At 38.7% G+C, this 60,948-nt stretch overlaps 1 protein-coding gene across 5 annotated transcripts; it reads right to left on the bottom strand.

Moving 5' to 3' along the window:
- Nucleotides 1-367: 367 nt before the first annotated feature.
- Nucleotides 368-41,041, bottom strand: INTU (inturned planar cell polarity protein). Of its 5 annotated transcripts, none has more exons than XR_009486119.1 (16): nt 36,528-36,660; nt 31,795-32,381; nt 23,003-23,088; nt 17,611-17,805; nt 13,868-13,986; nt 13,481-13,570; nt 13,020-13,097; nt 11,623-11,812; nt 9,515-9,568; nt 8,335-8,397; nt 7,080-7,301; nt 5,482-5,904; nt 4,898-4,995; nt 4,095-4,284; nt 2,077-2,242; nt 368-1,214 (listed from the first exon to the last, which is right to left on the bottom strand). XR_009486119.1 is itself a non-coding variant. In XM_059843757.1 (16 exons), exons 1-16 carry the CDS (start codon nt 40,915-40,917, stop codon nt 1,103-1,105), a joined length of 2,751 nt encoding a protein of 916 aa, XP_059699740.1. In that variant the 5' UTR covers nt 40,918-41,041; the 3' UTR covers nt 368-1,102. The 5 variants fall into 5 exon arrangements, 4 of the variants coding, with proteins under 4 accessions (XP_059699740.1, XP_059699736.1, XP_059699738.1 ...); XM_059843757.1 differs by lacking the exon at nt 36,528-36,660 and adding an exon at nt 40,829-41,041 and having other exon boundaries at nt 2,077-2,231; XM_059843753.1 differs by having other exon boundaries at nt 2,077-2,231.
- Between the last annotated feature and the right edge of the window lie 19,907 nt (nt 41,042-60,948).

Genomic DNA, 60,948 nt, shown 5'->3' with positions numbered 1-60,948 from the left:
ACTCTTAAATTACAGCTTGCACTTCAGGCCCAAGACTTCTGCTGCTCGGAACTGAAGCAACTGTTGAGTGATGAAGACAAGCTGTGAATCACCCTGTGAGCACTGCAAGCATTTGATTGACTGTTTTAGGACTACCCCAAACTGTGTCATTTACTAGTGAGAACAAGATCTAAAGATTTGGCCATGAGAACCCATGAAATCGAATTTGCTTTCCTGAACACCTAAACTTTTTGATCCCCTTGTTTAAAATGGAGTTTTAGTTATGCATTTTATGAAAAGCACCCATGAAAAACAAGTAGAATAAAATAATAAAACAAAAGAGAAAATAAATTAAGTAAAAAAAGAATAAAAAATGAATGCTTTACAGTTCTTTAACAAATATACATTTTTATTATGAAATTACGAATATAAAATAAGCCAGGTCCATGCACATCTTAAAACCACCCTGCTTGCCCCGCTTCTTTCTTTGTGTCTTCAAAATCGCATTTTAACAAATTTAAGTATTATTTATAGTTAAAACTCATGGAGTCAAGTAAAACATCAACCACACTATAGTCCTCGCATGTGCAGGCTTGTAAAAATGGTAAACCATTAGTTTTGTGAGGCTTTGAGCCAGGAATTGTCTCAAAGATTTCTCTGTTTTGATTAACACAAGGCTACCGAAAACATTCAGTATTTTTCAGGCCCTCAGAGGTGCAAAATTTTAAGTAACTGGAGAATTTTTTTTTCCTCCACCACCAATTGCCATGTTCACAGAGTACTCTGAGGATCAGCTTACCATTTTATGTTGCATATTGTACACTGAACAGCAGTGAACATACAAATGATGTGGTGTTTTCATATAATAAAATTATGACCAGGATAAAAATAAAAAAGTGACAGTATATAAAAATAAGAACTTGGGTTCTCTGATCAACTGATGAGCTCATCAGAAGCACCACTGAAGTTTTAACTGCTTCAGACCACAAGGTATTTGATTTTTTTAAAGCATTTCCCAGATGCCCCATGGGTGGCACCCAAATTGAGTTCATTTCCCTTTATATGGGATATTTTAAAGAATGAACACCACCATGCAGGATGCCTGAGTGTGCAGGAAGCTCAGCTATGCAGCTAAGCCAAAGGACAGCTTAAAGGCCAGCTCCACAGCAGCTTCTGTCACCGAGTCATGGAAACACACGTAACACTCCTGAGGTTTGGGATGGAGAATGAGTCTCCTGGGGGAAAAAGAAGAAACAAGAAAAAGAATAAACTCATGACAGGTGTTATTTTTTTTTCTCCCCAAATGGCAGATTCTGGTTATACTGCAAGGTTTAAGTAGGAAGATAAAACAAGCTGCTGTGTAAGACAGTTGGCAAATTTTGATGTCTGTCCTGCATTACTTTACCTCTTTCAATACACTGGATTTTTAAATCAAGTTATTCTCCACTCAGTTTTTTTAAGTCTCTGTTGGGGAAAAAAAAAATCTTCAGGTTTTCAGGATCTTCTGGGTCTGTTTGCAGCACTCTAAGTTTGTGGATTACAAGCTGCAATCAAGGTCCTTGGGAGCAAGCCCCAGGATTCACATATTTACTAATTTTTAAAGGTGATAACATCTGGGTAGTTTCATTCCCACATATTATTCCAATGAGCTCTCCTAGGGAAAGAGCTAAAATAGAGAAGCTGTTAATACCTGTGCATTATAATTATTTTTAAAAGGTATCAACAGTAGCATAAACATTTTTGCACAATGTTTTAATTAAAGATTTTAATTTTTCCACACAAACAGCAGTTAGGTACATTCGTGCTGGGAAACAATTATTTTTCTTCTTTCTCTTTAAACATTTTTCTTCCCAATGAAACAGCCTCTTTTATAATATAACAATAATTATAATTGTCATCTTATTTGTTTATGTCATTGACTCAGCAGCTATTAAAAGTGGAAATTCACATCAATGCAACTTCCCAGTGCCCTTAAATTAAAGCTACCTCAGTCAGCTCAAGTATTTCTGTGATGTGCTACAGTTAAGTTGATTTTTAAAGAACACAATGGCATTGTCAAAAAGAAAAACTGGAGGTGAAATTTGTCTTTAAACCTACCCCACAACCCAGTAGTTCATTGTTGGTGGTGGTTTCTTCTGGTCAGTCCAGTTTTCAGGAGAGCACTCAAAGAGCAGTCCGTGTTCTCTTACCAGACCTGGGTCCTCAGCTGCCTTACTGAATTCTGGAATCCCACTGCCTGCCTTCTTCTTTTTCTGTAAAACAGCTGGTGAAATGTTAGTAGAGAATGAGACATTTTGACATAATTACAGGCAAATACAACCTGTGATTTGTTCAAGACTCTCTGATGGATGACTCTGCTGTCAAAAAGCCAGGCTTAGAAGATATAGCTGACTTGCTTACACGGTTCTTTTCTCCACAGTTTTGTTACTTTGGCATCAAAAGGCTTTTCCATTGTTACACAAGTTGGAATTAGACACATGCTTTCTTTTTTGACTTTTTTTTCTTTCTAGCTAAACGCTGTTTTTCTAATAAGACATCTGAGTTACTACAGCCCTTTAAAAAAGTGTGTTACAACAGCTAAAGCTCTCATCTTTCTTTTCTGTGTGCCTCCCTAATTAAGAACTGTGATAGTAAAAGTCTCTTGAATAAACTTGGCCAGGCAGGAATTTCTTTTTGTAAATAAACAGCTGAAGCACTTTTCTCAGAGCATTTTCTGACTCTTACTTGGTATGAGGGCATAAAAGCATAGAAAATAAAGACATTTTTGTGATTTCTTGAGCTATTAGAACTGTGTTTTGAGCAGAGCTTTTGAATAAACCTTGCCAAAGTTCATCTCTGGATCTGCCAGTGAAACATTTGCTTCAAAGGTAAAAGAAAAGGGATTTTTAGAAAATAACTCAAGGAACTTCTGTCTGCCATATGCAGAAACCACATTGCTCAATCTGCCTACAATATTCAAGATGTAAGGGTGCAGATCTAGAAAACATAGTCAAATCATATTTTCGGGTTTAAGACTACTGACCTTACTTTTGCTCAATTTAAGATTTATTCAAGACTCCTGTACACATTTTAAAAGTTAAATTGTGAATTTTCAGTTCTCAAAAACTGAGTAAAAATTAATTATTGATCAGTTTACAGTAACTTTGCATTACTGGTGCAGTTATCTGGATCCCAAACTGTAACAATATTTAGCAGATGACAAAGAATACACAGTATAATAATACATTTCTATATTTGATTTTTTATCATGTACTATGAACAAGGCAAATTTCTATTTATTCTTTAACATTCTCCTTGTGCCATAATACAGCCTGCCAATTTCTGCATTAATTGCTGGAGCCAATCTGCAAAAGACCACAGCAAATTTTGCTGGAAGAGACATGTTCATCAGTTATTTCTAATTCCCAGTTTTTATGGCTTGAACTATAAAATGTCTATTTAATGGCTATAGCCAAAGGCAATTTGATGCTAAGAAATGGTAATTTATTCTCTCAGCTTGCTTTTGGGTTTCTGTATCTCCCAACAGAAATGCCCAAAATACATGGCTCATTGCCAAAGTCCTACTCAGCCAAGCCCCAGTGTCATGTGACCAATCCATCAAATTAACACTATTTTTAACACTTAAAAATTCCTAGATTTACAAGGCACATGGGTCTAGGCAGAAATGGGAAAGAGAGAGCCTCAGAGAAAAATGAAAACAATAATTATCTCATTTGCTTCTCCTGTGTTTTGCTCATGCAGAATGTGTTTGGAGATTGTTTCATTGGACTCTGGTGTGAGTTGTTTTGATTCATTGGGCAGTCAGTGCCAAGCTGTGTTGGGACTCAGAAATTACTTCTTCAGTCACATTAAAGAAACATTAAGAAAAACTATTCTGCTGTTTGCAAACTTGCCTTCATTCAATCTGTACTGTTATTTCCCCTTTTCTCACTTAAATCACTTGAATTGTCACTTTAGGATCTAAAAAAATACAACTGACTCTGTTCCACTTTGGTTTAGAGTCTGCAGACATACAAATACAGCTGCCCATGAACCACTGAAATAATGAAGTGAAAATAACCTTGAAATACTCAATTGAGATGTGACTGGACAAAGAGAAATCCAAATTTCCATACCTCTTTCTTCATGGACTGCTGGAAAATGGAACGGATTGAAAGGCAGCATTGGTAGAAATTCTCAATTAACTGAGGGTGGATGGAGCCACCGAGCTGAGCTACTTCTTTGTGAGTTGGAGTAATAAAGATTCCTTGCATTGTCTCCAAAAACAGATAGTGGAAGAGGGTGTTCTCAGGACCAGATGTCAACCTTAAAGATATTGGAAAATTCATTGAATTAAAATAATTAAAATAATTTGCAGCTTTTGTTTCTTAAGGCAGAATTGTTTTTCTAATTACAGTAGGGTACAAAATGGATACAGCACTCAAAAGGTTCCTATCTCCACACCAAGGAAATCCTGCTAGTTTTGACTTGTAAAACTCAATTTAAAAAACCAGCAAATTAAAAAAACTGTTCTGTTGGTTAGGCATTGCACTTGTGTTCTCAAAAACTGTCCCCAAAAAAGGAAAGTGAAATAACAGCTTTGTTCATTGTACACCTACCTAGAGATAACACGGAGGCACAAGGTAACTACATGTGTGGTCCAGAAACTCCTGCTTGAAATTTCAAGGTCACACAGATGTGGGACAGGTATGCACAACACTGACATATTATTCAGAAACAGATGTCTTTTATTGTATTATTTCAGATTTTTATGTTTAACTAAGCTCTCAGTTTGACAGATTCACTTCTGATAATCTTTGCATAGCAAAACTTTGGTTGGGATAATATCACAAGGGGACTTCTGTGATCTCTGTATATTTAAAAAACAATCTAAGCATGGCCTAAAAAATGAAATACTCAATAAAACATAGTTTCTTACTTCAAAGCATTAGGAAGTTCTGTATCTTTCTCTGAAGAGCTCTTTTTCAGGTTTCCTGAATGAAATGGGTTTGGCAGGGTGTGTTTTTTCCTAGTGGCCTGAAGAACAAGCAGATAGATGAAATTAACAGAGAACACATAGCTAAAATCCAGCCAAACCAACAGAAAGAAGAGGACAGTGTTGTGTTTTGAATAAGGCTCAGTTATATAAATTTATATAAATGTATTTTATAGCCTATTTTAGACTAAGATTGGTTAGGAGCAGTCATACAATTGTACGGCAGTTAGTTGTGATAGGTTATTTTGGGGATATTCTCCAATTAAATCTGCTTTTTTCAACACAGCTGTGCCCACTTCTATCATGTGAAATCCCCAAATATTTACAAGCAATGATAAAATAAAAAAGTGTGATGGCTCTGAGGCTGACTCGGCACTTCCCAAGGCAACAGAATTATTTTATAGGGAATTCAGGGAACTTACTCTTGTACAGTGTGCTTTTTATAAAAGTTACCCTGAGTTTGAATGAGCTGCCCTCTCCCCAAGCCCCCAGAACGTGTTCAGTTCTCTCTGCCTGTGTTCTCTGACCTGCTCCAGCAGAGGCTGTGGATTGGTGCTCTCCTCCTCCCCGGGCCCCTCGCTGCCCTGCTCGGCCGCCCCGCTGCTCCTCGGGGGGCTCTGCTTTTGTGGCGTGTGCAGAGTGTCCCCAAAGAGGCTCCTCTTGCTCCCTGCAGTGCTCCCAGCTTTGCAGGAGCTCTGGAGCTTGCTCAGCATTGGTGAGGTGCTCAAGCTCTCCAGTCTGTCCCGTGCTGCAGGAAGGAACCAGTCAGCACAGGCTAAAGGTGGCATGGAGGGAGAATCCAGCCTTTCCTCGATGCTGGCGTCTATTCCTTCCAGCTGGAGTATGGTTGCTTTGACCTGGTCTACATAGATACAGTCTGGTCCTGGGTTCCCAATAGCTCTGGATGCACAGCCCCCTGCCTCCAGCAGGACACACAGGACAAAGTGTCTCTGTAAATAAAAACAGAAAATATTGCTTACAAACTCACCAGCTGTTTGTGGCATTCCCATTCTCTGAAAAATCCCTTTGCCCAGGATTTTTCTCCTGGGAAGCTGAGAAGCCTCAGAGAAAAAGGAAAACAATAATTATCTCATTTGCTTCTCCTGTGTTGTGCTCATGTGGAACGTGTTTGGAGATTGTTTCATTGGATTCTGACGTGAGTTGTTTTGATTCACTGACCAATCAGGGCCAAGCTGTGTCAGGGCTCTGGAGAGAGTCACAAGTTTTCATTATTATCATTTTAGCATTCTTTTAAGTATCCTTTCTGTATTCTTTAGTTTAGTATAGTATAACATTCTTTAATATAATATAGTATAATAAAATAATAAAATAAATTAGCCTTCTAAGAACATGGAGTTAGAGTCATCATTCCTTCGTCTGGGGGCAACACAAATACAATAGCTCTTTGCTTGAAAGAAAGTCCACATTTAGAAAACCAAATCCAGACATTTCTGATGTGAGCTGTCTGAAAAGACAAGATTATGAAGGTACAAACATTTTCAACTGAAGTGAAGAAAAGGCACAAAAATAATGAGAATTTCTTATAAAATGCTCCCTGGGAAATTCTATCCCATGAAACAGCTACAATTTGAGTATTTTAAAAAATTACCCAACTATTGGAACAAGACGACCCCAGTGTCAGGTAGAGATGATGAGGAGGACTTCATCTTATCAGAAGGCTAATTAATCACTTTATTATACTATATTATTCTATATTACATTATATCTCAACTGAACCTGCCAAGCACTCAACTGCCCAACATCTCCTGACTGTCAGTGACAGTCCTGACACACACACTTGAATTAAATTGCTCAGTGAATCAAAACACTCACACCAAAATCCAATTACCAATTCTCTTCAGGTAAACAATCTCCCACAATGCATTCCACTTGTGAACAAACACAGGCACAGCAAATGAGATAAGAATTGGTTTTTTCTTTCTCTGAGGTTCAGAGAATGTGAAACCCAGAAATATCCTTGGGAGGAATTGTGCCTGGCTTTTCTCTGTGAAGAGAAATGTGGCCACACCCAACAAAATGCATGGAAGTGTTGATCTAGTGAACAGACAACTCAGAACAGCAAAAGAGAGGCTCAGAGAATGGGCATGCTGCAGCATCAACTCACCAAGCCAACTATCAGTAAGAAGTATCTTGCTTCAGGTTCCCTGTATCCTGTCAAACTTGACTCCTCACAGGGCTGGAGGTGATGCTGTGGGAACACTTCCCGCCAAATCACCAACTGCCCAATCCTCTCCTCTGCTGCCAGGGCTAACAGGCAGTAGTGCTGGCAATAGAATCCCACATCAACGAGGTCTTCCTTTGGCAAGTGACTGCCAATCAAGTAACCCTTAATTAAGCACAGAAAAGGAAGTGTGCTCAGTGAGGATCCAACACCACCATGCAGCACTACTTTTCATACAGAGATGTCCCTGCTCCACGTGCACTGAGCTCTTAAGGTTTCTGGCCACAGACTGTCTTTTTGGTGTACAGTTGTACAACATTGAGCTTTTGGGCCACTTCTAAATAATCAAAACACTAAATAAAAGCAAATCAACAATCAGCATATATGCAAGTTATCAAAGGTGAACTGGGCTTTCCAGCTTGCAAAACAGCTACAGTGGTAAAGTGCTCAAATTCTCATTTAATTCTCTCTCCAAAAATAGTGAGCTTTCACTCACTAATAAAATTAGTAGACTTTATAAATTAAAAAAAATTGAATTAATAAAATTTCCAAAGAAAATCCATAGTACAGTGATTCCAGCACCAAGGGGTTTACAGCTGAAGTGCTGTTATGGCAGATACTGTGCAGTTCCACTTCTCTCATAACACTCCCAGTACAAAAAACAATTGCTTGATGAAATTCTTAAAATGCAAGTTTTCTTAAAGTAAAGGCTGTTACCTTCCTCTTTGTACTGTTGGTTACACTGTCTCCGTTTACCAAAGAGAAATAAAGCTATGAATGAGGCCAAAGTGAAAAAAGCTGTCCATACAATTGGTCAAGTCTTGGATTTAAAGACAGATTCAATATAGAGCACCTGCTATTAAAACATACTAATGAAGAAGAGATCCAATTAAAATATCCTACAGTCTCAGATGAACTGACTGTTACTATTTTATTATTACTCTCTCTTTCCAATCCTTGGATTCTACACCAAGAAATTCCAGTTTTAAAGAAGTATTTTTGTCCTTGCTGTTCATACAGTACATAGCATTTCCTGACACTGAGTTTTTCTGTGATGGTGTTTGAGCTTCAGGTCTGTCACTAGAAATATAAGCTTAAATCAGTCATATATTCACTTCAGATTTGTGAGATTCTGAAAGACCAAATCAGATTTCTAGATGCATCTTTCTAATCTTTAGGTCTTAATCATTAATACTACCTTGTAAAAGAGACAAGAGCCCAGGATCACATATAATCTTCTCATGTCATAATAATCTTCAGACTATTGGGAGGGAAAAAAAGCATTGTGTAATTTTTAATTCTGCATTTTTTATTTTATTTACCAAATGCAAGTGAACTAATTCTGGTCAACTGTAATCAACACTTTTAATACTTTCATATTTGACCACCTCTTATTACCAGTACAGCAGTTAATAATGAGCATTTAAGGGAAATACCAAATTTTTAGCCTCCATTACTGAATTTTGTGTCATTACAATTTTCTCTAAAAATTTCAACTCAAAATAACTAGTTTCTATTTAATTGTTATGTGTTCATAAACTATTTTTTTACGATATGTTAATTCTCACAGTTAACAGCAAAGTAGCTTTAGCATAACTACTGACACCAGGGGCCCTCCTAGAGTAAAACTTACACATCAAAGAATTTTTTTCCAGTCTTTGACATTTTACTCAAAATATTCCCATTCATTCATTTTTTAATATCCAGTGCTCTCCCATCAGCAGCACTGTTTTTAGACAGATATACTATATTTTAAATTAAGTAGGTGGAATCAATTTCTGTGCAATAAACTGTAACTTATAAACAGTGATTTCTGGAAATAATCACCCAGCTTGTTCAATAAAGGGATTCTTTTGAATAGAATTTTAGAGTAACTGTTCTGGAGCTCAAGAGAGCTCTTTCATTAAAAAGTAAAGCTGAAATGTCAATGTGTTTACACCTTGCACAGCTACAAGTTACTTAAGTAAATTATATTATTATTACCTTTAACAGTATTAAAATTAAGCAGAATTTGTAATTGCCTTCTGTAAATTGGAAAATTAAATTCTGATCCACAGATGTTTCCAAGTTTGTTCACAACTGCTTAGGAAGGAAACTTATTTACACAAAGAAGCAATGTGACAACAATCACCTCTGTGATTTTTGTAGACTTCCCATGGATTTACATTATATAAAATCATGGATTTTCAGTGACCAATCCTATAGGATTATAATATGTTATAATATTAAGCATGGAGAGAAATTCAGGATAAACTGCTTTGACTCCCGCTTCATTAAAAGAAGTTGATGGATTTTGAAAACAGTCTTTGTTTAAACCACTGAATGTGACACCAAGGCAAGGAGATTCTGTTCAAAGCAAACAAAACCAAAATGTTTACCAGCTCTCCAAAGTCAGCTGCTTCCAGATCACTCAGTGCTGTGTCAATTTCCATCTGAAATAGTCAAAAAAATGCTTTTTAATAGAGATTTCCAACACAACCATTTCCAGTAATAGCACATCTTGCTCATCTCAGATTGAGATTCCCAGGTACAAAGTGATTGGATAAAAATCTACACCTTTTTTTCTTAGTAACATCAAATACCAAGAATACCTGGGGATACCAGAATTAAGAAAAATCCTTTCTAATTGCTGGCTATTTCCCTGCTCTTTGAACTGTACCATTTCTCTGCTTGTGTGCCTGCTGAGCCCAGTGTTGGTACAAAGGAGATTTCACTCTTACTTTCAGTGTGCTTTAAAATGCAAGGTCTAGAGACAAACCTGGCACACTACTGCATTCAACTGAGAAAAATCTTTTATCCAATGGATTTAAGTTTTTTGTCTCTATGAAATCACCAAAACTCTCTCACACATTATTTTTGTTCTACTGGAACTACTTGAAGCTTCCTTATTTCTGTAACTGCAAGAGCTGTTGGTTAAATCAAGTTTAACTATCAGTACTTTTCTTGGTTCCAGGCACTGAAACTCATGACATAAATGTGCTACTTAATGAAAAGAACCTAAATCACATGGTTGCAAACTTCTTGAGCTGTGTTCACAGGCTGCCTCCAGTTGAAATATAGCCAGTTTTTAAACAGAGAAATATCAGCAAGCCTGTTGGCACTCAACAACTAATCATCCTCTCAGCTTTTTCCCAGTCAAAACTTAAATGGCTTTCTGTCTGAAGAACTGACATTTTTAGTTTTATACTTCTTATAGAATAGAATAGCTCTTCAGCAAAACTCTGACTGGAAATGTCATCTTCTGCAACAACAACACTTTTTTGGCAAATGGGAATGATCTCAAAGAACTCTGGAAAGGGATGCCTGTATTGTAAGTATCAATGATGCTGTTTCCTAAGTCCTTTTAAAATTTATTATTTTATAAGAAAAAAGCAGCCTGCATGCTAAACTGGAGACCAAGGCACAACAGAGCCTCTCTACAGAAACTTGAGAAATAAGAAAAAAGCATGGCAAGACCCCTGATCAACAAATCATAAAAAAGCAGTAAAAAATCTATACTGCAAGGTGGAAAAAATTAAATAATGATCAGTGTGTGACTAAAGATAAAGGAGAAGACAATTCTCCTTTAAAGGAGAAAAGAGAGAAATACACACTAGCAGAGAGAAATCTGTTTGGAAACAATGGCACAGACTAACATATTTTAAACTGGAGTCACAGATACTAAAGTAATGAAAGCAGGGTTTACAACTGGCAGCAAAAATGTTATTCGTGTCATAATGAAGTGTTATTTACTGTGATCTACCTTTTATCTTACTACTGCTTAAAGCACAACTCAGTTTCTAACATGGAGGTAATGTGGCACAGTGAAATGGTGCAGAAAACTGTACCTGTCTGGCATCAACAAATGACATGTGGGTATTTATTTTGATTCTGCAACAGCCACTTCTAACTCTCCTAAATTATGAGAAGTACATGTGTCAACTTGATTTTTCTAAGATTTTTAGCCTTCTGATGTTTATATTCTCACACACTTTATGTAAATAACTTATTGTTTTGCATTCTTTTATGGAGGATGAGAAATTTGATAGACTGTTGGTTTGTCCAGTGTCATTGGAGAGGTGGCACTTTCACCCTCCAATCCACTGTCACTTTTAGAAATCTATAAATGTTGGAGTAAGAAATTAAAAAGTCCCTTTTACCTTGAAAAGAGCAGTGTGTCTGTGTCGTGTTATTTTGTGTCCTATAGTGACATAAAGGGGCTTCTAGAATATTATTTCCTGCCTGCCACAATACTTCAATGGTTAAAATCAAACATACAGCTACACACCAGGGGCTGCTTTCTCTACTCTTCCTAGATGACTCTGAAGTCACTGAACTACACTCACAAAAGCAATCCTGTGGGAATCTTGAACATTTTAGGAAAATGGACCATCTGGGATGGGCAAAGCATTCAGGTAGATCAGACAGGAAGAGCAGAAGACACCTGCACTGAGTTTTTGGCCTGTCATGGCCAGGTTTTCTTGGAGAGATGTGAGAAGGACATGACCTTGACTTGCTGGGGCAGCGTCAGCCAGCGCAGCCCGGGGAGGCTGCCTGGGAGCAGGGCACTGCAGGGATCCTGGAGCTGGGCACTGGGGCTGCTGCCAGGCTGGAGCCTTGCAGGATGGAGGGCACGCTGGAAGAACAGGTTGAAAAAATGATCCAGGCGAGAAACATTTTCCACCTGGCAAAAAGCACTGGACAAACATGAACTCCAAGTTAGAATAACACTGAGAAATGTGCAGCTTGTTTATATAACCCTCAGTGATACACAAGCCTCTTTACAGCATGATGCTACATTTGGGTGGTTTTTTAACATGAAAAAAATGGTTTTTTAACATGAAAAAAAACCACTAGGCTGATATTCAGGCAGTACCTACAAAGAACAAATTAAACCAGTAGGGTGTTACCATACAGCAGTGTCGTGGACATATTTTATGAAAAATCCTTTTGCTAGGATTTTTTCTCCTGAGAAGCTGAGAGGCCTCAGAAACAAAATGTAAACAATAATTATCTGTTGCTGTGGAATGCAACAGGTGCATCTTTGATTGGTCTCATGTGGTTGTTTTTAATTAATGGCCAATCACAGTCCAGCTGGCTCGGACTCTTCAGTCAGTCACAAGATTTTATTATCATTCCAATTTTTTTCTTTGCTAGCTTTCTGATGAAATCCTCTCTTTTATTTTTTTTTAGTATAATTTTAATGTATCATTTTCCTTTAATATTATATATATCATAAAATAATAAATCAGCCTTCTGAAACATGGAGTCAGGATTCTCATCTCTTCCCTTGTCCTGGGACCCCTGGGAACACCACCAGAGAGCAGCTTAAGGTGAGTGAAACATCAGCCTCATCCTTTTGGAAACTGAGATTTGTTCTTTTTCCTTCACTATGGTATAGACACATGAAGCCTGAATTGAATGCAAGAATATGAATAATCCACCTGGGCAATTTTATTTAGGTAACAGTGAGACTGAAAGTCTCCTGGGTGACTTCCAAATGCAGAGAAAGACACTCACTCTGCCAAATGGAGTTTGGCACCCCAGATACTCACTCTGGAGAAGTCCAGAGTGTTTACTCTGTTAAAAATGTAACACTGATACACATGTATGTTTCACAGACACAGAGGGTAACATTTGCAGAGTGCTGCTGACATCCACAGTGACTTGGGATTATGGGAATGATTTAACCTGATCAAGGACAAAACTTTCTGAAGTGACAAAGCATGCTGCAACAGTGTCTTACTAGTGAAGACTAACAGCATCCTTTTTTTTATGCAAGTGTAAAGGAGCATGCCAAAGAATTCCCTGGAAACATTAAAATTAATCCTTATATTTATCTTTTTCAGTGAGCACCAATGAAAAATGAGTGACTGAAAAGAAAATACTTCTGAAAGAACTCACCTGTCCAAAGAACTGTACATGAACGTCAAGGTCCTGACAACATTCTGAATCATGTTCCTCAGCTCATAAAGTGGCACACTGACAAATAAAAATTAAAAGATGTTTATGATGAATAAGTAGTGCTCCTAGAATGTGTAAATATCTAATATTACTGATTTTCCTCAGCTGTCTCTGCAAGGAACTTGAGTTTACCAAATCCTAGGATATTACTGTTTTCTTACCTCCAGATATTTCTGGGATCTTATTCTCTTCAGAGGAAATGAAAAAGAAATTACAGCAATGGATACATGAAAGGTGTGAATGAAGTCAATCAAAATAGTGAAATCACAGACATAAAAACTAATTACAGCAAAAAGAATACATTTTAAGCCCTTTCTTGCCTTTTTTGTTAGAAGAGTATACAAAATAAATTTGAGGACACAAAATTTAAAGGAAAACAAAAGTTCTCCTTTGAAACTCACTTTTCTTCAGGAAGGCCAATTACGAGCAACTTGTCAGATTCTTTCCAGTAAACAACTTGAATCAGTTTTTCACATAAGAACAGGGAGGAACTAGAAAAATGAAACCAGAAGTATTTCTGTTAACCCTATAAAGTTACAAAGGAGCTGAAAATCATTTCACTGAACTAAAAATCCTAGTCACTGCTACCCACTACAACAAAACTCCCCCAAATCAATTTACATCCAGGCTGAGCACTCCAACTTCAGGCATGCTGTTGTAGTTAAAGAGTTACTGCCAAAACAGGCTGAGTTGCTCTGGTTTGTCTAGAACTTGATGCCTGAGCCCTATTTGCTGTACATGTATGTATAAAGTGATAAAAACAGTAATTACATTTCAAACACTTTTACCTGATAATCTCGGTACCAGTAACACTTTCCAGTATGTCAGACAGTGTGAGAAATATCCCTCTCACACTTTTCAGCTTTTGGGATGCTTCAGATATGGGGTACTGATAAATAATTTCTTGCTGTGAAGAAAGTTAGCTGTTAGTTAAGTAAACCAAAACCAAAACCCCTCCAAAAAATCCCCACAGAAAACAAGATAATGATTTTTTTTTGTGATAACAGTTTTTTGGTTTTTTTTAAACATGAAATCTTTTATCATATCCTTTCATATGACATTGAAACAAGCAGTGTGTTGCATGGGCATACTGGAAAGTTCTAAAAGGCACATGAATGTTTCTACAGTTTTTCTACAGTTTTATATTCTATATTTGATAGAAAAGCATGACTTATTTAGATTAATTATTACATGGAGAAATGTAAAATAATAAACAGTGTGGCCACTGCATCTTACAGCTTGAAGTACACTGTTAACATATCTGATGCCAAGAGAGAGGAAGAAATTCTGTATTGTGAGGGTGCTGAGGTCCACAAATTCTTTATTGTGAGGTTGCCCAGAGAAGCTGTGGATGCCTCATCCTTAAAGTGCCAGGCTGGATGGGGCTTGGAACAGTCTGGTCCAGTGGAAGGTGTCTCTGCCCATGGCTGTAGGGTCAGAACTGGATGATCTTTAACATCCCTTCCAACCAAACAACTCTGGCATTCTCTGATGCAAGTATTGGTACAGTTCTTTCAATGTTTAAATTCTGACTTAAACCATTATCAGACATACAGCTCCTGAAAACTAATATAGAAGCTGAAAATTCAAGTCTCTCTGTATAACCCTACCTGGCTGCTTTATGTGGATAGCATAAAACATAACTGAGGAATATGCTCAAATTTTAAAATACACCACTAAGATTTCTGATGAAACATCTGACCAAATACACTCACACAAGTCATTTGAAACTAAAGCCCTATAGAGACAAATATTGGTGAGATATTTTTCTTTTTCTAACCCTTGTAAAAAAAATCATTCTTCCATTCAAGCACTTTCAAGAATTTTGTATTATTTCAGCAACTATAAAAATATAGTAATACGTAAGCATGATTGCCCCTCATTTATTGCTTTCTGCCAAATTATGATGGGCCATTATTTTTTTTTTTTTGCATCTTCTCCACTGCAAAGATTATAGTAAATTATCTTTCTCCACAAATAAATGAAACACAGGCATGATTAACTTCCCTGTTTATGTCACTAATCACATTTACTAAGTGCCAACACCCATTAGAAAATTTTCCTTCATCAAGACTAAAAGAATACAAAATTTCATTACAGAAGGACCTGACAAACTCTTCATTTATATCCAATTTAATTAACTCTATTTATAAATACTCATTAGTGACAAGGATCTTTTTTTCTGCAATCAATCCCTCAACTGGAGAAACCCTGCTGTTTTCTAATTGCAGCACTGCAAAGGGCTAGAAAGAGACTTTTTCTCCCCTTCATCATTATGAACTGGGGCCTTTACACAAAATTTGCTTGAGAATGATCTGAACACATTCCCAGGGAAAGAAAAGCCAACTGTAACAAACAGGCAGAACTGTTATCATGTATGGATTTAGTGATTTAGCAAGGGCCAGCACATGCCACCAGATCAGCTGTCTCCAAAGCAAGCCCAAAGGTCACAGGCCAATGACAATGGAATTAATAAATACAAGCAGCTCATTTCTTCAAGTGTAAATCCTCCCTCAACCCAACCCCCAAACCTGGGCAGAGTCTTCTAGTAATAGAAGAAGGAAAATGAACATTATTCCTTTTAAGACATGCTATTGCCAAAATCAGGTCAAGCACAAAGATGTGAGTGTTGCACACTGCTGCAAATGATGTATGATTGTGATACCCACCTTAAACTGAAATATAAAAAAGGCAGGGTTGACTTCACTCACTGACAAACTGTTACCATAGGGACACCCCCCACAGGCATACACACATCCCAAATGATTCCCAGTACTACTTCCCTGTATAGCTGAGCAGACAGAGCTTACAAGTCTTAAAGCTCATTAATTCTATTTTAGGTGCCAAAAGCCCACAAGTGGAATACTTATTTACAAGTTCCAGTAGCCACAGTTTACACAGATGTGATCTGCATACTGTGCCTCCCCTGGATATGGGCAAAGCAGCTTCTTAAAGGATCATTATATTTCTATTGGGCAGGATGGCTTTGGTGTACCATAACTTCATTTAAAGTACTGCTTAAACTAAATCTGGAATAGTACATCTACAGGACAGAATTTGCCTGAAGTACAGAAAATGAAATTTAAAGACAAATGCCTTAAAGAAGGAGGCATTCTTTTGCAAGGAAATGTTATAAAGAGCTTTATTGTATCAGCAAAGCATCTCTCAGCATATTTGGGGCTGCATAACTGCCAAGACTTCTCAGGAGACAATTATTCCATGTTGTGAAGGGACAACAAGGGCATTACAATCCCTCTTTTACCTCTGCTCAATGTTCAGGATTAATCCATTTCTTGGGAGAATGTAAAGGAACAATGGGGCAAGAAACCAGTACTCAGTTTACTGTGAAGTGCAGAATTGCAATCAGGCATTTCCATGTGTAAGAGAAAAGCCAGAGGCTCTGAAATTAATTTTTTTTATATTTCATAAAGTTTATGTGGAGAAGAAAACACCGGTTTTGGACTAGTACATATTATGGTATCATGTAATTTTGTAGGGCTCTCCTTCCCAGCCCTATCTCTAGAAAATAAAATTCAACCCTATTTTTGTAGCTGTAACACTTTTTCTCTATTACCCACCACCAACAGAATGTAGATTTGTACCAGCTGAAAAATAATATAAAAAAAAGTAAAGGTATCTCAATCTAAGGATAAATTCCAAGGGAGAGAAAGCAAAATGTTTTCTGCTTCCTACTCCATCACTGTCCTGCCATCTTAGTCCCTGGGCACTGGAAAAATCTGTGCTTTGTTTGATGTCTCCTCAGCACAGATAATACAAGATCACTGAGACACAATGCTAAATTTGAGAATTCACACAAAGGCAGAAGAGTCTTTTCCCAAATGTCTGTTCCTAAGAAGTCCACTTTGTCCCCTTGTCATTTCCAGACTGGGCAAGAGGCCAAGCCCGGCTCTGTGTCCCTGCCTGGAGAGGAATATTTGTAGCCATGGCTACATCCTGAACAACTACACAAACTTACATGCACACTGGCAACATTTTCCCGAAGAACACAATAAGGAAAGAGTGAAAGGAAGCTTTACAGAACAAAGGAAAAGTACTTCAGTGGCTCTAAAAACGCTGCCCAAGCAAGAATCAGCAGCTGACCACTAACAGCAGACATGCCAGAGCCCTCTAAGAAAAGGCACATTAGCATTTCAAAACAGGAGGAGCCAGACAGATTATGGATGTGGACTGCCAATAGCTCCTGCAGGGGGATATTTTTTTGACTAGGCAGATCCTGGCGCTGAAAACCTCCAGGTCAGCATCCCAGAGACAGCTTGGCACTGGGGAATGCACCTTGGCTATGGACTCACCACCTGGCTGCTGCTCACCTGCTCTCAGCTGAGTTCGAGGCCAGTCAGGAGTTTGTCAGCAGTGGTGCTGGAATTTCACACCTTATTTCTACCAAAATGGGTATTTTATGGATGATTCCCAACTCCAAAGCATTAGGAGGATTTTTTATTTATCCTTTTACATCAAATGTCCTAGCAGCTGCTAGGTCAGTGAGCTCAGGTTGATTGAGACAGGCACATACCTCATCCTTGGATGTCTCAGAGTCCAGCTTCAGTGTGAGGAACATGACAATGTGAGGCACGTCCTGCTGAAGGTCCAAAGTGTCCTCTCCCCACAGCAGCCGAACCAGGTTGTTCATACTTGACTGTGTCTGTTTGTTCCTTTGCTCAGAAGTCCCTTCAGGCTCAAATACTGAGGTCTCAAATGTCAGTTTAACCTATTAAGGTAATTAATTACTGTGAGAATGAGGCTGTACTTGCAATTACTTTGCAGTATCAGATGAAACAGATGGAGTTTGAGCCCTTTAAGAGCTCAGGTTTTCTCAGCCTCAGCTTTACTGAGGAAGATGTAAGCAAACAAAATTCCTGCTGTTTCAAGAAAACCAATTATACATTCAGCATTACATAACCATCTATTACAAAGGACAAAGTCAGCTATTACATGGTCTATGAACCATGTGAGTAAGCATGTGGTTTGCTGTGTTTTCATACTTAATTCTTATGGTTTTGAAAATGGAAAAGTATACTTACTGCTCTGGCTTTGTCTGAGCACAAAAACCCATTACTGTGCCTTTGAAACACACACAGTATTTGACTTCTTTCAAAATGTCAGCAGTTTCCTAAGTACATATCCTGAAGGCTCTTTCTTGAGCATTTCTTTGCAATTTGAGTGGACTGACACATTTGCACAGGGAAATCCATTTAAATTTACACTGGAATGCAAAAGTCTGTTAAATTGTAATGGTAGCAATTCTTTCATTTTCAATAGGTTAACTTTCCTTTTTTTAACTGTAAAATCAGTAATAAGTGTTTGGTTGCTGTGTTTAACAATTTACACAACTACCAAGTAGCCTAAAATTGCTTACATTCCTTACTGGGCTATGTCTTCAGAAGAAAAAAGATCAGACCACAAACACGACAACCTCTTTTAAACAAAACCTTTAAAGTTTAGATGATCAAGCTGATTTTGCAAAAAAAATATGTAATGTTGACTGTCCCTTATTTCCCAAATAAGTTTAAACCCAGGAGTTTTAGAATAAATTAGTATTTCCTGACACACAAACAACATATAATCCAAACTTGATGTGGAAACAGGTTTCAAAATTTGCTGTATAGACCTACTTTTTTTAAGCCCTGATTTACAAAAATTATGTTTGTTAGTTGTCTCAGCAGTGATGAAAGTGATTTTTTTTCTTTTGTTGTGTATGAACACATTATCCTAAGTATGAAAGGAGGAGATGTGAGAAACACTTATCTCTTGACTGAGCATAAAATGGCTACTTCCAAGGAGAAGAAATTCATTTATGTCCTTGGATGAGACCTTATTTTTTATCAAAGTGACTGAAGATATATTTGGACTAAGTAGGCATGCTCTTAGTTTCCTCTTTCACATGTTTTTACTGTTTGTCTGCCTAGAAATACTGTTACATGGGAAGTTCTGAACATAACACATCACACCAAATCCTGCTTCGTTGTTAAAATCAGTGAGGACTGATGCAACAAAATCCATTTTTCTTTTCTCAATTGCAATAAATTTTGAGAAGCCCAAGCAGATCATTTATACATTTAAAACAGATCATTTTTGTAATTGTGTATGTGTGTACAAAAACTTCAAGAGAGGAGTGCCAACAAGAAATGATGCTTTAAAACACCCACTGTCTGTCAGACTTGCTAGGAGAGAAGTGCCATCATCAGCTCTTCCAGCTACATTTGTCACTGGTTGCCATCTCCCACTTCACTCCCTCTCCCAACATTTTCCATTAATTTTCCCCTCTCCTATTTGGGCTTGTATCAGCCTTTTTCCTCCTCCTCTTCCCTGGTACAGCACTGCAGTCAGTCCTGCACTACCTCTTTCTTTTCTGACAGTAAGTCATCCCTAACCCTCTCCTCACCAGTCCAGTTCTGATTCCTGACAAGGAATCAAAACCTGCTGAGAAGCAGCTGCTTTCTAAGAGCCAGTAACTTGATAGCTGACAGTTTCAGAAGTGTGTGTTTTCTTCTCCAACATCCTGAGACTTGGTTCTGTTTCTCTGTCACGCCATCTGCATATATTTCAGAATATTTTCCTCATACCCTCTCTAACTTCTTACAGATTTCCTTAAGGCTCAATAGTTATTTCTCTTAACTTCTACTGCATCTTGTCTCTGGACATTTAGTCATGACACTTAGGCTACAGTCTCTAATTAATGACACACAGATGTCATTCTTGCTGCAGTCTATCTTTTAGTCTCTCAATTAAAAAAAACCCAAACTTAGTCTGTCTTGTCTTAAGAGACACAACCATATGATCCTCCAGGGAAGAGCTCAAAACAAACTGGACTGAACAGAACTTTAACACTCTCTCAATCTGGAATCATCCACGCTGCCTCCCACATCACTGTAATAGAAATGGACCAAGAGACTGCATTTCAACATGTCCTAAAAACATATACTTTTTTTTTTTTGGTGGAGAAGAAATGAATCTTCATCCTGAGCAGTGCATAGGATCTGATTAAATATGACTACTCAAGTCCCCTTTTATAATAACTGACTGTGAAACCTTCCACAGCTTTGATTCCATTTCTTCTGAAGAAAATCAGTTCAATGCACAACAGAAAACAGAAAATGACATGAAGAATGAGAAAAGTATTAATATTCCACTCTATATATCATGCTCATGTTCTCAATACTTAGAACATTTCTCAAGAAGAATTTAATCAAATGGCAAGAAGGTGGCAGGAACAGCGAACTGTGAGGGACATGGATCATCGTTTTCTGCTTAGGGAAGGTGACAAAGTGCAACATGACAGAGCTCTCCACAGCCATGCCAGGGTAAGACATGAACAGTTAATTTTCTCTCAGAACACAGGAACATGGGGGTATGACATGCCCTTGGTTAGATGGCCATTTGAAAGCCAGTGATAATTAACATAATACAAATCAGTCACATAAATCACTCCAGGATGCTGTGGAGGTCAAAGGAATTTTAAGAAACAAAGGGGAACACAGAAACCCGTAACTAATTTTACAAGTCCTTGCTGGAAGCTGGAAAGTAATGACTGGAAGGTCCCTCTGTATTTAATCTGCTTCTTAATACCATTATACATTTCTCAGTGCAGAAGGAGAAAATGGAGCTGTTGTACCAATGGTCTGCCCCAGAAAGGCATGATTTCATCTGCAAGAAAGCTGCATGGCTTGGAAGATGGATTTCATTACAGACAGAGCTCGGGGCACTGCCTGCCTTTTAAAGACTGCCTGCTGCTTCCTGTTTCCAGTATCTGTTTGCCATGTGCTTATGGTCTGCACAACTGGAACTCAAAATTTCAGGCTGAAATTTCTGATTCTAGATGTCTGCCTCAGGCTGGATATTTTTAGAAAGTTTTGAGTAAAATGGTTCTGCAACTTCTGAGTATCAGAGTAAAGAAGAGTATATTCCTTCAGCATATCTTGCCCTTCCTATTCTGTCTTTTCTGTCTGGTGGTGCTAGGAAACAGCAACTATTTTGATTACAGAAATGTAAAACAAAGGACTAATGTAGCACTTGGACTTCTATTACTCACTAAATGCACTAAACTAGTCCTTACAAGCCTAGATCCACTTGTCTAAATGGAGGTAAGAAAAACAAAATTCTGGAAATACAATAATGAGATATGTTATGTCACACAGTGCAATTGAATCTAGGCAGTGAAATTTTTAAAATTAATTCCAGCAATTTTTAACATGAATCCAGAAGAGCAGGGACTTCACTTAAAGAAAGAACATATGTACGTAAAAAGGCTTTAAACTGCATATTTTTTGATATTCTGCAAGGCAAGATGAATGAGAACACAGTAACAATTTTGCTTGTATTACAAAATGTCAGCTACAACCACCCTGTGTTCCTTCAGCAGCAGATTGCAGTGTACTGCATTGCAAAAACCCAGAAGTCTGTATTTACATATCCACTGGTCTATTCTAGCCACCACTTGTCTGGCTTGACTCAAACTGCACAGTGGAAAAGGAATAATTGCACTTTAATGAAAGGATTTGGAAAGCCACCATGACAAACTGTTCCACATTTCAAGTAATCTCTGCCTGCCTGACAGATTTACTGATAGAGCAAACACTGACACTGCATCTTCAGGAACTGCTCTGTCAAGGGCTGCACTGCATCTGAGCAACAAGTAATACCTACACCCTCATCTAGAGAGGGTGCAATTACACACACTGGATCATCTCTGCCTTTTTCATCATTCTGTATTTAATAACAGTTACAGCAACTCTGTATTTGGTCAAAGGCAGACAAGAGAAGGTTTTTCTCCCATGGAGCTCTGCCAGTACCTGACCACAACTGCAGCAGCTCAGGGAAACTTCAGCCTGTCAGATATCTTGGAAAGCTTCCTGAACTGACATCCCCAGTACTCAATCTCACTGCAACTAAAGATGTAATTTCCACAGGAATTTGTATATAGAGCTTTGGGTTCAAGGAAACATAAAATTTCCACTTTGAAAAATCTCTGGACTGTAAAATATGTCTATTATTATCATTACCTCATATATTCTACCTGAAGAAAAACTACCAAGAGACACTAATTATTAACCTGCTCCTGCTCATACCTTCAAGTTTCAACTTTTATCTTGTCTTCCTGTCCATCAGGAAGTGGATTTAAGCAGAGTAACTCAAAATATTCTATTTTATGCTAGTAACATCCTAGGTAAGTAACACTCTCCTGGCTTCACTCTGAAATAGCTATCTAATTCTTCATGACTTATTTAATTCTTCATTAGAGTTCCAAAATGATTCAACTAGAAGAAAAGATATATGCAGTAGGTTTTGGAGAAAGAAACAGCATTCATCAGATTTTTTGGAACTTTTTCTTGTTACCAATTTTTGTTACTAACTTCTATCAGTTTCATCACTGTTGAGTTTTGAAAGATCTTGAAAGTATTCAATCTAACATCTCTTAGAACCCCAACAATTAATTTTTGTATTTAAATCTTAAACCAGTATCAATTTTACAATTTAAATGCTCTTAGATGTTTTTAATAGCACTCCTTGTTAATTCAGGCTTGTTTTTACCCTCTTGTGGTTTGTGAGTCTTGTTTATATGATGAAGATAGAATTATTCTATTTAAGTATTTTCACAACAATTATTATCATTTTAAATACAGTAAAAAAAAATCTACTACTATTCTGCTGACATGTTTATTTTTCAGGTAGACATCAGCACCTACCTATTTTCATAGGATTTTTCTGATTCTGACTTTTATCAGAATTAAACTCTGAAATTTCTACTCTGACTGAAGTCAAGCAATGCAGTCAAAAGATAAAGGAGGAAGTTTTAAGAAAAAGACCACCTAAATTTTGTTTCCTCAGGAAAAAAAAAAGGCTAGAAGCAGTACTAGTTTGTACAGAGGTTTTTTGGAATAAATGTTCAATTGTACTGTATACTGTACCTGCATAGGACCTGGAATGCAAGATAAAACCCTCTCTATGTTTTCAGAATTCACATCGACATCATTTACAGCAACAAGAACATCTCCTGGAGGTGGAACAGACAAGACATGAGAAATTCACTTGCTACTGCATCACAATACAGAGCAAAACAATGTCTTACTCAAAAAAATAATATGCCATTCAAGCTGTCATAAATGTCCATTTGTTATATTTCAGTAGATGTTTGCTACATGCAACACTTACCACATTTAGCCTATTACCTCAGTGCTCCTAAGGCCTTATGATTTGACAAAAATCATAGAACTACTGAGTGGTTTGGGTTGGAAGGAACCTTGAAGACCATCTAGTTCCAACCCCCTGCCACAGGCAGGGACATCTACTAGACCAGGTTGCTCCAAATGCCATCCAGCCTGGCCTAGAACACTTCCAAGGATGGGGCACCCACAGCTTCTCTGGGCAGCCCTTTCCAGTGTCCCATCATCCTCACAGTCAAGCATTTCTTTTCTCATATCCAATCTAAATCTACTGTCAGTTTAAAGACATTCCCCCTTGTCCTGTCACTGCATGTCCTTGTACAAAGTGTCTCCCCATCCTTCCTGTACTCTCCCTGCAGGTAGTTCAAGGCCACATTAGGTAACTGTGAAGCTTCTCCAGGCTGAACAATCCTAATTCTCTCAGCCTTTCCTCATGAGAAGTGCTCCATCCCTCTGATCATCTCCATGGCTCTCCTGTGGAACAACTCTCCAAGGCTCTCCACTCCATCCAGGCCTGTATCACTCTTGTTACCTGACCAGAAAAAATAGCAAATTTCTCAATTTAGTCCTTTCTCTTCCATTCCTTGCCCCTGCTGTGGGTTCTCCTCTCCATGTTTTTATCTGTCAGTTTTTCCTTCCTAAAGGCATCTTGTGTTTTCTTGCACCCTTACCATCACTGAAAATGGGAGAAAAAACCCCTTAGGGACCCAAAGACAAAATCATTAACTGCAAGAAAAAAAGGTTTGAAAAATTAAAGGAACCACTACAAAAGCATACAGAACCAAATTATAACTTACAAACTTGTAATTCCCATTACAGTCTAAAGTACAAAAATCAAACTGGGATTTCTATAGGAAGCGAAGGAAAATAGTCACAAGAATTATCCCAGTGGTAATTAATTGATAACCTATGCCTCATCCCTCTCAAAAAGATGCATGTTAAAGCATGGAGTGTGCAAGAGGGATGTGAGACCTGTGGAAAAGAAAACCAGCTTGTGAACCTAGAAAACATAAAAGTAAAATAACATCAAGAAATAAAACTACATAGAGCTGTCAAAAAGAATAGAAATTGGAAAGTAAAAATAAAAGGGTTTTTGACCATTCATTGTTTGGCCTTTCCTTGGAATGCAGGTGAGTGATTCCATCCAGATTACTCCTGACAGTCCTATTCAGCTGTGCTGAAGAAAAAAGAAATCAAATGAGATCAGAGAGACAGAAATAATACTGCAGCAACCATGGGAAACTAAGAATCTCTTGGTTAAAGACAAGGTGAGCAGAGCCTAGGTGAGAAAGCAGCTAGAGTGGAAATCAGAAGGTTCTGCAGACCCTAACCAGAGACTTTCTACAAAACTTCCCAATAAAGGTACCTAGAGCAAACTACCTAAAATGAGTGGCACCAGGATTTGATGGTTCATTAGTTCCTTCACAGAGGCAAATAGTCAACTTCAGAGTAACAAAACAGGACTTATTTTCTACTTGATTTTCTTTGGCGGCACTTTCAGTTGTCTCTGCTTTCTCTTGTGAAAAACTTTATTAGTTTCTAGGTTGTATCTCTTTAGACAGGAAAATAAAGAAATTAGCTTCTTACTTAACACTCAAAGTGACCCAACTCTTAAATGTGAACTAAAGAGCTTCTCTGAACAAGCCGATTGAAAACCAAGCTTCATTTTGCTTGAGCTGCACAGACTCCCCTAGAAAGTACCTCCACATTATCTCCAAGATTATTAACATGGTGTTCATCACTCAGGCAGTGGAAAGGGATTAGGAAAAGGATATGGATTTGCAGCAAAAGTGCATGTTTAGCATAGTTATATTTTAAGCCTTGACTTGGCAAGAAAGATGTCATCAAGTGCAGAAATAAAGCACTGAAGCACTGCAAGTTTCAGTGTGTATTTCAGTTTTCCAGGGAGAAGACTTGCTCAGCTCCAAGTGACAAAGTGCTAATGACATGCACGCTATGGAAAAGCACAGCCTGAATCTCTGAGGTCTCTCCACTCCCTGAGAATCTATTCAAGGCCACAGAATGCTCAAGTTCAGAAGAAGACTGATAGTTACCAGGATTTCTATGTTCTACCTTGGTTTTAAATACCTCCAAATTGCAACTGGGATTTTTCCCAGGTACAAGGTTGATTGCTCAAAATCAGCAGTGATCAAAATAAAGACCAACAAGAGACAGAACATTCTTCTTAACCATCAGTAAGGACACACTGATTACCTCCAAAATGCAAGCAATATTCCTCTTTAATACACCAGGCAATAACCAGTTGCTCACTCTTCTTTTACATTAAAGGGAAATTCATTCCTACTCCTTCTGAATGCAAAACCAAGAAAAGGCTAGATTTTATTCTACATATATAACTGTTTAAAGTTTTTCTTTTTCAAGAAATAGCTCTCTCCCTAACCTCTGTGCTTTTTGATGCACAGCACAGTTAAGTTTTAGCCTGTCAAATCTTCAACACAACAGTAATTCAAAGACAGAAAAGCTGAAAGTTAAACAGCATTTAAAAGGAACTCAGTAAGTCCATGCCAGAGCCCCAGGACATGAAAATTAGTAATGAAAAGCAGAGCACTCAGGCTACTCTAATATAACAAGAATTATAAACAGTATTACTATGTTCTTTGCTAAGAACACTGTATTACAGATCATTATACACAACTACAAGAGAAAGCACAAATTGCTCTTGCACTCATCTTAAATGTACTCATCTTAAATTCACCTGCTTAAACAAAAGTTGTTTGTGTTCTGTTTGTTTGACTGGATCTTTAGGAATTCTGTTGCAGAGCCATTCAGAGGAGCTGCCTACACTTTGTGAAGACATCCACACCTCAGCACTTGAGGGAATGTTTTGGAACCACCAGGGTGGAATAGACAAAGACACTTTGAAGGGAGAAGAGCCATCAGTTTTTACGTGTTACATACTCCAAGGGTTTTATTTATTCAATGCTTAATGTACACATGTAAAACTTTCATTGCAGTAGTAAATATTTATTCCATCCAATTGGTAAAAATGTAATCATGGACCATACATGGAACAGCTTTCCAGAGCACACAGCCCAAGCAGCCCTGTAAGGCTGCCTTTCCTCTGCCAGAAAATGCTGTAGTACTATCAAAGAAGAGCAACTTAATACACAACAGAAAATCTTCACTGACTAGTATGGGTTTTCCAGAATTGGGGGTGGAGGCAGTGAGGGGTGGGTGTTTGCATTTTTTGCTACTTTTTCTTTTTGCCACACACAATAGCAGTCAAAGAATAGAGACTATGAAGTAACAGAATAAATAACATCACTGTATGAGTGATAAGTCAAAGTATGAGCTGTGTAAAATGACAAACCCAGAGTAGTCTTAAAGCAGGACATGACCACAAGAGCTACTCAGTGTGATAATTAACTGCAGTGAAAGAGTTAATACATGCAAGCTGGACTTTGGAAGAGCTTGACATCTACATTTTATTTGAGAATTGTTTCTTGCCCTTTAGCAGTGTGAAAAACTTAGAGAAAGACAGACTGATTCAGGTCTTCAGACATTAATTATGTCAAAAAATTAATGCAATTGTATTAAGTTTAATCTAATTTCACTTACCTAATGCTTAAATAATTCAGGTTAAATGAAATCAAAGTGTATATAGAATATATACAAAATAAATAGCTTTTGCAATTGTTTAAGTTGGTCTAACTCAATGGTCTGCAAACTTAAGTTAAACCATCCCAATCTAAAACATCACTGAATTAAAGAAATAGGGAAAAACATCACAACTAACTATCACTCAGTTCCACTGCAACAGAGGAAAGGAATTTTCTTCAGGCAGCTCCAGGGCATCATTCCTTAAGTCAACAAATTTATCTTTAGAAAAAAGACAAGTCCTTCTGGAAGAAAATAGTTTAGATTACGTATTAGGAAGAGATTCTTTCCTGTGAAGGTGGTGAGGCCCTGGCACAGGTTGCCCAGTAGAGCTGTGGCTGCCCCATCCCTGGAAGTGTCCAAGGCCAGGCTGGATGGGTGGGTGTGGGGAAAGGACTAGATGACCTTTAGGGACTCTTCCAACCCAAACTGTTCTATGATTCTGTGACTCTTTTTAATGAAGTAAGCTTTACTTCAATCTCATAATAATGAATGATCAAGCTTTTGAGGGCTGTCACTTATGGGGAAAGATTCTCAGTTCACAAAGAAACTGTAAGACATCCATGCATGTTCTCTATGCAATGTTAAGCAGGGCTGAACTTTACATGAGTGATGAAACACAAAGAGGTGAGGCAGGAACTCTATTATATTTGTTCTCATCAGAAGAGACTTCTCCCATCCAGTCAGCAGCAACTAAGACCAGTGTGTGTTGATCTCAAACACCCAGTTAGCCCACAGCTGATGGAATTATTCCTGCCTCTTTAAGGACAGAGTTTAGCAAAGTCTTTGGCACTGCTGACATCCCTAGAATGTTTATTTCAGAACTGCCTATCTCTTTGCCACTTGAGGCACAAGACTATGACTTCTGTTAACCATCCCTAGAGATAAACCTGCAAACACCATTTCTAAAAGTAGATCCCCACTGGATTAAGCCCAGGGACACTGACTGGCCACTGAGCACCACTTCCATACTGTGTGATGGGAAGGGCATATTTTTTTTCTGGTATCATGAAAATCAAGTTATTCCCATGGGAGAGGATGGAGGACACTTCTGTCATGGGATCCTGATATTTAGTTTTCTCCATTCTTGGTAATGAGTTGGTGGGAGCACTTAGAAAAGTTCCCATATGCCCTTCCAAAAAAGGCAAACTATGGAATGCATTCCTACTGAAGAAAGGCAGATCAATTACTTGTTTTATATGTTAGTAGGCTGCTTTCATCCAGACCAGTGCTGCTGTGCCTCAAGAGGAGATTAAAAGAAGAAAAGCCACATCCCAAATGCCACAGTGAGAACACGGCAAAGCTTACACAAACTCTGTTTCCATCCTGTGAGCCCAGCATCTCTACTCTGGAGAGTCTTTTCAACAAATGCCCCATGTATGGTAATTCCACATAAAAATCACAAACTCTCCCAGTATTTTGGTCCTTTCAAGGGCTTTTTATTCTGACAGGACTCTAAGGATATAGACCTTTTGAGTGAAATTTGCAATAGTAGCTGGAGCTTTTGCATACATGTTCAAAACTGGATTATTATAGCCCATCTTTACTATCAAACACAATTCCTTCTTGTCAGTGGGGATTTTTACAATTTTTTGACAATTGTACACACTAATAAAGTGAGAAGATTCATGCTGAGCTATTTGGTTATGAGAGCAGTAAGATACATTCAAAGAGGATAACAACAGTATGCCTTGCTAGTGAAAAGAGTATTTTCAGTGTCACTGGAATTCATTTCTTACTTTTACTGTGGTAAAGATGATGCTCATCAGCATTTAAAACAACTTTTCCCTGGCATGAAGCCAACATGTTTCAGTTTGAAGGGGGGTGGGAACCAAAGTATAATGGCATTACCTATTACAACCCTTTTTTGTCAGGATCTAAATGTATTTTGAGAAGTTTTTCCCCTTTGAAGATATGCTCAAAGTTTTCCACAGCAGACCAAGCTTTGCATAATGTTGCAAATGAACTGAAGCAAGGAAAATGTTTTGCCAAAAATACACAAGACACTTAAAAAGCCCAAGATAGAAGCAACTGTATTTCATCTTAACCAAAATGAAAGTGGCAGTGAGTTTAAAAATCAATGAGAGCTTTTCTGTTTTGAAAATTTAAGATGGATGCTGACCTGCTAAATGTAAAAAAAAGATAAATGAAATGATAAACAACACATGGATAGAGTGCCATCTTCTTAGAGTTACAAGCAGCAGGGGTTTTTAACTTGCAAAACTGTTGTGTTTACTTTCATATGGTCAGAGCCTGCATTCCACTTGGTTAATAAAGTACAGCAACAAGACTTACCACTCCCATATGCATTCTTAAACCCAAAAATTAAAGTGTACTGTGCAAATAATAAACAGATGTTTGAAGTGTTCAAAGCTACAAAGGATACACATTTCAAAACAAATAGGGGAAGCCACCTGAGGAAAGTGATTATTAAGGATGGAAAAAGAAGTTACTTCTACTAAAAATGCTGAAGCATAAACCACTTTGTGAGTCAAAATGAGTGCTGCAAATTCTCACCAGAAAGACAACCAGATGTCATTTTAAAGGATGCACTTTTAAAGGAAAATATAATTTGGATTTGCCTCACAAAAGACTACTGCCAAGCTGGTCTGGACCACTGAAACACTATAAAGCTAAACAAGAACAGGTTAATGTTTATACACATGCAGGTCAATGGATATAAACAAAGTTATAAGCAGAGCAGCCAGCAGGCATCCTGCTGTGCTGATCAGGTATTCCTCCTTTTTGATGACCAAAGAAGCTGCTCCCTTTTGTGCTAATTCTTCAGCTTTAGACTGAGCACAAAAACATCCTTAACTGGCTGTTTCTACAATTCTTCACATGACTCCTAAAACCTACTTTGATCAAGAACTGAAAGGCAAAATCCTACTGTTATTGTTCCTGAACTTTCTGTCCAACTTCAGCTCCTGTGATGATCTGAGGAGCTATATATTGAACTCTAGTTGCTTCTAAATCAGGCTTTAGGTGTACACCACAGCTATCCCAACCTGTGATGTGCAGTACAGAGGCAGTAAACCCAACAGATTTTTGACAAGAACAGCATTTTTTTTCTGTATATTCTTTATGCAGACAAGACTGAAATCTGAGCATCTAATTTATGCAAAGCATCCCTATTTCTAGACACCACATAAAAATTCCAGAGCACTCAGCTTCACTATAGATATATCATTTGAAAGTATTTTTATATGAAAATTATACCTTTTCCACTGTTGGCACTGAACACAGCTCATTTTCCCAGTTAAGAGCTGAATAACCCCAGTATGCTTAAAACTATTTCATTTCCAATGTGCAAAAAACGAAGGCAAGGGCTGATGATAGCCTGGGACATAATAAAGTGCAAGACTCCTCTTAGATGAAGTTAAATGTTCTTCTATTTGAAAAAAACAAAAAAAAAACACCCAGTTTTTGTCCTCACTAGCTCTGGGAAGCATTAAGTGCAGCATATGAAACACTGTCTCTGGTTAGGTCACCTTCATCTCCTGGATCTGGTACTTACTTGCCTACACTGTTGAGACTTCACACCTGCCCTCACAAAAATGTTCTACACAAATCTGTGTCCCCAGATTAACTCACAGGTTACAAACACCCACTCTTACACTAATTAGATTAAACACCCTTAAGAAGATCAAGTTGAAACTCACTCTCTCCTCCCCCACATCCCCCACTTCTTGACTAATCAGTTCTTGCTGGTAAAATTTGAAAGTTATCCAATTTTCCCTCTGGAGTATTCTTTAGCATCTCTACCAAAAACTTGTGCTGGAGCAATCAGGCAGTTGAAGCATGATGTGCCTTTTCACACACACAACCCTGGAATTTCAAAAGAACTCATGCTGACTTTGTGGGATTTGTGCTACTTATAGCATTAGGATTTTTAATGATCTTCTAACTAACATCACATCTTTGCTCTCCCACTCTGTGAGCAACCAGCTTCAAGGGTAATTAAATAATCTTTCACCCTTTACAGATGTGGCCTGGTTGTCTCCCATTTACTGTCTCTGAGGTTGATGTCCTGTGAGTGCCAAGTTTTGAGTGGCCTCAGTGCTGGGAGTGGGAGTATTTCTGCTCCCTCATTACCCCTGACAGTAGTTCATTCCCCTCCATCATTCACATTTGGGTGCCTGTCAGACCTTTTGTGACCCAAGCTTTACTTACTGCACCAGCAAAATACTAGACAGCCCATTTCTCTTCTGGGTTAGCTTCCTGCCAGCTTATTTCATCAGCTCATGGAAGTGCCCAAGCTGCCAAGCCACCACAAAGGCTGTACTGTCTCACTGCCTCCCCAAACTGCAGCGCTGCCATGAATTTGGAGCCTCCCAAAGTCACAACTGCTGAGGAAGCTGCTGTTGGACTTGCTACACAGAAAAATAACCAAACAAGGCTGTGGAGCAAGTTTGTAATATAAGAAAGTATCTTACTCAGTATTTTTCCCTTCAATTTTAGATACAAAATCCATTTAAAGCATATATAAGCAAAGTTTTTTACCTAAGGGGGATGCTGTGGAGAAGAAGAAAATCTAAATACAGTATCTGCCAGACCATAGGTTTGCTCCAGTCCCTCTTACCTACTGAGCAAATCCTAAAATCTTAAGTCAAAGGTGGTGGTGGGGTATTTCCTGCTCCAGGCTGCTCAGTCTCTGAACACTAAGGGATGGTCATCTCCTTACTGCATTAATACCTTTTAGGTTGTGCCACATAGTCTAAAAATCAGTAACAGAGTAAACCTGACTGGGTACCAAACCATCAGATGCAAGGACACTGACTTAAAACGACCCCTGCAGAACTGATGTAATTGCTTACGTCTCCAGAATATTCAAGTCAGCTGTCTCTAACAGCAAAAAACCCATAAATCTTCATATTAAAGGAAGAGTGCAGCAGTTAGCTATTCCTTCAGTTACTTACCAATCAGGATTTGACCTGTTTTCACTGCAGAACTACCTGGCACCAAGCCATGTACCACAAGCTTCTCTTCACTGACTCCTCTGGTGGCTTTATCCTTCCTGCCTTGTTTTTCCACTCTTCTGCTGCTCCATGAAGACTGATGGACAATGCCTACTAAGGCTTCCAGCAGCTTCTGCTGCTCTTCTTCCCCAGCACTGTAGAGTTTTCTGGGATTTACATAAACAGACACATCTTTGTACTTCTGCTGAACACTGACACCCATTTTCTGAGCAGACCGGTGCTTCAGTATGGAAGTAGGACCAGAGGAGTGCTCATTGCAGCTTCCACTGCCTTTCTTAGCAGAACTCTTTGGTAAAAGACTCTTCTTTTTTAGCATTTTGGTCCATTTCTTCAGTTCATACTTTCTTTCCTTTCGTGATCCCTCTTGAATGATTTCAGCTTCGTTTTCACGAAACCTGACATGATTCACTGCTGGCATTTCTGGACAGCTGTTCTGAAGCAGAACTTCTTCTTCACTTTCACTTAATTCTAAATAAAATAATTCTCCATTTTTCTGCACACTATCCAACCACTCAGGCTCAAGGTCACTGGAAAAGAAAGAATGATCAATGAGTTCTGATAAGGAAAATCCCTGTACAAGTGAGATCTGATTATTTAAAGCTCAACTGTTAAGTCTGCCATGAGGGTTAGAGCTTGTTTTAGATAAATGATGGATATGGCAAGGAAAGACATCCCTCTCACCAGTAAAATAGTTTCTTTAAATGCCTTAGAGGAAAACAGCCATTGCAAAAAGCAGTATTCTCTTTTTCAGAAAACCAACATTTCTTTGACATGCAAGCTTTAATTAGTAATCACATTCATGTGCATGATGGGATTTTCTTTTAAGAGAAAAAATTCCATTCTGTTTGTTCTCTCCCATTATTTTTTCCTTTCTGCATTTGTAATATAATCATGGCATGATTTTTTGAGGTGGTCCTGTGCAGAGCCTGAAGATGGAGTTGTTTATCCTTGTGGGCTCCTTCTAACTCAGGATATTCTGTAAAGCTATGGCAACACAGATTGCACTGCCAGCCCTTTGGAAAGAGAAGATAAACATTTTAAAAATCACTTAGATTTAACATTAAAATCCCAAAAAAATCTAAGATGAAATCTAGGTAACAGTTTTCAAAATCCAAGTTCCAAATAGCATCTGCAAAAAACCATACTAAAAATGCAAAGAGGCAGCAGTGCTACAGAAACAGATCTGGCAGCTGGCATGGATCACCCAAAGTCAAGAGCTGGACATTTCTGCAAAGTAAAGGCAAAGCAGCTCTAGGATATAACAGAAACATCATCAGCACAGTGCAAAAAAATTTTTGTCCTAATTTGGCAATGGTAATGTTCCAGCCATGTCCAGTTTTGGATAGCAGGTTTTAAGAAAGATGTAATAACTGGAACACACCCAGAGCAAAGAGACAAATGCTACATGGCCTATAAACACATTTAAAGGGAAGGAGACTGATGGAAATCATACTCTTTTGCCTGAGGAAAAAAAAAAAAAAAACAACCAAAAACTGCCTGCTGAGGGTCAACAGACCCAATGAACCTTGAGGAGAACCATGGAGTGTTACTCCAGATAGATGAGAATCCATGATGGCCAAAGTAAGAAGAGTCCTCAGAGGTTTAATTATCTGGGATGTTCTGCATGGAAGATTTTCAGGAACAGACAAGAGCAGTTAATTCTTCCTAACCAGATGAGAAAGAGATCTCTCTGTTTCATAAAAATCATATAAAGAAAAAATGAGACTGGAGATTTATGTCATAATTAATATAGCAGTTAAAATTAACACACATTCATACATTTGACACTAGAACTACTTTTACTGAATAAAGAGTGCAAATAGAGCATTTTTAACTTGAAAACACAGATAAATGATAAAAGTTTACTGAATGGAGAACATTATACAGACATTGCACCAGAGCACCTTTAAGGGCTCAACAAGAGGATCTGGCTGGACCAGCAATACAGCAAACACTGGCATTACTCTCTTTCTGGAGCTCCAGTTATTGAGAAAAGTCTATGGATCTTGCAGACAAGAAGAAACATCACCTATCTCCTCTGCATTTATTAGCTTTTTTGCCCAAATAGACAGTTTAAAAGAAGAGCCACCACTTGTGGTAAGCTGGCTATACCTGAGGGATAAATCCAAGTTTGTGATTTTCAAAATCCTGAGTTCTTATTCAAGAGAGTATGAGAACGCTGACAAAACCTAAAGGCTGCCAAGGGCACACTCTTTGTGATCCAACATCTCTCAGAAGGTGGTAGGCAAGAAATAACATGGGAAGAGTTTTTCCTTGGTTTTTAAGGAGTACTCCCACATTCTGGCATATGTAAGCAAAATTAAGCAAAAACAAACAAACAAAAAACCTCCAACAAAACCCAACCAAAACAAAAAAACCAAAATCCCCAAACCAACCAATCAACTTCTCCCCCCCCCCCCAAAAAAAAAAACCCAAACAAAAAAGGAAAAACTAGAAATTTACAAAGAAATAACATCTGGATTAGCAAAAACTCCGGTAATGTAGGATAGCATTTTTATTCCCTCTTTAAAAAAAGACTGTGATCTTTGGAAAAGCTGTTTCTTCTTTGGGGGAGATGTCAAAATTTCAGCCTGGACATGAGGTCATACACTCAAGTCCTCCAGCTTTGCTCTCTATTTTGATTAGAACAATATGGATCACTGGCAGAAGAAAAATGCTGTGGGCATGTCTGGTGTTTACTCTGGGTTCACCCAAACAGAACCACTCCAGAGAGAAGTCAAGAAGGAACTGTACTGTAAAAAAACTCTCACTTTCCCAACAGAGATCCACATAGACATCTGGAAAAGCAAATCTGAAAGAAGAAATCAGCACCTAGCATGAGAGGTTTTCCCCCCTAATGCTGTACTGTCACAATAAATTGAAACCAAGCAAGGTAAGAAAAAAGGAAAAAAAATTAATATATCTAATTTTGATCTGTTTTCTCTTGTGTCAAAACAAATACTTACACAATAACCTCAACTTGCCTCTAGGACTGGAAGCTTCAGTCAAGGGAGCTAAAAGACTTGAAGGGCTGCATTTCTCTAAGAGTAGTTTCACTCATCCCACACAGGTATCTCCTCTTTGGGATAAATGTCTGAAAAACTGTGCTGGTTGAAATTGTCCATTTTTTGGAAGAAAGATAAATTAGAAAGAATCTGCTGGATAAATTGTTATATAGATTATTATTAAAAGTATTACACATATTATTACAAGTAGTTGGCATGTGTTATGGGCTGAAATCTGTGGTACAGCTTTACCCCCTAAACATATATAAAGAATGACAGTAAAAAGGCATTTTAGATGAGAGACTTGAGAAAAGAAAAAACCCAAACATACAAAAGATTAAAAAAATATGGCTTCAGGCTGAAATGTTACAGTTGACTTCTGGCTTATAAATACAGGAATAAAGTAAGGTAGGTGTACATACAAGAGCTTTGTCTCTGAGCCAGAGGTACAGGGCAACTACAAATTAAACTAGGATTGAACACAATTCTAACTTCTCCCACTTAAACCTTTTTTTCCCCTTCCCCTGCACAGCCTGATGCTGAATGAAATGCTATTGATTACACCCTGAAATACACATTTGAAATGTCAAGCACAGCTGTCCTAACACAGAGAACCAAGTCAATGTTGTAAGCTGCAATCAACCAAGTTGCTGTTGTAAGTTTAACTTCATCCACACTAAAAAATATACAAATAAACTAAAACCCCGGAGGTTGCATTTATAACTTTAAAATAGGTATTATTACAGAACTGCCTTCTTAGAAGATGTGTGAAATACACATTTGAAGTGTCAAGCATGGCTGTCATAACACAGGGGACCAAGCTAATGTTCTAAGTTTAACTTCATCCCGACTAAAAAACATACAAATAAACTAAAAACATACAAATAAACTGAAACGCTGGAGGTTGCATTTATAACTTTAAAATATGTATTATTACAGAACTATCTTCTTAGACAGAAGATGTGTGACATACACATTAGAAGTGTCAATCACAGCTGTCTTAACACAGAGAACCAAGCCACTGTTGTAAGTTTAACTTCATTTGAACTAAAAAATTATACAAATAATTAAAACCTCGGAGGTCGAATTTATAACTTTAAAATATGCATTATTACAGAACTATCTTCTGACTTAGACTGAAGATGTGTGAAATACACATTCGAAATGTAAAGCACGGCTGTCTTAACACAGGGAACCAAGTCAATGTTTTAAGTTTAACTTCATCCGAAATAAAAACGTACAAATAAACTAAAACGCCGGAGGTTGCATTTATAACTTTACAATACGTATTATACAGAACTGCCTTCTGACTTAGGAAACTGACATGAAAGACTACACCTTGCTAAAGCCTGTGCCAAGTCCCTCCTTGCCCTCCGCTTCCCAGCGGGGACTCAGCGCAAGGACCGCCCGCGGCTGAGCCCACCCGCGTTACCGCCAGGGCCCTGCAGGGAGACACTGTCAGAAACCTCGCATTGCTCTCTGCTCCAAGAGCCACCCCAGCAGAGCTCAGCTCAGCCCAGCTTAGCTAAACCCAGCTCATCCCAGTTTAGCTAAAGCCAACCCAGCCCAGCCCAGCCCAGCCCGCAGCGCCGGGGCGCTCCCGCCGCGCACGGGCAGCGCGACCCCGACCGAGCCCCCGCGGCTCGCCCTTCCCGTCCCCGCCCTTACTCGGAGCTGGCGGCCAGCGAGGAGCCGCCGGAGCCGGTGTCGCTGTCGCTGCCCGTGGGCTCGGCGCCTTCTCCGCCGGCCGCCTCCATCCCCTCGGCAGCGCCGCTCCCGGCGGCCGCCCGGGACGCCATGACAGCCGCGCGCCGGGCGGGGCACGTGACGCGCGCCGCGCTCTCCCATTGGCCAGCGGCCCCGTCGCCACGGAAGCGGAGGACGCGCGAGCGCCCGGCCCTGAGGGGCCGTCCCCCTGATGGGGGCAAACCCTCCATGGCCGCGGGCATTGGCGTGTGCCCGGCATCCCCAGGCCCTCGGATGCGTTTCCCTGGCTCAACAGGAACGCACCGTGGAGAACCAGGCTTTATTTAGCCGCCTGATTGCAAGGTCCCAGCACCCGTCCCATAAAACACACCGGTATTGTGTCTTTCGCTGGTAGCGAAAGTCCTGTGCTAAGGGAGCGTTGTAACCAAAGACTGGTCAGGAGGGGGAAAAAACGAGGTAAAAAGCGGTTCTGGGGGCAGTTGGGGGAGTCCTCTGTGCTTTATTTTATGTGATATTGTATCAATTTAACGAGCTGTGAGCAATTAAGGTAGGTTCTCCTTAGGTTTGTCAGGAGAGCACTGCAAGGAGAAGAAAGGATGTGACAGACCCAAACAAGTACCTTAAAACAGCCCCTGCAGTCTACACATATAAAATCATACACAGTCGAGAGAGACACACACGCACAAAAAAAACCCTACTCGGTTTTCAGGACTTAAATTATTCACATCCATGAAAAACAAGAGCTATGGCAGCCCTGCAGACAACTTGCAGTGTAGCTGTGTCAGTAAACCCATCAGGACACACATGGTGAGTGGGGAAAGGGATGGAGAGTAATTGTTGGAACATGTTTCATGGGCTGGATTTAATCTCTGCTCTGTGGGATATTTGCACAGCTTCAGCAGTGAGGTTTTATAGCCCTGGAACACTACAGAGGAGTGACAGAATCCTGGTATGAAATTGCTGTGCTTGAAATTGCTTTAGGGAAGCGTACATTAGTAAGCGTGCTTTCGAGTGAATTAACAGACAGAAATGTTTTGGACTCACATCCATGCGATTAAGGCTTCAACTGGAGTAAAAATACCTATATTAAGTACTGAAGGGCCATTCTGAAGTCCCTGGACAAGACCTGATTTCACACATGAATTACTGTTGCACGGTTATTAAGACTACAAACCTATCCAGAGGGGGAGATTTCCTAAAGAAAAGAGCTTGTGCTACCATGGTTTCATTTAGAAGGTGAGATATATTGTCCCACCCTCCCTAATTATGCTTACATTTGCAAGCACTTCTAATACTCTGAGCAGCACACTGAAGTGTTTCTGTAGAGAAGTGATAGTCAATACCAGATGGTGCTGTGTTAGTTAAATTTCTCTGAGTTCAAGAGCTGATTAATTGGTTCCAGTTGTTTGCTCACTAAGTGAGAAATACAGGCTCTCTCTCAAGGAGGCAGTGGTTTTACACCACTTGCTATTTTATAGGAATAAGCATATTGTGAATGGAAGGATGATGGAAGGCTTTGGGTCCTCCGAGAGGAGTAGCTGGGAGCCACCTAAAGACTTTGCTGAAACGAATGTGGAATTTCTGCTGCTGTGGGAACAATTAAAGATTGCAGGACATCTCTCACACAGCAGGATCTTATTTTAGTGAAGACACAGATTTTCCCACACAATCCCTCTTGAGAGGAAAGCCTCTCATTTCTTGGGCATAAATATTAGGATGAAACTTGAAATAATTTGTCTTCTGGCAGACACTTTACACTTAATCCGAGTAGCTGGGGCTCATGCTCCTCACTAAGGGATCCATGAGTTGCTGTTCCATGCCAAGTTGCTGTTTTTAACATGCAGATGGTAAAAATCTGCCAGGGGATATCACTGGCATCAATAGCACTGCTCACCCTCACTGGACAACTGGGTAATGAGCACTTAGGAGTGGATAATTAAAGCCTGAAGGTTGCTCTGATTAGCTGTTCCTACAAAGAACTAAATCCACGTGTGGAAATTTATTTCCTGAGCAAGAGTTTCTCGTTACTTTTTTTTTTTTTGGCTTAACCTGTTTCAGAAGCTGTTGTGCTTTAGAAATAACAGCCTGCCTTGATCCATGCCTATATTCAGAAGGAGACTGAAGTGAAAAGAAGACAGGGTGTAGGACACACTGGTTTCATGCTTCAAATTACAGCTCTTCATTAGTGATTATGAGGTAAGAAGGCCCTAAGTGACTTGTTAATATTTCATTTTTTCCTTTCTTGATTTCACATCACTTAATATTTCCAGGAAGGCTGTACCACAACTGGATAAGACACAAATGATACACAGATAAAACTAAGAGGGAAATAGTTTCATCTTTGTTTTTCAGTTGTGTTTCTTGCTAACACCTGTTTACTGAAAGAAAAACTAGCCAAAAAATATGAGTGACATTATATTTCAGCAATTGATTCCTGGGTTTTTTACTCCTCCAGGGCACAGCATGAGCAAAATATGTCAGAAATAATTCCCTCTTTTTTGAAGATTAATCACAACAACACAACTTTCCCCTCCCCTGCCCAAGTGTTTCTTAGAGGACAAAATAGATATTTCACAAGGATTCCTTAATAATTAAGATTTTTTTGATTTCAAGGTTTCCACAGAACCGTGTAAGACTGTGCTTACAGAATCTTCTCTTCACAGCTCCTCTGACAGGACTGTGCAGAGACCATCCACAGCAAAGTGGCATGAACTGAGGAGTGACACTGGGCTGTCATTTTAATTGGGATATTTACACATAAACAGACTCCACAGAGAATGAAAGCGATCTCTGGGACCAAAGGAACAGAAATCTTGTGAGCAAACACTCTAGTGCTCAATAAATGATACAGAATATTCTGCCTTCTTAAACTTTCTGTATCAACTCTGATCACAGAAGGTATTTCAGAAGAACACAAAACCAACAGGAAGATAGCCATGAAAAATCTGGGAAGAGCAGTACAATTCATCCCATTCTTTTGAAAAGCACTCTTAGAGAGTTAAGAGTTTTCTCCAGAAGAAAAAGCAGCTGTGATTTTATTTTTTTCCCTACTGCTTTGACTTCACCTTAAATGTTTTAAATGCTCTTTTTTTAGGATCACCTGCTATGCATAGCAGACATATCAGGCATGAAAGAAAACCATTATTTGCAGTCAGTCGACATGCAAATGTTTCAAGCATGAGTAGCCTTATTCCACTTAGAGTATATTAACGTAAGCAACACCACGGGGCAGCACGTTTTTAATCCAGCTCTAAAATAGAACATTTTCTGTTAAGTCACTGACAAGTCCACGGGGTTCTGTTTGCACACGAGCACATTTATTGTGCATAAAGCAGCCTCAGAGTGCCGGAGCAGGCTGATTGCAGCGTGCCCTCCTTGCTGAGCTCTGTTTGCATCCCCAGCGCTCACAGGAATGGATTTCACACGGCTGACGCCTTGAGCTGGAGTTAGTAACCACTTGTTAGTTTCCATAGCAAGAGCTGCTTGGAGCTGGCACTGGAAGTGCCCGTGTGCTTTTTCTGTGCAGCTGGAAATAAACCAGCGTGGCTGAGAAACAGGAAACGAACTCCTTAGCAGAACTGGAGAGGAGCTTCTCTTGGATTCTGCTGAATGGGATGAGTTTTCTTTGTAAAGTTTCTGCGGCTCTCAGCTAAGCACGTGGAAAATGCCATCAAGGGTGGCTTTCAGAGTCCTGCACGGGCCTATTGGGCAAGATCCTATTGTCGAGATGTCTTTGTAGGGGGATACCGTGGAAAATCGCCCGTTAGGGATGGTGAATGCAGGAGGAAAAGCAGCTGCTTCTCCATAGAGTGTGCTGCCTCCTGTACATCCACTTAAGAATTTCTTTCCCATCCCTCTTGGATTTGTGGGCGAGTTAGAATACATTATCCCCTGCCCTTAGAGAAAGGTTCAAAACGCTTATGGCATGGAGGCAACAGCATCAATCCATATTAAAGAGTATCAGCACGTTTCTCTGCACATGCAAGATTCCCTCACCTGCACATCCTCCTCTTCTCCAGGAAGGAGGGAGGGAAGCCCGAGGACGCCTCGGCTCCCCGCCGGCAGCCACCCCTTCCCTTCCCTTCCCTTGCTGTGCACAGAGGGGCAGCCACGACAAAAGGGGAGCTCGCCGGGTCTCCGGTGGCTCCGTCGTCCCTCCGCCTGGCGGGTGCTGCCTGCGGAGGGGCAGGGGTGCCGGAGCCTGCCGAGCTCGGGAAGCCATCTCGGGCAGCCGCCCCCCGCTCCCCGTCGCGGGCACTGACCTGTGCAGCAGAACGCTCTGCACCGAGTCCAGGTCCTCCAGGTTCCTGGTGACGGGCCGCGGGATGCTGTACCTGCCCGCCCCGAACATCGCGGGCGGGCGGGCGGCCGCCACCCCCGCATCGCCCGGCCCGCGGCACCGGGACTGCGGGCGGCCGCGGGCAGGTGGCAAGAGCCCCGGAGACCCGCAGCCCGCCCGGCCCCGCCGCGCCGCCCGTCCGTCCGTCCGTCTGTCTGTCCGTTCCCGGGGCCCAGCGGCGCCGCGCCGCGGGGCGCGGGGGAAGCGCGCCCTGCGCGGCCGGGAGAGCGCGCCTGCTCCACTGCGCTGGGACACGGTGTGGTTTCTGTCAGGAACTCGCAAAGCGTGAAAACCAGACTTTCAGAAAAATAAAGTAAAGCAATTCCTAGCTGCAGCCGTAGATTTCCTCCTCCCCACCACCCAGAGCATCATTCCCAGGCCCGCTATGTGAGAAAATAGTTTTTCCCCCCATGTATTTTTCTGCTGGTCAAAGTAGTGAATTGCCCGGTTGATCCTCTTTCCTTAAGTAACAATGTGAATAATTACCAATCGCACAAAATCCAATCCGGTCTTTGATTCCCTCTTTCACAAAATATTAGTTACAAGTGGTTTCAGATGATCACGGGACTCCTTACTGGGTTCCCATCTGTAAAATTCTGATTCAGTATATTGAATGAACAGGGACATGAATGTATAAAACCCATAACTTGACCATTTTTATTCTTTCTTGTGAATTGCCATAATTGATTTTCTCTGCTCCCTTTTATGGGACTGCTTTTCTCTAATTTTTCAAGGTGTGGACATCTCCTCCAGGTTTTCTCTGACTGCTGACATAAGATCAATAGCTAATAAAGTCTTGCAATCTGTTACAAAACCCATGAACTTTAGTTTCCCTCAGACATTGTGCCTGAAGTAATTACGGAAGCACAGCAATGCAATAGTTTCCCAGAAAGACCATTAAGAGGAGGACCACTGGCATGATAGGCAATGGATAACAAACTGGAAACCACTGAATATTTTAGCACCACACTCCGTGGGATGGTGGCCACCACATGGAGCAAAAGCTTCAGCTTTTTTGGAGACCTTGGCTTTAGTAGGCGGTGGCAACAACTCCGTTTAGAGAGGGGGAATGCAGAATTATTGTGGGTCTGTGGGTGGGATTCTCACCAAGTAGTGTGACTTGAATATTTAGGTGTCTTAACATTTTTTTCCTTTTCTTAAAATTTTGTTTTCTTTTTCTCTTTGATACCAGCATGAAATTTTCAGAGAAGGACAATCCCCTCTGAATCCCACTCCTGTCAAAGATGAGGAACCACCATTCTCCATTGAGGTGAGCAACAGCAGCAGGACTAAAATAAATAAAAATCTTTGGCACCAGGGTGCCAGGGAAGCTGAATATACACCAGGATTATGTGTCTAAGTAGCAGTGACTGGAGGAGTTTGGTATGTATAGTATCAAGATCAGCATAATGCTTCCACAGTTCCACTGAGCAAAGAACTTTTTGCATTACCCACTTGATTTCAGAAAGCTGTTGGAAAATTCCTGGTGGTTGTGTCACCATTGCCTTAGAAAAACACTTAGGCACCATCCATATTTCAGCCTTTTTACCTTTTTCATGCCCTGAGGGAGCAGAGATGTTTCATTTGTACACAACAGGGGTGTGTTTTCCCCATTCACTTAGGACAGCACCAACCCCACATCTGGGTCTGGAATTTGATGGTAGAAAACAACAAAAAACCCAAACATTACCATCAAAATCACCCTGTGTGTCCAGAAGGCCTTTCCAAGATCCTTGTCAGCTTTTCTTTTTCCCTGGGCTTCTTCTCACTGTGAGCCTTTTTTTGGTGTTTCTTAAACTACTGAGCTAATGCTGAATTTAATGGTAGTATCATCTGCTACTAGTATTTTACTTTTACATGGTTTTACTTTTAAAATTGGTTGTGAAGACCTTTATTAGAATTGCTTACAACTCAGCAAAACTAGAATGTGTAAATATGAGTATAGAGACCCCCGAAATGTACCAAAATGAGAGAAGGTGACTTAGGTTTTGTGTAGTTTATGAAATGGAAGGTCACATAGCACTACACTGCTGATAAACGGGCCAAATTACTAATTTTAAAATCAAATAGAATGTTTTTCTAGGTGTGAATTACAACTTCTATCACACTTAATATGCCTAGACTCAATATTTATGAGTGACACAACTGGAAAATGAAAGAGGAGCAGAGAGTCAAAAGTGATACAGTGGATACTTTCAGAGCCCCATATTTTTCCCTGACCATATTTGCATTACCTTAGTTGCACATAAGTTTTTAAAGTTAAAAGACAGGGGTCTTAGCTAGACCTGCAGATACCCCAGCCTTTGACATTTACAAGAACTACTTTATTGAGTTTTGTAGATTTCAGTTTCACTGAAATACAAAGTGCAATTGCACTGTATTTTCTGCAAGATTTTAGGCAACTTAAAAGGAAGGTCATGATTCTATTTGAAGTTTGTCAGCTCTTGTTTTTGTACACAAAATGAGAACATGACACTACAGCGCATTTTTCTGAATCCAATAAAATATGTGCAGTTGGAGAAAGATTATAAAATCCTGCAATGCAGAGAAAACCAAACCAATAGGATTGGGGAATGAGGAAATTCAACCAGTTTAAACACACAGAAATGACAATAATAGAGACTTTTAAGAGACATCCTGTCTACAAAGTAACAATAGCTTACCTGGGCTCCCCTTCTCTTTGTGGTACTTTTGCTGCCAGCTGAACTGCTGTGTGAAAACCCTTTTGTTTTGTTACAGAACAATTCTGGTGTTGCTGATACAAAAGAAAAAAAGAAATAGCAAAATACTCTGATGCTCTGTTCATTATATATTCCTCTTTCTGAAATTATACAGTGTTTTTTCTCCAAATGATGTTAGGTTTTAACAGATTATGCAACAATTTCCTATGCTGACAAGGTCAGAAGTTTTTGAGTCATAATCCCCTTTTGGAAAAGACTAAAAGAGGTGGTAAAGCTACTTTTGCAGTATTCAAGCACTTTTAATCTCCTTGACTTGGCTGGTGAGTTTTAGTGTGCCCAGGGATCAAAGATTAACCAGCATTCATTGGCTGCACAAGGTGGAAATCAGCTTATTACTTCATATGTATGGTGTGTCATTTATGTCATGAGTCATGAGATGTTAGCACATGATGAGGAGAATTGAAATGTTTTGGGAGAGACATTTTGAAGGAAAAAGTCCTTATTTTTTTTTCTGTTTGATCATATCTGTGAGTAAGGGACACTGTACTTTATTGTATTCAATTCCCAAAGTAAGAGCCATGGCAAATGTTTGTTAGGGTACAAGGTTACTCTCCTGTGTCTAGAAACATTCCTCACATCTACAGTGGTTTATTTCTGGTATGACTTGATCTTCTGCTGATTAACAGTGGATAGTGATGGCAGTTCTGTGGTGTGGGCATTGTTGCTCTTGGACAACAGGGAAGGTTCTCTCTCACCAGAAGAGACATCCTCAGGCTGCTACTGCCTGTCTGTTGCCATGTTTGAAAGACTGAGGAGTGGATTGGTAGGGTATTTTTCCAAGGGGATGTTTCCTGGCTGTGCCTCTTGTCTACAAACAACTGTAAAGATTTTCACCTCTGACACAATCAGATATGGACATCCACCTCTGGATTTGCTTTTATTCTCATTGAGGCTAGTGGCTGCTGAAAAAAAACAAAACCCAAACAGAGAGATTTTGCTGTTACTGCATCACTTAAAGAATAGCTCCTTGTTTTGTGTCTGTGTGGAGCCAGCTGGGTTGCCCAAGCTGTCCTGTTATCTGCCTTGTGTTACATCAGCACTGCACTGCAGAGAGCAGAAGGAACAGCTCTGCTACACTGAGTTTAGTGATCTCTTCTTGTCAGACTGCAGGGGCACTAAATATTCTGTGCATTCCAGGTTCTGCCTTCAGCCCAGCCTTGCAGCAGCAAGAGAGAAAACCCAATTTATTTGTCAAACAAATCTCCTACAGTTCTGGGCTCTCTTCAAAAGCAGCCACAAAAGCAATGCTTTTGGCAAACTGGTGAAGTCAGCAGTACAGGAACCCCTGGAAATACAAATTTATAGTCTGTGGGGAAACCATTAATCCAAGAAGTAAGTGATAAGCTGAGCAGCAGCATAGGATGATGTCACTCATTTCATATCAATCTTTCACTTCTGCCAAGAATCTTCAGCTTGCAGAACAGTGGCGATAGCTTGGCAACATGTGGCTACTTCATGGCCTTTAAAATAACTTGCTGGATTCTTATTACTTCCTCTAAGACAGTTTTTGTACCAGCAAGAAACATAAACCTCGTTGAAAAAGCCACCCTAAAAATTATTACATGACTGATATATTGCAAAGACTGAGAAAACATGATTAGACTTTGTTAAACTGAAGCTGATAAAGTTCTTGTAAGCTTGTCTATAAATACAATTTGTGGCCATGTGCTCTTGTTAGAAACAGATCAGAACCATAAAAAAGGGCAACTTATGTTTTATATGAACATCTGGGCAAAGTATAGGAATATATGTCAAACATGCTAAATAAAAAATAAAATTTTTGACCCCAGTTTTATTTTTTTAGGATTGATTTTAAATCTCTCTCTTCCATTTATCCCCAGCTTCTGGACTTGTCTGAGTTTCTGGAGGTACAGATTTTGGTGCATTGCTTTGGAACAGCCTGTCTGTAATTTAAAAATTTATGAGCAAATACACATACTTTATATGTGCCACCTCACAAAACAGCACATTTGGATTAGCAGGAATTTTCTTTTTTTGTGTGAGAATCTGAGAGAAGCATATGTGGAATTTCTATGGATTAAACCATTTATAAAACTAGTTTAATCATGAGAGAAGTAGGATTATTTTAAAGGCTAAAAACTTTTAAAATTTTCCTATCAGGTGTGTCGGGAATTTTCTGCTTCTTAAATATATAAATGCATAACACCAAAAGCAGCCACAACTAATTTACAGGATGGGAAAATAGATACACTTCTCACTCATTTAGTTTTCATCAGAGGTTATTATTTAAAAATAGAAATATTTTACCAAGCTACAAAATTTTAAAAAAGCAAAATAGCACCACCTGGTGCTGATCAAAGTTTTTACGATCAGTTCCAGTCTCAGTTTGTGATTACTGCTGTACAGATAAACCAGTGGCTTTCACAATATCAATTTGAGGTCAGATAAAGAAATAACCTTATCACTATTTCTATTATTAAAACTTTGACCCCTTTTTCTTGTAGACATTTCTTCCCTCTAAATCTTTATCCATTATTTACCAGTTTTTAGGGACTTCTAGAAAAAGTTCTAATTTAAACATTCTGGATATGTGTAAGGAGCTATTGATTAAAATATGATTTTTAGGTTTTTCTTCAGCTGGTTTAGAATTGAGGATTATTAGAGACTCCAGATAAAAGTGAGCTTCACTACTCGTTTTCTTTGTTTCTAATTATTCCTGGGCTTCCTTGTGGTGGTCAGAAATAAAAGCATAATTGAGGTTAATCCCTATATTCTGAAAGGACTTCAGCTGCCTAAAACCTGTCGAAATCAATGGGCAGTTAAGTGCCTGAGAATGAATCCCTAAGAATTCCATTTCTAGGCATTAAATATTTATTTCTGTAAAAAAGTTCCCTATTAATTCGTTCTCAGTGACTGATGTAACATTATGATAACCTTTTTCCCACAAACACCACTTTGTGTGCCACTGTTTTGCTTATGCTACTTTTTGAAAATTAATTGTGTATCATTTCTTGTGAAGTAAAAAATTATAAACCCTGCACATTCCTGGAATAAACATCAACACATTAATTAAACCAACAACTAGGTAAACTCTGACAAATGAGTAGGGGATAGCTTGGGAGTTTGCCACAACATTGTTTTGGAACCTTTTTTCTGTTCTATTTTGATGTGTTTGAAGTAAGAAAACCAACTAAAAATGGAATTTTCTTCAGATTAATGAAGCAGAACTAAGAAATTGCTGACTAGGAATCTAAGAGATACTAGGGACATATCTTTGTGAGTGCGCACAGCAGGAGGGTGGGGAGATCTCAGCTACCAGGACCTTGCAGAACAAAGGTGATACTTTGTGAGAGAGTTGCTTGAACATAAAAGCAGGATCAAAGCTGTTTAGCTTGGGCACAGGGCTGTAATGATACATTGCTGCTGCTGTGCTTCATGTCAAATCAAAGCAGTCACTGCTCCAAAAATAATTGTTATTTCTTAGATAGTTGCTAGCTAGATGACAAAATCCTGATGTTTGTGTAGCTTTTATGATTTCTGCCATTTTGGGAGAGAACTTTGTAAACACATTGTGTCATGTCTTGGCTTGACTGTTGTCTTCCAGCATCAGGACTGTTTCTCAGTGTGTACACACATAAAATTCGGGGCAGTCATGGAGTGGTGGCTTAGGTAGGGTGCTCTTCCTGCCTCAGAGATAATGCAATCCTAATCAAACTACAGTGCAACTTTAATTTCTTCTGGTCTCTGAAATCTCAGCTGTTTGCTTTCCATCTTATGGAGGATCTGTGTTTCATGGTGTGGCTGTATTTACAGTGGGTTTGTTTTCAATATCCACCAAGGGACTTTGAAGTGCAACTAACCAAGCTTGCTAACAAAACTTCACTCTAAATTTTAATTTCCAGGCAAGAAGCACTAGAGGGCATTGCAAGTTCTGTGCTCATCTGTGTAGTAACTCCACAGTGCTCTTTTATAACAGCAGTCTTCTCAGTTAAGTAATAAATAACTCAGATTAACTAATAAAAGCTTGCTAACATGATGGAAAAAGCTGTGGAGACCATTTGCAGACTGCAAAAATACTTCTGGCACTTAAATGACAAATACAGTGTTTGCTTTGGTCAGCAAGCACACACTGCACACACCATCAAAACCAATATAATGTGAAGCTGCACATGGATTTCTCTGAAAATGGAAGCAAAATTATGTTATGGATATCCATGTCTGCAAATGGAATTGTGTAACTTGTGACTGGCAGCTGGCAGGGTTATATATTCCAAGCTATCTCTGGGCTGAAAAGTAGAATATTTTTTCCCCATTTGCATATGTATAAGTTCTGTTCAAAATTAAAAAAAAAAAAAATCTGATAATTTTACAGAGGTCAGTTTTAAGTGAGTTCAAAACTGTGCATGTGTTTTTATAAAGAGAGAAGAAAAGTACAGGCAGTATATAAGTATATACACAAAGGGGGATTTTAGAAGTAGTTTGGAAGTCAGTGATGGGAGTAGGATTTCCAAGATTGTTCTTTGATCCTGCTGCCAAAAATTCAGGCTTTTCAGAAGCTTCTGTCCCCTGTAAAATGTCACTGATTGTTCTTCCCGGAAATAACAGTACAGTAAGAATTCCAAGGACACAGAGGGCTCTTGAGAGAGAATTGCTCATATGGGATGCACAGAGGAATGTCTTCCTTTGAGGAGACAAGTTGCTTACCCTCCCTTATCTCTTTATCTGTTTTTGTGTCTGCATGTGTCAGACTTCAAAGAGGTTTGTGTTTGTTTGTTTTTGTTTTTGTTTGTTTTGCTTGCCATATTGTTTTGTTTTGTGGGTTTGTTTGTTTGTTTGTGAGGGTTGTTTGTTTGGTTTTTGGTTTGCTTGTTTGTTTTTTTTGGAAAGTGCAAATGGTGCCACAGTGTCAGAGGTGTCGGAGTGATGCAAGGAAAGGCAGCCTCCTCCCGCTTCCCTGATTCCTGAGAGCTTGGCAAACCTGCACAGAGCTGTGCACTGTCACAGGCTTTAGTGTTCAACAAAAAAGGATAAAGCCTGGATGTTTTTCCTTAGTCATTTTGCATATTGGTAATTCACCCAGCCCATGGACCTGTTCAACAGTGTCTGTCACAACTGAACTGTTCTCAGGAATATTGTAGATTTCATATCAGGAAAAAGACATGACTCATTTTTTTGAGTTTTCTATTTTGAAAAAATCACAGGAAACAGAGAACTAGGATACATACAGTCACAGATGTCATTATCAGAAATATCAGAAAATCAGAAAGCCAACTACAATGAAATTTGCCTCCTGTGACTTCAGACAAGTCTCATCAAAGGCATATTCCCTTTAGAGAATGAAGACACATAGGAAGGAATCCTAGGAGGCTCTGCAATAAGAAAACAAGCAGACAACTCTTCTCTTTTGATTAAAGCTTTTGTGCAAAATCCAGTGTAGAGTGTAGCATATGACTTGCAGATAAAAGTAATGGTGACTGAAGTCATGCTTTCACAAAGAGGAAATATATTATTTGAGGATCTGAATTTTGTACTTCCCCTACAATATACAGTATTGTATACAATTTCAAAAAAGTATGTTTTGTAGGGAAAAAGGAAGGGAAATGAATTTTTTTCATCACTGGATTAGTGTTTTGAGTTCACTTTTGAAAAATCTGGTAATTCAAGATAAGCAAGAAGAGAGATGTGATCAGCTATGAGAACACTTGTGACAAGGTTATAGTATATAGGAATAAAGAACCACTTTCAGCAAGGGAGAACATCAAATGAGTTCTCTCTACCTGTCATTAGCCCTGGGGCTTACAAAAATAACAGACATATTATTGCATTCTTCACAAGTTGTCAATAAAAATCTGTGAGGCTTGAGGTCACACAGAGGTGTTTGGAAATTACAGAAAATCTGCAGTGGAGGCTTACAAAATGAACACCAGAATTCCTGTAGTGTTTTTCAGCGGAGCAGCATCAGATTTGTGTTTGACAGTTCAGGCTTTTGTGAATAGCTTTCTCTTTCTTGTTATGAAAAACTGCTAGAGTAGCTACTAGTTCTAGTTTTCACTGGAACATTTGCACTGTAAGATTTGAAAATGTTTCTGTTCAGTGTCAGATGCCATGGGTTCTGCTGTTTGGTAGCAGCTGTTATGCCAGGGAATTTAGGGGCTGGAAGGTCAGCTAAAGCTCATCTGTGATGAGATGAAAGTAACTAAATGAGAGATCTTCAGGAACTCAAGCACAGTATTTGCACTGGAAATACCTTATGTTTTGTCATGATATTTATCTTTAAATCTAGTTTTCTCTACCTCTCAAATATTTTTTCTGTTCATAATCAGCTGTAGTTAAGAACTTGGGCAGTTCTTATCATCCATTCCAGGTAGTGGCAAATCATAGAATTCTTTTTTTCTAGCTATGGCTACTCAGAAAATTATTTTTGCTTCTTTAGGGGTGAACTTGCCACAGCAATCCATACATTGATCTGCAGCTTTGCAGCTTTCAGGTTCCAAACAACACAAACTTTAATACCTACTGTCTACTCTCCTAGCACATGCTGTGGCAGGGTTTCCAGCACCTTCCTGGCACAGACCAGGTAAAACATGGGACAAGTGTTTGTAGCCAGGTTGAAGAGACAGATGCACAGCCAGAACGTGGCCAAAATGCATTAAAGGACTTTTTATTGACTGTTGCTGCTGTCTAACCTGACTATACCACCCTTGGCTTCAACAGGAAAACATGTACATTGAGTTGAACGTTAAAGTCACAATGTACTTTATGCAGCTGTAATTACATTTTTAAATTAGCAAGATAAGCCTCCTTTCTTTCTCGGGAGAATCTCAAGTGCTTTGATCTGTAAATTATGTGTACATCTTTAATGTGCATAGAACAATTGTGTGACTGCCTGTTAATATTCAGTAGTTGACTGAGAAAGAAGACTGGGGTTCATCAGGAAGATGAATTATTAAGGAGAGAAACCAGATCATCCTTTGCCAATCAGGTATTGCCAATCAGGAAAGCAATTTGAAAACTCCAGGCCATGTTGAAGGAGGCTGCTATGATGTATACAGGGAAAAAGGAAATATTCTGTTAATTTGGAACACAGACTGGTTTAAAACTCTCTGTGATATCTGGTACCTGCAGCACAAAGCACTGCAACCTATGTTTAGTTGGAGCTCTCTTAAGCACAAGTGGTTTATAGGAAGAAAAAATTCAATTGCAGTACAGCAGAGCACATCAATTTAAACCAGCATGCCAAAATAATACCGATACATTCCAGAAACATCTATAAAGGCAGAGCTAATGCAACTCTGCTTTTATTAATGCCCAGTTATGTCAAGATGCATAACAGACCTTCATTATTGTCATAAATCAGTGAAAAGGTATGCCATAAAATCAAATTGTAGCTTAGCTTTATGTTTTCTGATTCGTATCTGATGAGGTCAGGCTATGGATTTACTGCAGATTGCTGGAAGGGCAAGGTGCAATCATATTGTTTAGATTATGCACTAGTTTCCATCTCATAGTGAACTCTAAAATACTCCTCTTTTTTTTTTTTCTGAAGTGTTATTTGAAACATTTAGTATATTTCTGCATGTATTACATGTAGACATTATTTCAAAACCACTTTAAAAATAGTTTAATACACAAACACTTAAAAGCTTGTGGATCTTATTAGCTCTGGTGCCTTTTCTGACAAGTACCTCATAGTGGTACTGTGCAAATCTTTGGATATTTACTGGTTAAAGCATCAAGTTTTCTTCTTTATGTCACTGAAAATGGATGTTCAGAACAGAGAGGAATAGTTAAAGAGCTCTGAAAGCAGCAGCTGATCAAGTAACTAAAAACACATTCTTTAACTTGGAGGTTTGGATTCTCAGCTTTAAGGCCTTTCGTGAAAACAGAAATAAAATTTTGTCATTTATATTGCATCAGTTCCATAATAAATAACATTTTGGAGTGTATGCAGATTTTTAAAGGGTAGTTCAGCATCTAACTAGAAGATAGAGCTTTCAAGAAGAATCTCTCTGATTTCATGCTAAATATTGAGGAATGCATTGAGAGAGTGAGTCCAGGATGTTCTTTTGCACCCCCAGACCAGAACATAAAGTTACTAACAAGTTACTTTCCAGAATTCTTTTGAGGTTGGATGTGGCCTGATTGCTCTCATCATTCTGCAGGGCAGCAGAGGCAGCTCTTTCAGCTCTGTAAAGGGAGAACACGACAAATTGCCCTCTAGCCAGTTAAGGAATTCTGTAAAGGTTAAGGAGTTACATTTCTGGAGAGAATCCCAGTTTGATCTCCTCCACAAAAGAGGCCAACAGTAACAGCAGGGTGTTACTGATTAAAGGCTGGAAAATGCAGACAACACGATTTCACAGAAGACTAAAGAAAAAATATTCATGTTGTGCAATTTTAAAATATATTAAAGCAAAGATTTAAAACCAGTACCTATTTCATCAATTGTAAGAAATTATTTTTAAGTTACTAAGTCATTATACCTAACAACTTATACTATAGATAACGTTTAAATAATATTTCTGTATTTGAAAACTTTTTTGTTTCCTCAGATATAAACATAAACATTCCAGCTCATACTTTGTGCTCAGTATTAAAGAGTTTTTTTAAGTACAGGATTTAAAGTGAATTCTGCCTAATCTGCAGATACCACTGAAAACAGCCCCAGCTAGCTGCTTCCCCAGAAATCATGGGAACTTTTCTTAAATACTGAGCAGAGGAGAGAGGCCAGGAAACAGCTCGCTGCAAATTACTTTGTATGTTGTTATTTGACCAGAATTGCTTGGAATTACTTTACACTTCATATGTCAGTAAGAAGTTCCTGATAACCTTTTTCAGCCTCTTAGGTCATTATCTCTTCTGTCTTATCTGATACAATTAATGAACATGAACTTTCAAAATCCTAGACATTTTCAACTCACAGTTGCGCTCATGTTTGCTGAATCATGGAAGACTTCCTTTGGGCAAAGGTAGTTAACAACCTTGTAGGTATAATGAAAAACAAGAACCATTTTGAAAGATTTCCTTTCCCTACTTTGCTATCTCTTTAGTTGCTGGCCAGCATTCTAACTTATAAAAAGGCAGTTTAAGAACTCCTAAGTCAAATGGGACAATATTGTTGCCTTCCTGTCCTTGTATAGTGAAGAATAATAAACTCATTATTATTTTGATGTATGTTTTATAGTTGAGGCATCTATCTATTCCTTTAATTAACTGAATGCAGTTAAAAATCTGTGCCCTGTCTCCAGTTTAAATTTGTCTTCTTTCAGCTACAGCCATTGTCCACATTGTTCTTGTTAAACAGAATTTGTCCAGATTTCTAATGGATACACACTTTGAGATATATAAACAGATTTTTTCAAGCTAGTTAATGTGCTATTTTAAACAATAATTTTTTCACGTATAATTAAAAAAATCTACACATATTTCCATTCATTTTATAATGTGGTCCAAAGCCAAATATAAATCAAGGAAAGTTTCTTTATTTTTCTCTTCTTTACAATGTGAAATTTTTATTTTAAATGAATGCAATATATTTTTTCATTTATGTTTAAAATTTCTTATTAGGAACAGCTTAACCCATCTTGATTGACTAGAACAGGAAAAAAAATTTATAAAACCATGTTTGCTATTGACTTGTCTGTATAGAGTGAATCTGAAAGCAGGACATCCTGCTTTTCAAAATGACTGAAAATCCCTTTTACTTCTGAGTATTGAAAGTTTCCATCGGATTGCAGGGACAAGACGAATGATTTTCCCACAGTGGGTGATATGGTCACCATCAATAGGAGGCTGCAAAAGTCAATTAAGATGACTTATTACAGGCCAGATTTGATTTTCTGATGTTTCACCTCTTCTGTTGGCTGCACTTTGGGTTGTTTCAGCATGTGCACAGGCACTGAATTTGATTCCTTAAGAGACAAGTACAGCTCTCAATTTTTACAAGTTCACATATTTATTTTCATGATGTTGTACTAAACATAATGGGTGCATTTAAAAATATGCACAGTATTTGATTACTTAAGCATTTTTATCTCCTAGTGTTCCTATCAGATGTGGAAAGCTGTGAGCATGAAATGGGATCCTGTAACTTCTCAACCTTATCAAATGAAAAAAAAATAATCAGAACACCAGAACATTTTATAGATTTTCATTGTTTAGAGATGCCTGTAATTGCTTTGTATTGCAAAAATACATGCCATGTTCCAACTATGCTCTCCAGAGAGCTGGATCAAGAATCCTTCTTGCTAGCTTGTAATTATATTTTTCTGCCTGCTGGGACTTTTGTTTTGAATTACCCATCCAGTCATTAACTTTTGCAGATTTTTTATATTAAACACTACAGTTACAAATGCTTTAATTTTATATTTTATTATTCACTAAAGCCCTCCAGCTGGCCGGATTCCTCCTGTGTCAACATTCCGACACTTTTGTTTAGAGGACATATCAGCATGTACAAAGCAATGGCCAATGAAATCTCCATTATCTCTGTTCGACAGGGAATGCTTTGAAAGGCTGTGTATTTTTAATGAATAGGAAAAATCAAAGACACAAGAACATCTTGGGCTTTTGCACATAACAAAGGGGGCATATTTATTGACTCGTTAATACTGAGTGTCAGATGGCTGTGGTGAGAGTCGGCAGTCTCAAGTGTTCCATCACCTATAGGGAGTATTAAATATAGAATAAACAGTCCACTATAAACCAAGGGGCCATTTTTCTATCAGAATAGCTGGTGGGTCTATTAACTTAAATTATTAACAGTGAAACTGAAGTCACAAACCCTCAGATGAAATTCCAGGCAATAACTCATAATTTTATTGCTTTCCATCCTTGATTATCCTTCCCCCCCCAAACCTTGAACGTATTTCTTTCTACAACAAAAGTAAGCCACCTTCCTTTTTCTTTTTTTTTTTTTTTCCCTTCTCTTTAGACTCTTCTTTCAGGCTTGGTATTGATTCTATTTTTTTCCCTCACTTCCCTTGCAGAAGTTTTAACAGATCTCCCTCCATTGTATTCCCTTCTTGTCCTGTACTACTGACACATCTTCCTTGTTGTTCTAACACTCAGTATTTGCTGCTCTAATTTGTCATCTTATCTTTCCTAAGAGTTCAATTTTTATGATAGGACAGTCATGAAAGCAACTCCAAGAGATATGGTTATTGTGTATGCAAAGGAAAAAACTAGTTATAGTGATATGATTTGGGAAATGTAATGGCCATGTATTCATTTTCCCAAATGTATGTCATTTTTTTTGGCTCCACCAGGATATCAGATTTAATTCTTTATGTATCTAGAAAGGCCGACCAAGCCTGAATTTAAATTATATAAATAAGCCTAATTTCCTGATAAACAAATGAGAAAAACATTAGCTCACAAGTTTTCAGGCTCTCAGACTGTTTGGATTGGATGGTTTTCTGAACATTCCTAAAGTGACCACAGAGTGCTATTAGATTTGTATATATAGAGAAGCAAGACCTTAAAGAACTTAAAGATTCAAGTTGTTCCTAACTGGAACTGATCATACTGATTCTTGAATGTTTAAAATTAGACTGGGACAAGACAGTCTTAAGAGGAAATGTCAGCATGAGATTTCCATGGTGAATCCTCTGCACAGGTGTTTGCAGGTGTGGAGGATAAGGCATTGAGACCCTGCATTGCATAAAAACTGCTTGGGAGTCTGGTTTGCTATCAATGGGCCAGAACTAAAATCCTCCCTTTGAAGAACCAGTGAATGAAAATCTTTGGCAATGGTAAATATTTTTCCAAATAAATATTTGGAAAATCTTCCACTGGCAAATATTTTCTTGCTCCAGCAATTTCAGCCCATAGAATTTTCCTGGATGGCATGAGAGTTTACCAGGACAAGAATGGGTGTAAGGTCTCAGGACAAGAGCCATTTGATACTCTATAGCAAAAGCTCCAGGAAAGTGCATCCTGCAGTTGACCCTGTGATGTCAGCAGCCACTGCATGTGCTCAGGGGGACTCAGGTCTAGCACTTATTTGATCATAGGCCAGGCCTGCTGATTGCTGAATGTCAAAGAAAACAAGAAAAACTGAGCAGATAACACCAAATTGTGTAGAGGAGGAATTGTTGCTGAGAGAGTTCAAACAGAACATTTTGGACTGGAGTCAAGAAAAAGATGAGATTATTTGGAAAAGAGTGTAAGGCAAAAGGATATGCCAGTGAAAAGGTCAAAAAGGAAGTTTAAGGCAAAGCAACTTGTCTTAGATATTTGAGAACTTTGAATTACCAGACTAAAGCTTGATATTGTTGCAAAGAACCAGCAGCTTTCTCAATTAAGCCCTATCAGGCTATTGTATTTCTGACTAATGCACCCTGAAGTCCTGCTCAGATACAGCAAGGCTGGTGTAAAGCATGTCCCAGATTGTACAAGGTAGTTCTTACATGGAAAGAGCAAGATAGGTGTAACCAGTTACCAAATGTAGTATTTGCTACATCCTGCACCCTAAGGCACTGTTTACATTTATGTAAATAACATTTATGTAAATAAAGCAAGCTTACAGTAGTTATGCAGTTAATTTAAAAAAAAATTAAAGGTCAGGATGACCAGCTGAGAAGGGACAAAATTTAGGATCAAATTATGCTTTCATTAGTCCTTTTAAAGCTTGTTCCTTCCAACACAAGCTTCTAACTTCTTCCTGTGTTTCATAAACATGCCTGCAGACTTTGAGAGCAAAAGGACAGTTCAGCTGCAATTTAGCTTGGCTTGATCTGACATTGTGGGGATCATTTACTGTGCTCCACAAGAGTCAGCTGATCCTTGCAGAGCTGCCTGTTTCAGAGGAACCATAAAGGAACCAGCACATTCATTTTTTTCACCATGACCTGGTTACATTTTAGTGAGTAGGGCTTGAAGTGAAAGGGATGGGAATAGAAAATTTTCTGAAGAGCCCCTCTCAAGTTGTCACTACATGTTCAGGATACAATCACATAACCTTCAACTCCAATTCCCATAATTATTGCAGATTAGGGAATTCTGTTGTATATTGTAGTAGTCCTGTGGCTGGGGAGCTTACGAATAAAGCAAATGGAATATACAAATAAAAATGGGAGAAATTTCTATATTTGACCCTGAAAAATCTGTCTCCCAGGATCATGACTGTACTGGAGCAGGGCTGTCTTGTACCTCTGTAAAGGTCCTGCTGCAGAACTATGTAATCTTCTGTAAGATGCTGAAATATGTCCTGACTCAGAAGGACTGAGAGAGAACAATTCTCTGACTTGGTGACAAGAACTCTTAGTTTATCAGCAAACCAGTTCCTGTTCCAATGATTCTTTATCGCGTATTTGGGACAGTTAACTGTTTCCATAGGAGACAAAGGAGATCTACAACATCTCAGAAGCAGCAGCTGGGATCCCTTGTGTTTTAGGGGCCACCACAGCCTTCTTCATTTTGTTTGCCTACCCCTAAAACACTTCCAGGTGAGGTGTTGAGGCAAAAATTGGCACTGGAAAAATTCAGCAAGTCAAAGTTTCTTTTGATAAATATTTAATATCACAGGAAGTATCAGCAAGTTGTGAACATTGATTAATGAAGAGAGAGCCATTCATTACTAATTTCAACATGACCTCTAAATTTCTCCACAATCATTGCAGCACCAAAAAGCCCATCAAGTCTCAGCCAAAAACTTATTATATCTGTTATATATGTATTAATAATTATTATTAATTAATCCAGGATTTTGACTGTTTTTGAAAAAGAAAGTAAAACTTGAGAATGGCTAGCATGCAAGAGCACAAATGCAGGGCAGAAAAAATAATTACCTAACATGACATGTTTCCCTTTTCAAAATGACCCAATTCTTGACTAGTAGGATTGTATTTGTATACACAGGATATAATCAGTCACAGCTTTGCTCTGTTAAAATTCTTCTTGCAAATGGTGTTACACCTCCCTTCATGGTCCAGAAACATCAGATGGATACAATCTGGAGAAGAGAGTGCTAAAGTAGAACTTAAACCAGCCTCATTGTATCACTTAATGATGATTTAAATAGATCCAGAGAGAAAAAAATCAATAGAAATTCTGTGATAAACAGAGCTTTAAATTGGTTTAATAAAATAAAATGTCTCAATTGTTGTAAAAACATTGCTGAGAGCTGCAAAGAGACTTCACTGCTTTGTTTTTAACATTCAGCTGAATTCTATGTGTGTTTTAATATTTGTTTGTTCTGAAAACATAGAAATCTGCCTCAGGCTGATCAGGAGCAGGCAAGCTGGCATAGTCAATTGTATAAGGGATTCTGAACAAGCAGCTGAAAAGAAACTGTTTAAAAACCAGCCATCCTGTTTCAGAAAAGAAAATAAGAGACTCTGAAGCATTCTCTTTACTAGGTTTCACTACTATTTGAATTGCAACAACAGAGGAAAAAAAACAGGCTTCTTTCTTTGAATGACATTGTTGAAGAAATTCCTTTCAAAAATAACAGTGAAGCAGAAGTGAGTTTCTTTACATACTGGCCAATTTGCATCATTCTTGCACACACAGAAAAGTCAGTAACCATGCCACTTTTGTTTGAAATGCATTAAATATATTAAAAGAAACCTTCACTTGTCTTTTTTGAAGGAAAAGTATTATGAAGTTACCGAGATAATTATTTTGAAAAACATATTCAACAAGTTTCCATTAGAAATTGCCTTTTCAGCATACATATTTGTGTCATATATCAATAATTCATCTTAAAACTCACCCTCAGCTGTGTCTGGAGTGATTCTGAAGGTGACAAAGGGCACCTGTTGTTTTTAAACCCAAATGCATCTCTTCCAGTGTAAGAGCACAGCTGGCTCACCTCACTCTCTGCCTCCCACTCTACTGATTCCAGGGCTCCAAATCTTTTCTCTTTCCCATTTCCCTAACCTTAACCTAATCCATTTGCTCTTACAACAAGCATGCTAATTGTTTCTGTCAATAGGGTGGGTCAAATGCTTTCCTTTTTAACACCAGTGACTTTCCTGAGGCTGTTTGTAATAGCGAGGGAGAGATGGTGTTTTCTCATTAAGACAGTAAGGAAAAAATCTCAGAGCACAAATATTTCTGGGCATTTAATGCATATATGTATGACTGTCTCTTTCATGTGTCTGCTATCATGCAGCATCTTAATTTTTTTTTGAACTAGTCTCCTGTAAAAAGTTTTAATTGCTCCTGTATCTAGTTTTATTGTAACAGAAGTGGAGTTAGCTACATTGTTGTGAGAATTAAATGTAGCTCTATTTCATACATATGAATAAGTAAAAGGAAGTACTAAACTAAAACATGAATTCCAAGGATTTTATAGGTGAAAAAACAATATCGTAGTTTTAGTTGGCCATTTTATAGGACTATGTATGTTTTTTCTATTCACAATGGCTGTTTTCCTTGAATTTCAGCCTTTGAGGGAATGTGGGGTTTTTTAGCTCTCGTTAGTGATGCATACAGTGAAACTATGAAAGTCATGGGGAAGATGCACTATTTCTTATCTGGAGGTGATTTTGATGCAGAGTTTTCATTTGGAAGGTGGAAATTAATATTTCAGTTAAGATTCCTGTGATGTCATCAGTGACTTGGGTATATCAAGTAAAATACATGCTATGTCAAGTGAAAATGATGCTGCAAATACTCCCAGATTTTACATTACTGAAAGCTCTGAGAAAACATCACCTGTCGCCTGACAGGACAGGAATGAATTCACTTCAGCAAGGTAGTCTTCCTCTGTCTTTGTGGCTTCAGAAATTTAGGGAATGTCTATCCACAGAAGAATTGCAGAGTCATAGGAGTAGAAATGAGCAGAATAATTAAATTTTCTCCATTTATTTGGGAATGATGTATCAGATTATGCTTTTGCTATCCAATATCTTCAAAGCTGTGTCAGTGGAACAGATAAAAAGAATACCTGCTATTAAAAATATATTGTGACATGATAGTCTGTACTGCCTTGGGGGACTGACTTGCTCTTGCACATACTCCTCATGTATGAGAGTTTTTGTAGCCTTATATGATATGGTAAGAGAATCTTTTCTGAAAATAGAAAAGCAGCTCAAGCCCTGTTCATGTGTGCCCAAACCAGCAACAGTATGTTCAAAGAACAATAGGCACTGCCCCTGATTCTGATTGGATGTTCATCATGATTTTCTTAATAATTGGTTACAATTAGTTGTGTCCTTAATTTAATGTTTGCTGGGGATTTTAAAGTACGAGGCTAAGCCTTGTGAGGTTGTTGGATAAAATGGCACAACACTGGAAAGGCGGTGGTTCTATAAAAAATTATTAGGTTTGGCAGGAGAGAAAAGGCTTGGATGGGAAAAAGTAATGTTCTGTAACTTATGTCATTGCTTGGATGTCATAGCTTAGATTCATTGAGAGCATTTTCTGTTTGACAGAGTAAAGTGATACAGGAAATTCCATGGGCTAAAAATAGATTACCCTACTGATACAAAACTGTCAGTGAGAGTCATTGCAGTACTTGGCTAAAAATACTGGAAATGAGAAGAGATTAGCACTGTTTTCTCTTGGCATCTTGTTTAGTTTGTTTCAAAGCTGGCAGTCAGGCATTGTGTGGTAGTTTTGTGAAGTCTTTCAGTTTGCTTGTTGGCTGGAATACAGCTTGGACTTTTTTGGATGGGTAACAGGTTCTTGAAGAATGAATTGGTTGTCTGTAATTATTAACAGAGCAGTCAGAGGAAGCGATGTGATTGTTTGCTTTGCTTTTGTTGTCATTCTCTGCCCATATTCTGTCTAATAATATCTTGGCTACAACATGAGCTGGGCCTTAAATCTCATTTTAGTGTTCCTCTTCAATAACAGGACTAGTTACTTCTACATCTCTCTGTGTAAAACAAGGTGGTCCTACACTAGATATTTGGGTGACAACATCCTGCTGCCCAGCTGTGATAATAAATAAGGGGCATAAGATCTGGTACTTGTAAACTCCTTTATTTTGGAAGCTTCTGTCCAACATCTGGATAAAATTATTCAAAAACCTATTCCTCCAAATGAAATATTTTTATCTAAACAGTCGTATGTGCCATGAGTGCAGATAAACCAATGTTATTCAGATACTCTGATTAACAGCAGCAACATGAAAATGAAACTATCTCCCTCTATTTTTGTTTGATGTGTGTGCATGGTCTTAGCCCATAAGATATTAAGTTATGGCTATAAGTTTTACCTCATTCTGTACACATTTTGATCAGTCTGTGATTCCTTTTCTGGTACCTTAATAAGACAGACAAGAATATAAAAATGAGGATGAGTCAGATACCTGAGGTGTAGGTATCTAGTGTTATTTTAGGTGCTTTGGCATATCCCAGCTGGTTTCCAGCTGCTGATAAGGAAGGAT

The sequence above is a fragment of the Haemorhous mexicanus genome, chromosome 4, assembly GCF_027477595.1.
Source record: "Haemorhous mexicanus isolate bHaeMex1 chromosome 4, bHaeMex1.pri, whole genome shotgun sequence".
NCBI lineage: Eukaryota > Metazoa > Chordata > Aves > Passeriformes > Fringillidae > Haemorhous > Haemorhous mexicanus.
This window is presented reverse-complemented; position numbering and strand designations above follow the sequence as displayed.

Excerpts from the sequence above, each read along its gene's own strand:
- INTU (XM_059843753.1), bottom strand. The coding sequence starts at position 36,658 with ATGGCGTCCCGGGCGGCCGCCGGGAGCGGCGCTGCCGAGGGGATGGAG. Across the intron at positions 23,089-31,794 it reads AACAGGTCAAATCCTGATTG|GAGATGTTCTTGTTGCTGTA; the intron begins GTAAGTAACTGA and ends TTCCACCTCCAG. Across the intron at positions 2,232-4,094 it reads AGCAGTCCATGAAGAAAGAG|AAAAAGAAGAAGGCAGGCAG; the intron begins GTATGGAAATTT and ends GCTGTTTTACAG.